The sequence below is a fragment of the Miniopterus natalensis genome, chromosome 1, assembly GCF_054644295.1.
Source record: "Miniopterus natalensis isolate mMinNat1 chromosome 1, mMinNat1.hap1, whole genome shotgun sequence".
Taxonomy (NCBI): Eukaryota; Metazoa; Chordata; class Mammalia; order Chiroptera; family Miniopteridae; genus Miniopterus; species Miniopterus natalensis.
In genome coordinates this window covers 3,838,125-3,908,053 of record NC_142081.1, presented here as the reverse complement: position 1 = coordinate 3,908,053, position 69,929 = coordinate 3,838,125, and the positions used below count along the sequence as shown (strand labels likewise).

General features: G+C 55.3%; 1 protein-coding gene across 4 annotated transcripts; it reads left to right on the top strand.

Moving 5' to 3' along the window:
• Positions 1–32,092: 32,092 nt before the first annotated feature.
• DLK1 (delta like non-canonical Notch ligand 1) lies at positions 32,093–42,325 on the top strand. 4 transcript variants are annotated; one of them, XM_087818216.1, is made up of 7 exons: positions 32,093–32,407; positions 33,466–33,605; positions 34,770–34,833; positions 35,282–35,412; positions 38,109–38,247; positions 39,885–40,164; positions 40,339–42,324. In XM_087818216.1, exons 2-7 carry the CDS (start codon positions 33,539–33,541, stop codon positions 40,630–40,632), a joined length of 975 nt encoding a protein of 324 aa, XP_087674342.1. In that variant the 5' UTR covers positions 32,093–32,407; positions 33,466–33,538; the 3' UTR covers positions 40,633–42,324. The 4 variants fall into 4 exon arrangements, with proteins under 4 accessions (XP_087674342.1, XP_087674346.1, XP_087674348.1 ...); XM_087818220.1 differs by having other exon boundaries at positions 40,384–42,323; XM_087818222.1 differs by having other exon boundaries at positions 40,390–42,322.
• Positions 42,326–69,929: the final 27,604 nt, after the last annotated feature.

Below are 69,929 nucleotides of genomic sequence, written 5' to 3'. Positions count from 1 at the left end.
TTTCTGTGCCTCAGCTTCCTCGCCTGCATGGGGGAGTCACAGTCAGGGCTGATTACTATGTGGTTCTTTGCACCCAGTTTTTCCAAGGCTGGGTAATTGGGTTGGCGTGCTGAGCTCCTGGGACGGGCACAGAGCCAGCTCTTGATAAAGGTTTGCCGTGATGGTTCATTTTTTTTTTTTAAATCTTCACCTGAGGATATTTTTTCCATTGATTTTTTTTTTTTTTTTTAGAGAGAGTGGAAGGGAGAGAGAGAGAGAAACATCGATGTGAGGGAGACACATTGATTGGTTGCCTCCTGCATGCGCCCCAACCAGGGCTGGGGATTGAGCCTGCAACTGAGGTACGGGCCCTTGGCTGGAATCGAACCCGGGACCCTTCAGTCTGCGGGCCCCTGGTCTAACCACTGAGCCAAACCGGCCAGGGCGGTGATGGTTCATTTTTATTACACGCTGTGGTATGTGTCTTTGGGCAAACAGCTCTGCCTCTCTGAGATGTGGCTGCTGTGTCTGCAAAGTGGTGATAGCCACGGGCCCTGTTTCCCAGGGAATTCGGGAGGTCTTGACAAGGTGGCTCACAGGAGACGCCTGGCCCGGGGCCTGGCACCTTTAAGTGCTCCATTAGGACTCGCCGCGATGAAGATGGAGCGGCGGTGCCCGGCTGGCACGCGGCCCGGGCGGCCCCGCCTCGCTCCCCGCACAGCCTGCTCTCGGGCACAGGGTGATGGGCAGAAAATTGAAAACCGTACTCTAACTACTGTATTACTTTCCTAGAGCCCCCCCCCCCCCCCCCAGTCCACAGAAACACAAGCCAGAGATAACAGCCTCCCAAATAGGTTTACTGAAGTCAACCATTACAAGTGCGGACACGCTTGGAGATAACAGAAGACTGCGGGTTCTTAATATCCTGCCCGGCGTGCGGGCGGAATAAATGAGGGGCCGAGGCGAGACAGCGGCCTGCAAATATCCCGTCGCGGCCCCCGGCCATCCATCAGCCCGTGTGTCAGGCGGTGTCTCTGGCCCCGGGTTTGGAAAGGACGGTGTCCATGTGGATGGACTCGAATGCGTCCTTTCAAAGACAGAGCTGCTTAAAATTCATTAACTCAGAGAACTCCACCCGGAGGGGCGACCCATCCCCTGAACTCCACAGTCTCGCTTCCCGGGGCCTCTTCCCCACTGCCCGCGAAGGTGACCAGGCTGTCTGGGTCCCACGGGGGGCGAGCACTGGCGCGGTCAACCGCCCGCTCTCCACGCCCGGCCGCCTCAGGCCCTGCCCCACGCTTCCCTCTGGAACTCTCCACTCGAGCGTTTCCCTTCCAGCCACCTGTCCCTGTGGACAGCCCCCCCATCTCCCGCTGACTGTCCCTGGGGAACCTCAACTCACAATGAAAACCTCCTTTTCTCTTCCCAGCCCCCCAACCTGCCTCGATGCCATCAGCCCCGCCCGCCCCAGGACCTGGATAGAGACCTGGGACCTCCAGTGCCTCCCCACCCGCCACCCTGTCCCCTGCCCTCTGTCCCCTCCCCGGAGTCCTGGGCAGCTGCTGCTTCTCAGCCCCCGTCCCCCGTGTGGGAGGTGAGGGTGGGTCTGGCACTGAGCGTGGGGGGGGGGGCAGGCGTCTCTGAGAGGCAGGTGGCCTGTAATGCTGCTGAGTCAATGAGGTGGCACCACTGTGTCCCAGGGACCCGGCGAGATGAGCGGGAGTCCACGGCCACCTCACGCCCGCACTGCAAGTCCGGAAGCTTCCAGGCTGCACCCTGCACCCTCTGTTGATACAATTCAGTTCGATCCGCTTAACAAACATTTACCCAGCGGGGCCTCTCCTGGAGCCGGGGCCAAGGCCTTCGGGAGGGGCTCACCCCCTGCCCCGGCTCCCTCTCCCCCTCCTTCCTTCTTCCGTCCCACCTCCCCCTCTCCTATCTCTTCTTCTGCCCCTTCTGGCTGCGGGTCAGGAGACCCGTCCACCCTCCGCCTCTCGGGCCTCACACTCTGCCCTGTCCACCCGCACACCACGGCTCCGAAGGGTGTCTCTGTGGAGGGTGGGCAGGAGGAGGGGCGTCCGCAGTGCCCACGTTGCTGGTGGCCCTGCCGCGATGTCCCAGGAAAGGGGCACCCAGGCAGAGGACCTCCTGGGGTGGGAGGTGAGGGGTGTCTAGGCGGCCGGACACGCAGGACTCAGAGGGCAGCAGGGACCGCAATCTCCCCGTCACCAGCCACTGCCACCAGCCCCACAGGGACTTAGCCTGTAGACAGCATGTCCAGGGCACGGACAGGAGACGAGGCCCGGGACATGCGGGCGGCTGAGGGCAGGGCCTGGGTGAGCAGCTAAGAATGGGAATGTCGCATTGGACAGGCGCTGGGAGCTCCTGAGGGAGAGCCCATTTCTCTTGCCTCCCCCATGGGCCCAGCTCAGTCATAGTAATAATCACATCGGCCAACCCCGGCCTCATGCTTTCCACGGGCACGTTTACTTGTCTGTAACCTGAATCCTCCCGGGGTCCCCTGAGGAAGGCACTCCTGTATCCCCATTTTCCTGATGGGGAAATGAAGGCACAGAGCGGTTCAGTAGCCTGGCCAAGGTCGCACAGCCCGTGAACGGCAGGGCAGGGGTTCAGACCCTGGCATGAGATGACCTACAGATGTCTATGGCCTTGACGAGTGAACAAGCGGGCTGGAATGGTCCCCACGCACTTCTGACAAGGGGGTGAGTGACCAGCACTGAGCTCTGGGCAAGTGGTGCCGGGGAGGGGCCGGGGGCTCCCTTCTTTCCGGCCTGCCCCTCGGCCTGGTGACGGGAGAAGTGAGTTCTCTCAGCCATCTGTGTTCATTTATCTGTTCGTCTGCTCACTCATTCATTCATTCATTCATTCATTCATTCATTCATTCATTCATCAAACACTAACTGAGCGCCCAAGCCCTGGGGACTCGGAGAACTTAGACACGGCCCCCGCCCTCACCCAGTCAGCAAAAAGGCGTCTGCAAGCAGCGCAGGGAGCAGGTGGCGCCGTGAGAGTGGCCCTGTGGCCCTTCGGCGAGGGGACAGGCTGAGCTGCGTGCAAGACAAGGACGCATCTTCTGTGTCCTGTCTGGGAGGCTCGGGGCCCAGCCGCCTGGAGGGATGGGGGGCAGACGCTTCGGCCAGGAGCACCTGCTCTGACTTTACTTCCCTCCTCTCATCTTTCCAACCCACTTCTAATCTGTCTGGCTGCTCTGGGCGTCACTTCCCAAACCCACCGAAAGCCCCTGCAGAATGAAACGGGGTGAAGGGCGCAATGCCGCGGGCCTCGGCCCGGAGGGGCTGCGGAGCCGCCCCAGCCCCCCGCACACCTGCCCAGGAGGTGACCCAGGGGACGCCAGGGCCCCGTGATGGACTGAAAACTTCTGAGGCTTGGTTTTTGCTATTGCGGCCGGAGGCCCAAGTTGTGTCCCAGCGCACACCTCCCCTCCCCCGACCCCCGACGGTCTCCAAACCAAATGCAAAAAACCAAGTGAGGCCTGCGGTGGAGGAAGCGGCTGCTCTGGAGCCACCACGGGAGTGCGCGGCCTTGACAGTCTGGCCTCGCTGCGGGAGCCGCGCTTTATCACCCAGATGAAAGGTGACGTTGTTGGTCTTATCCATGCCCTGTCCTTCGTTCTGAAGCACTTCCCTCACTCTCTGAACAAAAGCAGCCACCTGACCCTGAGTTAGAAAGGCTGGGGCCCTTCCTCCCCACCGCCACCCCCAACCCCCAACTTTGACTTTCAACCCTACTTCCCATTACTTTCTGGATTTTTCTAAAAGGTGAGGGTTCTAAACTGACCGTCGACAAAACCGGTCACCTGTCCGTCCTTCCCAACAGAGGCTGCAAGGCGGCCGTTGACAGTTCAGGGGCAGCGAGGCCAGGGCGGGGGCCCCATCTTTTCACTGTCCACACCATCCGCGTGCTCTTACAAAGCTCACCTCCTGAAAGTCCCACTGAGCGTCTCTCACATCAACACGCTTTATAAACAGCCAGAAACCCAGCGTCCAGAGACCAAAGACAGAAGCCCAAGGAGCCTGAGCGATGTCACACCTGGGTAAGAGTCAGGTGGAGGCAGGCGAGGGCACCTTTCCCGGCCCAGCCACCCCCTCTGCACACATCTGGCCACGTCTATGGGTGAGGGCTTCTGGGAAAATCCCCACGTTGCGCCATCCTGCCCTGGGAAGGCGGAAAGGACCTTGAGGGCGCCGCTTTGATCTGCCCTGGCTGTGCGGGGCCGGCGCTCCCCGCTGGACCGACCGGAGCCAGGCCTCACTCCCTCCTGCAGCAAAACCCTCTGGTGCGGCTTCTTTCAACCGAGCATGACCGGCTTGTAAATGTTGCTGCCAGGGGCTGGGTTCTTGCAGTTTCTTGTTGGAGAAACCACCCAAGTTTTACCAAGTACTGGGTCCCATCACCAGGATGAAATCCACGTGTGTGTGCGTGTGTGTGTGTGTGTGTGTGTAATTGTTATTAATCCTGACTCATGGATATTTTTCCCATTGATTTTTAGAGAGAGTGGAGGGGGAAAGAGGGAGAGAGAAACACTGATGTGAGACAGACACATCGATGGGTTGCCTTGTGCATGTGTTTGGACCAGGGCCAGGGATTGAACCTGCAACCCAGGTGCAGGCCCTTGACCGGAATCGAACCCAGGGCCCTTTGGTGCACTGGCTGACCCTCTATCCACTGAGCCACACCAGCCAGGGCTGAAATCCATATTTTTAACCAGCATCCAAGAGCACTCAGCCTGCGGGCGGCTGTGGCTAACCGTGACCTTGTGGGTCGCACTTGGTTCCAGGCGCCGTGCGGGAATGAACTCGCCCGTTTCTCCCCCGCATCCCGTCAGCGAGGGGCCATGACTGTTTTAATTGAGGGGAAGTGCATATAACATAAAATGACCCATTTTTAAACGAACTGCTCGGTGGCATTTAGCGCATTCACAAGGTTGTACGAGATCACCTCTGCTGGTTTCTAAACATTTTTATCTCCCGCCCCCGGGGAAAACCAGTAGCCATTAGGCCGTTACTCCCTGCAACCCCTGCCCCCTGACAACCACTCATCTACGTTCTGTCCCTGTGGATTGGCCTGTTCTGGAAATTTCATAGAAATGGAATCATAAAAAGTGGTCTTTTGTGCCTGGCTTCTTTCACTAAGCATGTTTCCTTCTCTTTTTTTTAGTTTTTCTCTCTCTTTTTTGTTCAGTCCCTCTGGTGCCCCCACCCAGCCCCCCGACACCCTGGTCCCGACAGCTGTCAGCCTGTTCTCTGTGTCTATGAGTCTGTTTCTATTTTGTTTGTTAGCACATTTTGTTCATTAGTTTCCACATATAAGTGAAATCATATGGTACTTGTCTTTCTCTGACTGGCTTATTTCACTCAACGTAATGCTCTCCAGGCCGATCCATGCTGCTGCAAAGGGTAAGGTTTCCTTTTTTACAGCCCAGTAGTATTCCACGGTGTAAATGTCCCACAGCTTTTTTATCCACTCATCTTCTGATGGGCACCTGGGCTGTTTCGAAATCTTGGCTGTTGTTAGGTAATGCTGCAATGGACATGGGGTGCATATATTCTTCCGAATTAGTGTTTCAGGTTCCTTCAGATAAATTTGCAGAAGCGGGATCGCTGGGTCATTGGATTGTTTGTGTTTTTGGTGTTGAGTCTTATAACTTCTTTATATATTTTGGATGTTAACCCCTTATCAGATGTATCATTGGCAAATACGTTCTCTCCATTCGGTGGCTTGTCTTTTCATTTTGTTGATTGTTCCCTGTGCTGTGCAAAAACTTTTTCGTTCGATGTAGTCCCATTTGTTTATTTTTTTCTTTTGTTTCCCTTGCCCGAGGAGATGTATCGTAAAAAATATTGCTATGAGAAATGTTCAAGATCTTACTGCCTATGTTTTCCTCCATGATTTTTATGGTTTCGAGTCTGACATTTAAGTCTTTAATTCATTTTGAGTTTGTTCTTGTGTGTGGTGTAAGAAGGTGGTTTCATTTTTTTGCACATGTCTGTCCAATTTTCCCAACACCATTCATTGAATAGACTGTCTTTACCCCATTGCATGTTTTTGCCTCTTTTATCAAATATTAAGTGACCATAAAGGTGTGGGTTTATTTCTTGGCTCTCTATTTTGTTCCATTGATCTCTGTCTGTTTTTATGCCAGCACCATGCTGTTTTGATTACTATTGCCTTGTGCTATAGTTTAGTATCAGGTAGTGAGATTCCTCCAGCTTTGTTCTTCTTTCTCAAGATTGCTGAGGCTATTTGGAGTCTTTTGTGGTTCCATATGAATTTTAGGAATATTTGTTCCAGTTCTGTGAAATATGCCATTGGTATCTTGATAGGAGTTGCATTGAATCTATAGGTTGCCTTGAGTAGTAGGGACATTTTAATGAAGTTAATGGCTCCAATCCATGAACATGGTATATGTTCCACCTTTTTGTGTGCCTTCAGTTTCCTTTCCCAGTGCCCTGTAACTCTCTGAGTACAGGTCTTTGACATCCTTGGTTAAACTTATTCTTAAGTATTTCTTCTTTTTTAAGGAATTGTGGATGGGATTATTTTCTTAGTTTCCCTTTCTGATAGTTCGTTATTGGTGTATAAAAATGCAACTTATCTCTGGATATTGACTTTGCATCCTGCTACTGTACTGACTTCACTGATCAGTTCTAGTAGTTTTGTGGTGGAATCTTTAGGGTTCTCTATATACAGTATCATGTCATCTGCAAATAATGGCAGTTTTACTTTTACCCTTCCAGTTAGGATGCCTCTGATGTCTTCCTCTTGTCTGATCCCTGTGGCCAGGACTTCTGGTACTATGTGAAATAAGAGTGGTGAGAGTGGACACCCCTGTCTTGTCCCCAATCTTAAGGGAAACGCTTGTAGGTTTTGCCCATTGAGTATGATGTTGGCTGTGGGTTTGTCACAGATGGCCTTTATTACATTGAGGTATGATCCCTCTATTCCCACTTCTCTGAGAGCTTTTATCATAAGTGGGTGCTGAATTTCATCAAATGCTTTTTCTGCATCTATTGGTAGGATCATGTGGTTTTTAGCCTTCATTTTGTTAATGTGGTTTATCACATTTATTCATTTGCAGATATTGTACCAACCTTGCATCCTCAGAATAAATCCCACTTGGTCATGATGTATGATCTTTTTAACATGTTGTTGGATCTGGTTTACTAATATTTTGTTGAGGATTTTAGCATCTATGTTCATCAGGGATATTGGCCTATAATTTTTTTTTCTTTGTAGCATCTTTATCTGGTTTAGAAATTAGGATAATGTTGGCCTCATAAAATAATCTTGGAAGTCTTCCCTCCTCTTGAATGTTTTGGAATAGTTTGAGGAGGACAGGTGTTAGTTCTTCTAATGTTTTGTAAAATTCACCTGTCAAGCCATCTGGTCCAGGGCTTTTGTTTGTTGGGAGTTTTTTTAAATTACTCCTTCAGTTTCACTAGTTGTAATCTGTCTATTCAGATTTTCTGATTCTCCCTGATTCCATTTTTGGAAGACTGTATGTTTCTAGGAATTTGTCCATTTCATCCAGATTGTCTGATTTGTTGGCAGATAGTTGCCCATTATTTTCTCACAAGCCTTCGTATATTTTGGTGCCATTGTTCCTTCTCCTCTTTCGTTTCTGATGTTATTTATTTAGGTCCTTTCTCTTTTTTTCTTGATGAGTCTGGTTAAAGGTTGTCAATCTTGTTTATCCTTTCAAAGCATTAGCTCTTGTTTTCTTTGATCTTTTATATTGGTTTTGTTTTAGATTCTATTTTGTTTATTTATTGTTTTCATTGTTATTATTTCCTTTCTTTTACTCACTTTGGGCTTTGTTTGTGATTCTTTTTCCCTGTTCTTTTAAGTGGAAAGTTAGATTGTTTATTGGAGATTTTTCTCGTTTCTTGAGGTAGGCCTGTAATGCTATTAATTTCCCTCTTAGGACTGCTTTTACTGTGTCCCATGTATTTTGGGTTGTTGTGCTCTCATTTTCATTTGTTTCAAGGCATCTTTTGATTTCTTCCTTGATCTCATTGTTAACCCATTCGTTGTTTAGTAACATGTTGTTTAGCCTCCATGTCTGTGTGTTTTTCACTTTTTTTCTTGCGATTGATTTCTAGTTTCATACCATTATGGTCAGGGAAGATGCTTAATATGATTTCAATCTTCTTAAATTTATTGATATTTGTTTTGTATCCTAACATGTGGTCTATGCTAGAAAATGTTCCATGCACACTTGGAAAGAAGGTGTATTCTGCTGCTTGGGGGTGAAATTCTCTGAGGACATCAATTAAATCCTCCTGATCTAGTGTGTCATTTAAGGCCACCATTTCCTTGTTGATTTTCTGTCTGGAAGATCTATCCATTGATGTCAATTGGGTGTTAAAATCCCTACTCTGACTGTATTACTATCACTCCCTTTATGTCCATCAAGATTTGCTTTACATGTTTAGGTGCCCCTGTGTTGGGTGCATAAATATTTATAAGGGTTATATCCTCTCGTTGGATCGCTCCCTTTATCATTATGCAGTGTCCTTCTTCGTCTCTTACGACAGCCTTTGTTTTAACGTCTATTTTGTCAACCCCGTTTCCTACTTGGGGAAAATGTGGCACAGATTATGTGGCTTACCCAACGCCACACCGCTGCTCAGTGGCAGAGCTGGGTTGAGGACAGCTGGGTGGGAATGGAGGGGATTGTGGGAGCCAGTGGTTTTGGGGAGAACCCCATAGACCAAAAGACACTGGATCCCCAAATGAAAAACTTGTTTTTCAGAAACAACCTGAGCTGTACAGGCCTCAGGGTGCGAAGAAGAGGCTGGCTCCCAGTTTGACTTAGAGCACCTTAGGTGCCCTCGGACACCTGACGCCCGGTCCCTGTCCCACAGAAGCGCCCAGGTACCCATTCCTCCGGCCTCCACTGGAGCACAGGATGGGCTAACACCGAGAAGCTAGAGGGTACGGGCTTTGCTGTGCTTGTGAGTCAGCCCCTCAAAAAGGAAAACTTCAAGGCCTCCCTGCCCAGCAGCCTCCGACGGCGCCTCTTCTCCGGGCTGTGGACTTTGGGAGAACCTGGGCTCCTGCAGAGCCTCTTCAGTCCCAGGTGGCCTGCTCTGGTTTTTTTTTGTTTGTTTTTTTTTTAACAGCTTTATTGAGACAGAATTTATCTATCATAACGATCGCCCGTTTTAAGTGCATAATTCAATAGTGTTAGTAAATCTGCCGAGTCGTGCAGCCGTCCTCACAATCTAATTTCAGAGCATTTCCACCCCTGAAAAGAAACCTCGTGCCTCCTAATTTGTTTTTTGTGTCTTCGCTGCTGGAGGCTTGCGTCCCCACTTTGTGGATAATGACTGCCCGTGTGGAGCGCTCTGTCCCCCGCCAGGTCCCTTTCTGAGGCTTTCCGTGGGGACATTCATGGAACTGTCACGGCAGCTCATGAGCGGCTCCCGTGTCATCCCCTCTCACAGCCCAGCAGGCAGAGGGGACAGTGGCCGAGTCATCTGCCATCACAGGTTGGTTGGATGGTGGCGCCCCAAAATTTTGTGTCCACATCCTAACACCCAGAGCCTGGGAGTGTGGCCTTACCTGGGAAAAGTGTCTTCAGATGAGATCATCCTGGATGACTCCCGTGGGCCCCAAATCCAGCGGCAGGTGTGGAAATAAATGGAAACCAACCGGATGAGAAAAGCCGAGGCCAACGTGTGCGAAGCTGGCCCAGCAGGGTGTCAGCCACCTCGGCCAGTGCCCGGCAGAGCCTCACAGCCAGGCTAATGGAAGCGGGCGTCCTGTGTGGTTCAGGAGGGGGCAGATTGGGCTTTCTCTGGTTGGTCCCAAGTTGGAAGCAGGGACAAAAATAGGGCCACTGTGAGTCACTGATCAAGTCCTGGCCATCTGGGCCCGATAGTTACAGGCTGTCCTAGCCCCCTGGCCTCCTGCAGGTCTGACTCGCAGTGGCGGCTTCCGGGGGGGGGGGGGGTGATTATAGGTAAGGGGCTGGTCTCCCGGGCAGGTGCTCAGGTGGCGGGTCAGAGTTCTGTTTTCATGTCTGCTCTGGCCAGTGTCCCCTTGTACATTCTGCCCCTCATGAGTGTCCTTCCAATGATCCAGAGAGGAGGAGGTCATGGGAAGACTGGAGTGATGCAGCCGCAAGCCAAGGATGCCTGGGGCTACCAGGAGCTGGAGGACGCCAGGGAGGATGCCCCCTAGAGCCTGCCGAGGGAGCGTGGCCCTGCCACACCTCGACTTTGGACTTCACCTCCAGACGGTGGGAGAATACATTTTCACTGTTGCAGCCACCAAGTTTGTGATACTTTGTTGCAGCAGCCACAGGAAATGGATACACTTGCCAAAGGTTAGGGGTGAGTGGGATTTGAGCCAGGCAAAGCCCCTAGTGGGGGCTCTGACCATCAGTCAGACTCTGTGCTGACTTGAAGTGGGAAACTGAGTCTTCATTCATTCATTCATTCATTCTTTGCTCAGATCCCAAAATGGCCTTGGTGGCTTATGGGTCATGGGTCTAAGCATTGCCTTGAGCCAAACTTGTCCTTCAGGCCCGTCCTTGACCCTGTCAGAGGCCCCTGATTAAGGCCCTGAGCCCAGGTGCCTGCAGGAACCTCTTCCAGGCTGTCAGTCCCCATGGTCCAGGAACGTCAGGCTTTCATTTGTGCTAATCTCCTAAGAATTGAGGGAAAACCCAGTGTCACACCTGTGTCACTGTTGATGGCCTTGCTTCATTCTGTCCTTCACTCTGCTCCAAATGGCCTTAAAGTGGCTTATGAGGGGACACCCACACAGTAAGTGACTTTAGGAGGAGGCTGGGCTGCGGGGAAAGGGGGAGGAGTGGCACGAGTGACACCCCGAGGCCCGCTCAGGCCATGGGGTCGCATGCTAAGTGTCCTAGCAGCCAGAATGAAGAGGGTTGTGACCATGTGAGACAAGCAGCGTGAAGCCTGGAGCCGGCCAATGGTTTACAGCCACAGTGCTGTTTGGGACAAAAAACCCCTCACACTGGCCCCCTCTCCGCTGGGATGGCCCGGTGCTGCCCCAGGGTGGGAGGGGTGCTCCGGTTTTGTTTGCCAGTATCCTTTCCCTTGGGAGGCGCTCCCTGCCACTCATGGGACCGCACCTTGCCAGCAGGGGTGAGGATGTGACCCGGAGGCCCGTCGAAGTCCAGGTGGAGGTTGCTCTGTGCTCCAGGGGACAGCTGGGCTGCTGTGCGCTGGGCGGAAGGGGTGGGGACTGTGGGCTCTGGGAACAGTGGGATCCGATGTCCCTCCTCGGCTCCACTCCATGGATAAGGGGGCTGTCACTGGCTCTGAATGTTCACCTGGGCCAGGCATTACCTGGGTGTGCTCTGGGGACAGGGCGATAGTGTGGACCCAGACAGACAGGTACTGGCCCATGGAGCTCACAGCCCCCTGGGCACGGGTCAGCAGAGCCCAGCAGGAACCTGGCGCCCCCCTCCCCATGTCCGGCCAGGCTGCTCAGCGGGTGCAGGAATGAGAACACAATGTTTCTCCTTAGAAAATATTTTGTCTCTTCAGCAGAACACAGAAGAGGAAATAATCTGGATGTTTTTGCGGCACTAATGTTTTGCTTTTAGCTCTGCATGGTCCTTCCCAGAGCAGGCCTGATTCTCAGGCTTAGTTCTGTTGACATTTGGAGCCAGATCCTGCTTTGTCGAGTGGGGGGGGGGGGGGTGCTGCTCCGTGTGTGGCAGGGTGCTGAGCAGGCCTCTACCCACTGGGTGCCGGCAGCATTCCTCCCCACCCCCAGTTGGGGCACGGAAAACGTCTCCAGGCCTTCCCAAATGTCCCCTGGAGGGCACAACATGGCCCGGGTTGAGAACCACTGTCCCAAAGCTGCTTTCACAGCTCAGACACTAGAAGATACAGCAGAAAAGAGGGAGGAAGTTAAAATTTTTGGTGATTTTTTTTTTTTTTAATTCTAGTAAAATACGCAGGACATGAAATTTACAATCTTCACCACTTTCACGTGTACTAGTCAGGGCATTGAGTACACTCGAACTGTTGTGAGGCCTCCACTGCTACCGTTTCCAGATTTCTGTCATCTCCCCAAAAGGCCGCTCTGTCCCCACTGAGCAGCAGTGCCTGCTTGACGACTGTGGGTCCCTCCTCCGAGTGGGATCATGCATTTGTCCTTTTGTGACCAGCTGTCTCACGCAGCATAACATCTCAGGCTCATCCATGTTCCACCAGGTGTCAGCATCTCCTTCCTTTTCACGGCTGAGTAATACTCCACCTGGTGAATGGACCACATTTGGTCCAGCCAGCCAGTCACCCACTGATGGACACTTGGGGGCCTCTGCCTTTTGGCTTTTATGAATTATGAACATGGGGGGCACAGATATTATTCGGGCCTCTGTTTTCAATCCTTTGGGGTCCACAGCCAGAAGTGGAGTTGCTGGATCCTACGGTAACTCAAGGTTTAACTTTTCGAGGACCCGTCCAACTGTTTAGGAGTTAACTCTTGAGTTTTGAATTTCAAAAATAGGCTTCTGAGGCTCACTGGCAGAAGTGGGAGGAGAGCTGAGGGCAGATGGGGAGGGTGTCGATGCAGTGGGGCTTTGAGATATCAGCCCCCAATAGCTGCCTGCTATGTCCACCCCTTCGAGGCTCCCAACCCCGTGACCTGGGTGTGGCGGGGGAGGAACACTGAACCGAGGGCTGGCTTTGCCACCCACAGGCCAGGTCCTCAGCAGAGCCGAGCTGTAGAGGAACAGAGCTCCGCCCCTGTGTGCCTGAGTTTGTGGCTTGAGACTTATACCATTACACTGGGCCCCAAGTCCTCCGCAGAGTGTGGTCATAGTATTTTTATCCTGGAAATGTGTGCAGGGTGGGAGTTGCCAGACACCTACACGGACCATAAAATAATTTCCATAAAGCAGCCAAGGAACACCTCGCTGGAGCCCCGTGAGTGCCTGCCAGCCCTCCAAGATCAACACGGGCCCAACAAGGGGCAGCGCTGTGTGGCCAGGCGGGCGGCCGGCTCCCTGGGACCAACCTGCAGCCTCGGGCCCGTCCATCTGCAGCCCCTCTCCTGCTGGCGGTCAGCGGCGGGGCCAGGTGCCTGGGAGGGTTCATAAAGGCCATCTGTCTGTCCTTGGGGCCCAGGTTGGCCGTGGTGGGACTTTAGTGGTCCCGGCCTTGGGGATCTGGTCTCTGGCGATCCTGAGTCACTATAAGGGTGGGCCCCACCGTCCATGCAGCTCTCTCAAAACCTCAAGAGGAAGGCAGTGGGCTGCCCGATTACAGAGGAGGGACGTGGGCTCAGAGCCGCATGGCCCAGTCAGCAGGGGTCTCGAACTCCCGCCCGGCCAGCCCTGCCCCGCCGGCTCTGCGCCCAGGCTTGGAATCCTGATGCCTATTTCTTGGATGATTTCTCTCAGTGTCACCGTTGTGCGAAGAGCCCAGGGGAGGCCAGGGTGGAGGACCAGGCCGTGAGGCTGGGGAGGGGACAGCAGCCCCTCCTGAGACCCCAGGAGAGCTGGCCTCTGGGGCAGGTGACTTTGAAGGGAGGGGCTGGTGACAGATGGACTCTCCTCCTAGCTGTGGGCTTCAGTCCTGGCCCTCGACTGGCTGGCTCCATGCCCTGGGGGGCGAGGCTCCCAACCTCTCTGAGTCTTTGTCACTGGACACGTGGGACCTGCTGGACAGGAAGCAGCTGTAACCTGAAAGGCGCCAGGCAAGCTGCAGGTCCAGCCCAGCACGCTGACTGGTACCAGGTGAGAGCCCGGTGGGTGATCCTTGCCGTGGCCCGGGAAGCCGCCAGCATCATGGGCATGACTGGTGTTGGGTTGACATCCGGGAGGGAGTCTGCCCAGGTCTCCAAGACAAGAAGGATCCTAGTTTTCCAGAGCCGGACTCCACCAGGGAGAGGGGTGGAGGGCCCGGGCGTGGACATGAATTCCAGCAGGCAGCTGATGCCAACATTGTGGCACTTGTCCCATTGGGCGCCCCCTCCAGTGGGCGGCCCTCTTCAGATGACACCCATGTAGTTCCAAGGGACAAAGGGGGCAGGGGTGCCAAGCACACATCCTACCTGGAGCCCAGGTGTGCCAGCTGGAGGGCAGGTGGTGCCCACTTCAGGCTGAGTCCGTCTTGATCCAAATGAGCAGATTCAACCCAGGTGGGCACGGACCCCACTGAAGAGCTGAAAACACTGACACGGGCTGGAGATGAGCCGTGTTGTGGACGTGCCTGGTGTGGGTGGATTTCAGGGTCCGAGCCAATGCACGTGGCGTGCTCTCCCCACCACAGTGCGAACCCTCACAGGGCGTTGAGTCTGTTTAAAGGGGCCAAGACAGGACCTAGGGCACCCTGGGGTGCCTGCCAGCTTTCTGCCAGTCCCCGGCCTTAGGGCCCACACCGTCCCTGGCACTTACCCCGGGGAGAGGGGAGGAGGGAGCTTGGAAATGCTGTTTGCAGAGCTGACGGGCGGGCTTGGCTGCGCTGGCTCCCAGAATCCCGGGGCTCCGGGCGGGACACAGGAGGGCTGATGGGAATTTCTTTTTTCTGGAGCCAAAGGGGGACTGAGAGGGTTATAGGTTGGCACCTGCGGGCGCCCAGCCAAATTAGGTGCCTCCCTCCTTCCTGGGCGGCGGGCAGACCCCGCCCTGCCTGCGGATGGTGTGGCTGTGGGCCTCTGATGAGCTAAGAGGCTGGTTGGCAGTAAAGTGCTAAAGAAATGGGCCAATCATTTCATCACCTAGAAGTGCCTGGGGACAAACAAGGTGGGGAGGGTGACAGGTCACGGAGAAGGTGGATTTGACCAAAATGGGAAGGAGGTGAAGGCGAGAGCGTGTGGGGCTCTGTGCAAAGGACGCTCCACAGAGGGCACAGCCTGTGCCAGGCCCGGGCCGTAGGGGCCCCCTGGGTGCCTGAGCTACGGGCGAGGGGCCCAGTGTGGCTGGAGGGGAGAGAGAGGCAGGAGAAGGCTTGCGCGGGTGGGGGAGAGCCAGGCCCTAGGGGCTCTGGTTAATGGCGTGGTCGTGAGGCATAGGGTGGTCTGGTTTTCTCAGCCTCGCCCTGCAGGGGAGAAGCTGGAAGAGCAGCTGGCAGCTTGTCACCGTGATGCAGGCCAGACAGGTGGTGGTGCAGAGAGGGAAAATGTGATTGGTTCTGGACACATTTTGAAAATAAAGCCAACGGGACCTGCTGATGGTGTGGATGTGGGATGTGCTAGGGGACACCCCCTGCCCTGGGCGAGGAGAGCGTGGAGGTGGGTCCCCCCCACCCCCACCCCGTGAGCCTCTCAGGTGGCAGGGAACAAGCAGGTGGAGACAGGGAGGTGGCTGAGCTGAGCTGAGTCCCCCTTTATCCTCCAGCCCCCACCCCAAACCAAGAGGCACCTGTTGGGCTGGAGGAAAGGAAGAGGCCCGAGGGCCTGAAGGGAGGGAGGGCAGGGTCCACGAGGGGCCCTGGGTGCCCAGAGCCCCAGCCTTCCCTACGGCCACGGGACCCATCACCTATGAAGTGCGGGCTGAGGGAGCTGGAAAGTCTCACTCTTCCGTCTGAGCCAGAAAGAGATACATTCACGAGGCTATTGGTGACCTCGGCTGTTCTCTTTGTACGTGTCTCTTCCCCAAGTTTTCTAAAATAAATACACATTGCTTGTACCAAGCCCCAAAACCCGTATTTTTCCTTTATAGGAGCTCTATCATCTCCGACATAGAGATCGGACTGTTGAAAACGATCGAGAACAATTCGTCTGAAATGGGAGCGCACCGTTACCGCTGACACCCACAGTATTTCCAACCCGAAACCTCCCCAACAGAAACTGCCCTCCAGCCGGGTGCTGACCACTTAATGAACTATACTGCGTGCCCGCGGACACTCGGCGCCTGCATACACACAGGGGGAAACGCTCTGCACGGGACTCACTGGGAGCAAGACTGCAGATGAAGTCAGGCCTCCGGGGCGCAGAGCCAGCCAGGAGAAATGCACAGAAGAAAGACTGGAAGGAAATGCATCCTGTCGATGCTTTCTGTGGAGAGCAAGGACAATTTTTTTTCTTAATATTCACCCTTTGCTAACCTTTCCTTTAAACAGCATTATTACTTTCAGAGGGAGAAACCGTTCCAAGTTACTTTCATTTAAAACATTCTACTCAGGCTTCAAAGCCCAACAGAAGATGAGCTTCCCCGCAGGGCCCCTCCACGCGCCTGCTCGAAGGCGCCTTGTCCCGTTGCAGGAACAGCAGGGAGCAGGGGGTGTCTGGATTCATCCTTCCCGCCCTCAGGGAGCCTTGGTCCAGAGGGGTAGGCGGCAGGAGCAGAGGTGACCGTGCCCCGGGAGCCCCTCAGCGTGGCCCCGGCAGGGCCCAGGCTCGGCCCCCTTCTCTGCCCTCACCTGGCCACCTGGTCCGGAGCCTCCCAGGTGAGAGTAGGCGTCAGTTACTGGCCAAGGCCTCTGGGTGGCTCCACCTGCCCTAGGCTGGGAGGGTGTCCCCGCCCTGCCTCATCCCTCCCAGCTGCCTCCGTCCCGGAATGTCTGTCCCTCCTGCCGAGGGCGACTGAGGGCCTGAGAGCCACCGGGCTGGGACGGCCTGGAACCGTCTCTCCCCTCATTCTATTCAAGGTGGCTGTGGGGGGCATAAAAATGACTCTTGTGTGCCCCAAACCCTTGCATGTTGGGAACAAAAATATGCTGGGAATATGTTCACTTTTGTGCAGAGAAAGTAAAAAATCTGGGACACATGTCACCTGGAGGGCAAGGCAAAGGTGGGAGAATCCTGCACACTTCGGGGGAGGGCAGGGCAGATCCCACGCCGGTGTGGGGGGACCAGGCAATGGGTTCCTCTCTCTGCCCCTCTGCCCCCCCCCCCCCCGCCCCACACTGTGTGCAGGGCTGGCTTCTGGTGTCTCCCCCTCCCCTCTCTGTGCTCCCACACATTGGGGTGCCTCAGAGACCGGCCTGGGCGCCCCTCCTGTGTGCCCCTCCAGCAAGGGTGGCCAGACCTTGGGCCTCCTGACGCCAGGGGAGCCGTTTGGCCGGGCTTTGCAGCAGCGTGATGGGAAGTTTTATTGACCAGGCCCCGCAGTCTGGATTCTGTCCGATGCAGCTGTGCGCAGCTCCCAGGAGGGGTGAGGCCATCCAGCCACCTGGCCGAGCTGCTGGGAACCCGCAGCAGGAGCCGTGGCTGGAAGGCAGTGGCCGCCATGGGAGCCTGGCAGGGGGAGAACAGCCCTGCCCGCCCCGGGACGCCTTCCCCGGCACACAATGCTGACCCCTGTGACCCCTGACACCGTGCCCCTCTGGACCCGGGGGTTGCCAATGGCCAGGCCTGGCAAGTCCTGAGCCGCAGCACCACAGGGCTCCCTGGCTGCCCCCTGGCCTCTAGCCCCTGAGGCCTGGTCTGGATGGGCAACCAGGGGGAAATAACCCAAGGTCTTGCCATCCTAATGCTTGTGCGATGAGGTGTGAAATTCCAAAATTTGTTATCAGCCTGCCCCGGTCCTCAGGAGCAGGCTGCACTGAGGAAGCTCGGGGTGAGCGGTGTGGTGCCCGGGACATGAGTTATGACACGCTGGCGGCTCCGTGGCTGGGCGGCCGCGTGCAGAGGGATTTATCACCCCGGAGAGGGCCTCCAACAGGCTTCATTAGGCTGCAAACGATCACGAATATCTTCCCCTCACCTGTTTTCATTAATAACGGCTCCCCTCTTATCTTTTTTCTGCCACACGTAGCATTCTTTCAAGCGCCAGCGGGAAAGCTGGACGCGTCCCCGAGAACAGTCCCCCTGCCCTGGCCCCTCCTCCCGCCGGCGCCGGCAGGGGGCGCAGCGGGCTCGCAGAGCTCGGGCGGTGGCCCCGGCAGGGCAGTTGTCCTAACCTTCAGGGGGACGCGAGAGGCTGGTGCGGTGACCAGCTAGATGTGCGGGGCGGGCGCGGGGAAGGGGGAGAGTCAAGCCTTCTGGAAACTTCCTGGTCCATCAGCCCCCAGCCACGCTGAACGTCGGCCAAATCCAGCCCTTCTCCAGCCCTACTTCCCCTTCATTTGCTGGAAAGCAGGGCGGTGGAGCCCTTGCCTCGTGTAGGGGTCCCGCCCCGAAGGGAGACCCAGTGGGGGGCAAGGGGCAGAGCGGCCCTCCAGCTTCCAGCTCCTCCTCCAGCCCCCTTCCAGGCCCCCGGCCCCAGCCCCATTTCTACCCTCCTCACCTCCCAGCTGGGCCTAGCTGTGGCCTCACCGCTGTCCCCCCACCCTGTCCTCCCCCATAGCCGCAGGGAGATCGCTGGAGCTTTTTAAAACTCTGAGCCTGCCCTTCCCCTTCTCAGAGCCTGTCTGAGGTGCCCCTCGATACTGCCCAGCGCCTGGCATTCAGGACCCCGGCTGGGCAGCCCCTCTGACCTTCAGCCTCAGAGACAGCTGCTCCCCTCGCTCCCAAAATAGCCGGGCCCGTTGGCACCCTGGCCTTCCTGGCTCAAGATTGTCCTGCTGCTGGGAAGGCCTCCCCCTCCCCTGCATTTGGCAAACTCATTTGTACCCTCCAAGGCCCATCCCCAAGGTCACCTCCACTGGGAAGCCTTCCAAGGGCTCTCAGGCCCGGCCTGGGCCTCCTCGGCACTCTTGGGCTTGGCCTGTGGGAGGGGGCTCCTCCTCGTCAGCCCAGGCTGGTGCAGCCTTGGGGCCCTCTTGTTCGCCCCCTCCAGGCGTGCTGGCCACCAGCTACCCCCGGGCACTTCCTGCGGGCACAGTGGGCCCAGGAGGTTGCCCTTGATACCACGTCCATCTTGTAGATCAAGACGCAGCTTGCCCGGGCCCCACAGCCTGTCATCTGTCAGCCTAGGCTCTTGTCTCCAACACAGCTCTCCCTTCACAAAATCCCACTTTCTCCCCGGGGCTGCGCTAGAGAAAGACGCATCCAGGTGGAACCTGTCCTGGGGTCCGGTGTGCGCTGGGGAAGGCCCGTAGGTGGCGGGTGCTCCCTGTCCCCGTGGGTGCCTGTGGCTTTGCCGGTGAACATGCTGCGCTGGGCTCCCTCGGGCGCCTGGGACGGAGGGTCAGCCTGGTGTCTGCACTGCGCAGTGGGCTTGTAAGAAGCAAAAACAGAGGCCTGGCTGGTATGGCTCAGTGGTGAGCGCCATCGGGGCACGGAGGGGTCGCCGGTTTGTTCGTGTGTTCCCTGGCCCCGACTTTGGGAAAACATCTGTGGCGACTCTTCCTCCAGAGAAGGGCACGTGCCCGGGCTGCGGGCTCGATCCACCAGGGTGGGAGGGGGCGTGTAGGGGGCAGCCGATCAATGTCTCTCTCATTGGTGTTTCTCTCCCTCTCCCTTCTTCTCTCTCTCAAATCAATAAAAACATATTTAAAAAAACAGACAAACTGAGGCCTGGAGGTGGGCGTGGTGGGCATGTGGGAAGCAGGGGGCCCAAGGGGAGGGAGGCCCTCGCTGCAGCCGGTTCACCTTGGGCAGGTGGAGCTGGTTCACCTGGGCTGCCGGAGGTGAGCTAGCTCCGGGAGCCAGGCGGTATTCGGGTTTTGTCTAAACCACCTCAGGCACAGACGGGGAAACTGAGGCCTGGGCTGGGGGTGGGAGGTGCAGCGAGTGGCCAGCGCTGTCCTGGCCCAGAACACCCATGTATCCGCACAGGGCTCCCCCCCGCCAGCCTGTGGCCCGTGGCCCCTGGGCCTCGGGGACAATGTGAAGGAACGTAGCAGCATCTGGGCCACCTCACTGGGCCCTCCTGTCACTTGTTCTGCGGTCACGGTCTTCAGACTTACTAATTAGTCGGTGACTACACGCCCCGAGAAATGTCCCGTCTCGATTACACGGTCGCTCTCGGCGCTCAGCTTCGCCTCTGCCGGCAGCCACGGCAGCCCCCCCGCCTCTGGAGGAAGAGTCGCCACAGATGTTCTCGCAAAGTCGGGGCCAGGGAACATGCGAATAAATGCCACGATGCGTGTTTGCAGACCCCTCCCTGCCAGCTTCTGTCCTGACAGGCCATCGGGGCTGGGAGAGGCAGGCAGATGCGGGAGCTGGGAATGCAGCCCAGGGTTTTGTGGGAGGTGGTGTCCCTGTCACGGGCAAAACTGGGGAGCGCCGTGACAATCAGGGGCTCTGGGGTGCCCTCAGGCTGGCCTGCTGGCCAGTCATCGCCTGGCTGCCCCCAAGCAGGTGGCCTGGCTCCGAGGAAGGGGGTGCCAGTGGGGAGATTTCCCTGCCCCGGAGAGAGGCTCAGTTTTTCCAGAGGTCATTGGGCACATTCCTAATTAATGTAATAACAACGATTAGCAGGAGCGGTGGTGACCGAGTGCTGGTGCTCTGCTCCCAGCTCTCCCTCCACACCCAGCCCCGTGGCCTCGAGAGCCCAGGAGGGGCGTGTGGGGCAGGGGCCTTAGCCCTGTCCTATAGATGTGCACCCTGAAATCTGATGGGGCTCAGGGCACGTGCTCACAGGCAGCAGCCTGGCAGTGGTGGGGGATCTGGGTGCTGGTTTCAGGCTGCTGACTTTGGAAGTAAGCTCGGTGTGAGCGTCAGTCCAGCGGGGAGCAGGTATTTTTAGGGTTGGGGGATACCCCTGAGACCACACATAGTATAGATCACATACAAAACCAACGCCACCCAGAGGCCTGGCCACCCCTTCTTTGTGGGGGTCTCTCTGATACTCATTGAATGCTTACTGTTTGCCTCTGTAGGACACAATGCAGCTTCCTGAGGGGTCCTCCCCACAGCTTCCCACGGAGAGAAGAAGGACCCTTGTTCTCAAGGAGCATCCCCAGCAGCCAAGGAGGGCCCTGTCCCCCAGTGTCCGTTTCCCAGGCAGGCTGGGGAACAGGAGAGGGTGGGGTCTCTGTGACCAAGAGGAGCCCCAGGAGAGTCTGTATGAAGCCTGGGGGTTCTGACTGAGGCTTCAAACTATTAGGGGAGCCCTGGGGCTGGGTGGCTCAGTTGGTTGGAGAGTTGTCCCATACACTGAAAGGTGTGGGTTGTGGGTTCAATCCCTGGTCGGGGTACAACCGAACGATGTTTTTCTCTCTCTCTTCCTTTCTCTAAAAAAACAAATTCAAGAAAAAAATACACTCTTAGGGGAGAGGAGGGGGAGCAGGAGAAGGCCTCCTCCCCGTGTGGACAGGTCCCCCAGGGGCTGCTGAGAAGGCCCACGCTCAGAGAGAAAAGACAGGAGACGCCAGAGCAGACAGAGACAGAGACGACAGGGAACCTGCTGGCCTCCCCCAGGGCCTACGATAACCAGAACTGGCTGCAGGGAACCCTCAAGCAGTGGAGTGGAGAGAGCAGGTGAGCCCAGGGTTCTTGTGGGACCAGGGGAGAGGAGACAGCAGGGGACCGGTGGGGATCAGGAGCTGAGCCACTGGCAACAGAGCAGAGTATGAGCAGCTGCCACGAAGGGGAGAGTAAGAGACCCCTCGCCTGACCCTGTGCACTGCACACGGGAGCAGTCCGGGGGCTGCCTAGAAGAGGTGGTGAGGCCTGAGATGGCGCCAGGCTGCAAGGAGGTGTGTGGGGGGTGAAGCCCCAGCTGCAGCCCTCTGGGGACCGCTGACCCCTGGCCCAGGGTTTCTGGGCTGACACGTTGCTGTCCTGCAGGTACAGAGCAGAGCCCACCATGGCAGCCCCAGGAGGGAAGGGACAGAACCGGCAGTGGAGGCCTCTCTCTGCATCCAAAGAGTGTTTTAATTAGTCAAGTTCTCAATTCATTGTTTACTGCTCCTCACACATGGAGGGTTTATTAAAAGTCAGGCTAAGTTAAAAATACCGAGGGGGCTGTTGAGACAGGCGCCCCGATTCGAGGGAGCTGGAGCCACTCCTCCCAAGGGAATCTTGACCCAGCTGCGAGGAAACAGGCAGCCACCTGCAGCTGTGCCAGCCTTGTCCCCTGTGCTGAGTGCAAGCGCAAGGTCAGGCCTCCCCCCTGGGTGCCAAAACGGCATGGGCAGGGGTGAAGAGCAGCCCCGTCCACGGCATGCCTGCCCTCCCTTCCCCTCCAGGGGCTTCCAGTTTGTGGGGAGTATGTATGGTGTTGGGCATAATGCAATCAACCAGCCCCCAGGCTCTGCAGAAGCCAGGGGCAAGGAGCCTGGCAGGTGTTCATGGGAGTGCTCCTGGAGGAAGTGGCACTTGGCATGGAGGGGCCTGAGGGGTGGGCCAGGGCAGATGTTGCAAATGAAGCCCAGGGTGAATCAGGGCCCGGAGGTAAGAGACTCTGGGCACCTGGGGTGTCCTGTTCACGGATGGGTCTTAGAGGCCAGGGTGAGGTTGCTGACCTTCATACTATAAGCACAGGGCAGTGACCATATTCGAGGAGACACCCTGTGCACGAAGCCCTCAGTGCCCTCCCCAGAAATGGGCCCTACCTCTCCCAGGCCTCCCAGAGGGTTCCAGAATCAACAAATCCATGGATGGGAGAACGTGAAGCCTAATCCACCAGCCCAGTGTTTTCCTTAGGGGGAGTGATGAGGAAGAAGGCTTCCATGGCTTTTGGGGGGACACTAGGTGACTGATTCCTGTCAGAAACTGAACTGTCATTGTTGTCAAGAAACAAGCATTATTGTCTCCAATCACTGGCACTGTGCTACACACAGTCTTGGTCACCAGCCCTGTTTGCCCATGTGATGAGAGAGGTAGCTTTCCTATTGAATGTTCCAAGGTGCCATCCATCTATTCATCCATCATACATCCATTTATCCATCCATCATCCATCCATCATCCATCCATCCATCCATCCATCCATCCATCCATCCATCCATCCATCATCCATTCATCCACCCACTACCATCCACTCATCCATCTATCTATCCATCCATCCATTCATCTATCATCCATGCATCCTTTCACTCGTCCATCCAACCATCCATCCACTAACCCATCTACCCACCCATCCATCCATCCATCCATCCACCCATCCACCCACTCATCCATCCATCCATCCATCCATCCATCCATCCATCCACCCACCCACCCATCCACCCACTAACCCAACTACTCATCCATCCACCCATCATCCATCCATCCACCCATCCACTCACTAACCCAACTACTCATTCTTCCATCCATCCATCATCCATCCATCATCCATCCATCCATCCATCCATCCATCCATCCATCCATCCATCCATCATCTATCATTTATCATCTATTCACTCAACAAACACTCCCTGGACCCTACTACATGACCAGGGCACAGAGGAGAACAAGACATCTCCCTGTGGCCTCCAGAACCTCCCATGATCTCCCATCACATTAAGCGACTCACTGGCATCTAAATCCAAGAACAACAAATGCTGGGCTCTGAAGAGTAAATAAAACAAATGTGGAACAACTTTGAAAGTTAAAAACACTATAAATGCATGCTCCTCCTCTAAGGACAGCTGTTGAGTGCCTCTTAGGACCCGGACCACAAGGTGGCTTTCTCTCTGCCCACGGTGCCCAGGGATACAGGGCCGGGACGGTGAATTACCATCGAGCACCTACCAAGCCCCAGATGGCTGCTGGACCCAGTAATTCAATTACAGCCCATCTCCCATTAGCAGAGGTGTCTGTTCAAATCCTCTCCCCACCAGACCAGGAACTCACACAGGGGAGACCATGTCCTCTTCATTCAATTAACCAATTATGCCTCATCCGGCATCTGCAGCCTCTCCGCCTGCAAATACCCTCCGGTCTCTCCCATCTTTGAGTGCAGACAGACACACACGTGCGCGCACGCACGCATGCACACACACACACACCATCTTCTTGAAAAATGAAGCTCTTTCCTCACTCTCTCTTCCATTCAGAGCTATGCTTTATCGCCTCCGATGCCTCGCCTCCTACTCACCTCACACCCCTCTGAGCCTGGCTCCTTTGCTCCTGCCCCAAAGGCCTCCGCTTAACCCCCCACCTCCGACGGCTACATCTCCATCTTGATCGTAGTTGATGTCCCTGCAGCACTGGGGACCAACGGTCACTCCCTTCCTCACTCGCTTCCCTCGGCGTCTGGGATTCCTCTCAGCTTTTATAATGACGAGGGGTTTGAGAGAGTGTGTGGGCTCTAGGAAGGAGCAATCCGCAGGAAACTCAGAGCAGGGGGGGCAGTGGGGTGACCAGGTGAGGGGAAGCCCCAGTGTCTGGTCCCACCTGCCTTTAGTAGCTTCTTCTGTTTCCTTTGTGAGCTCCTCTCCTCTCCTCTCCTCTCCTCTCCTCTCCTCTCCTCTCCTCTCCTCTCCTCTCCTCTCCTCTCCTCTCCTCTCCTCTCCTCTCCTCTCCTCTCCTCTCCTCCCCTCCCCTCCCCTCCCCTCCCCTCCCCTCCCCTCCCCTCCCCTCCCCTCCCCTCCCCTCCCCTCCCCTCGCCTCGCCTCGCCTCGCCTCGCCTCTGCTTACACGCTGTTGCCATCATGGGCTTTCATTCCCCATGGAATCTTGATTCCCCTTCTCTGCGGTCATCCCTCACTCTCCCCCACCACAGTCCGCCACCCCTGAGGCACCGAGGGCTCAGCATTCGCACCCAACCCGCCGAGTGTGTGCTCAGCTCCTGTGGTGGCTTCTGGGTTCCCCACATTCATGGCCCAGTGGGTCCTTCCACACACTGCTCAGAGCTGGTATACACCCCAGAGTAGTGAGGGCAGTGCCAGGGCACAAGGCCTGGGCTCCAGCCGGGAGACCTGGGTTCAAATCCCAGCTCTGTCCCGAAGAGGCTTCCCCGGTTCCATTTCTCTGACTGAAAAGGAGGCCCCTGGGGTCAGTGATGCCCTCGGTTGTGTGGACTCTTTTCCCTTTTTCCTTCTGCCCCTACTCTGTGCACCCAGAGGCCCCCAGCAGCTGTTCCAGGCCCTCCGCCCCCAGCTGGGCTGGGCCCCAGCACCAAGAGGAGAGTCACCATAGACAGGAGGCTCCTCGACCAAAGGTTGGCTCAGCCTCCGCCCTCCCCACAGCTCTCTCGGCTTCCAGTCCCGGTGACAGCGCTCCCCCCTCGGCCCTGAGGCCCACAGGCGACGGGGCCTGCTGTTACCCCTCTGGCTTCCTCACACCCGCCCACGTCTCTGTAAATAGTCCTTTACTAAACTCTCCTCGAATTAAGCGTGTTGTGTGCGCCATCTGTTCCCCGCCGGGCCCGCCTGGATCCTGGGGCCTCCTTGGCCCCGAGGCTGCGTCTGCCTGTAAACTCAAGCTGCTAAGTGAGGAGCCCGCGGCTGGGCAGAGTGGGAGGGGACCGCACGTGCCGGTCGGGGTGCCGCAAGGCCTCGCTCGGGGCAGGTGGGCCTAGAGGGCAGGAGATCAGGAACTGGACAGTCACTGACTGCGTGTCCCTTTGTGGCTTGCACAGCACTACCTGTGGCGTCATCAGCACCCCCATTTGAGAGGCACATGGGACCCTGACCCTGAGCACCTTCTCGAGGCTTCTCAGAGTCTCACCTCCTTGCAAGGAATAAACAGCTTCCTGGAGCCTGAACTAGTTTCCCAAGCTCACAGCCACCAGCCCTCCATGTCTTTCCTGCCGCTGCGCCTTGTGCAGAGAAAATATCGAGAAAGCACGCCTGCGAGATCCCATCCTCTCTAGTTAGTAGGGGGGAAAGGCAAGGAGGGAGACACTGTGCCGGCAGGGTCAGCAGGGTCCCTCCTCTGCTTGCCTGGATCAATCGGGGCCCTGTGGCGGGCCACGGGCAGCGAGGCTGCTGCCTGCCGCTCTGGGAGGGCAGGCAGAATTAAGCAAAACACAGGCAGGAATAATTGGTCAATCGGAGAGAGGCAGGCGAAAGACGTTAAAAAGAAACTCACCTGCAGGCTGGAGGCAAATCTTCGCAGGGAAGCAGGGCTCCTAGGCTTTAAAAGACTATTCCCCACCCCCGAGGTGCCCCCATTTCTGCCAAATGCTCCCTCATCGATTCCTTGATGAGATGGTGCAATTCAATCCACAAATGCTTAATGAGAACCTACTTTGCACCTAATTCTGCACCGGTAGCCCTTGGAGGGGATGAAATGGGTTTTGAAAAGTCAGGACGCCCTCCCTCCCTCCTTTCCTCTCTCAGCCTCTGTTCTGTGCAGACCTTAAGCAGGACTATGGTCTGAGACTTGCACCAGGAAACCTCTCTGGTTCAGGCCCTGCAGACCCTAGAGAGTTGGGAGGCCTGCAGGCTGATGCAGCTTTTGGTGACAGGGCCTGTGGCTTGGGCTAGGGTGGTGGTGGGAGGATGGGAACATGAGAGTGGACAGGAAATCCGTTGGGGACTTGGGGACTGTGTGCACATAACCATGGGTGAGGCTGAGGAAGGCAGAGTCCAAGTCCTGGCTCTGGCAGCTGCTGGACGTGGTGCCCCTCAAGGAGGCCTGAGGGGTGAAGAGTGGAGATGAGTGGCTCAGAGACACCTCCAGGGTGGCTGTCCGAAGGCAGGGGGCTCCCACCAAGGCACTAGCTCTGAAGTAGCAAAGGCAGAGAGAGCGGATTACATGGGTCAGGTGGCTGGGTAGCCCGAGGCCAGGCGGGAGAATGAGGGTGGGGAGAGACTGCGGCCGGCCCCAGGAAGCCCTCTTGCTTCCCCAAATTTCCTGACACCGAAACAGTGAAGAGAGGACCACCTCGAGTCCCAGCTAGAATCCTGTCCTGTGACATGACTGCTTCTGTTTTGAGTCTGTGGGCTTCCTAGTCTGACCTCAGATGGACCTTGTTAAACAAGGGAGCCTGGGGGTTCCTCAAAGCACTGTTTGTGATGGACTTTCACGGTCATCCAGGTGGGGTACCAGGCCCCGACATTCTAGTCCTGCTCTGCTGCGCCTTCCTGTGTGACCTAAGGAGGATCACTCAGCCTCTCTGGGCCCCAGGATCAAGCTCTGTGGTGCACAAGGAGCCCCCACAGGTGGAGAAGGAGGAGGAACGGATATTTCTGTGCAGGGATCAATTTAAGGCTCATACTCTTGGACTCAACTTGAGTTTGGGTACCAAGCAACCCCATGTGTGTGGGGGTGGGGGAGCTGGGGTCCCCTGCCCCCATTGTTAGCTGGAGCAGGGTTGCAGACAGAGAGGTAGGGCCTCTGGAGGCAGGAGCGTCACCATAGGAACGGGCTCATGGAGAGCAGTGCAGAGGAGCCAGGCACTGGGGGGGTGGCGGCAGGTGACAGTAGGGGGTGCTGACTGCGGCCTCAGTGCAGCTGCTCCCCACATTCCACATTCCTAGTACAGGGACCGAGAGGCCCTGGTGGGAGAGGACAGGGCGGAGGTAGGCGTGCCACTGTCGCCTTAGGGGCCCGCACTCAGCAAGCCCAGTTTTCGGGTCAGCAGCCCCAGAACCCGGAGATCGGAGGTGGTGAGCCGGCCGTGGCTGGAGTGGGCCATGCGAGGCCGCCAGTTGCTAGGACACAGGATCTTCCCGCGGGGCCCATAGTAACCCTTGGAGAACGCGCGTCTCATTCGTTTACTCATTAATTCACATAATCCACAGACACCTCGCGGGCCGCGCTGCAGGTCGCCTGCGAGGGGCACTTCTGGCCCTGCTGAGGTCAGACGCACGTGCAAAACCCATTAACACCAGGCGGGAAGGTGCGCTCGAGGTGGACGGCGACACCGGGAGCCGCCGGGGGAGGCCACGGGCTCGCGGGCTTCCAGGGCTGGGCCGGGGCGCTCGGGCGGGGGGGCTGGAAGGACCTGCAGACAGTGGCGGGAGAAGGCTTTTGAGGAGGAAGAGAGGGGCAAACAGTGGCTCTCTGCGCCCCCCCGTGCCCCCTCCCCCGGTCCCGCTTGGGCAGGGGCAGTGCCTTCCTTTCCAAGGGCTTCCTAACGCCTCGGATGTAGCAGAGCCCCGAACACATTCTTTTAAATATAATTGAATGAAGATGCTAATGGCTTCTTACAAATGAGAATAAATATAGGACAGGAACAACTTCAGTTCCTTGAGGGCCATGTGTTTCCACATCCCTAAGCTTGACAGGTGCGGCAGGCCTGGTCACGGGCACACACACAGCTTCCGCTTCATAGCCCTGGGCTCCTGGAGATGGAGAGAGTTTGCGATTCTGCCACAGTCACCCCAGAAACTCCTATGCTGGGGCCAAGGTGGAGGTCCTCCTCTCGGGGGCTCAGGGCTGCCTCTGTGGGTGCAGGAGGCCTCCCTTCCTGGCACACCCTGCAGGACTCCTATGCATCCTTGCACACCCAGCCTGAAGATGCCCCTCCAAGAAATGCTTCATCTCCCTCCCATGCCTTCCCAGCTCCCCCTCTGCCTCCCTCCCTCCCACACCACACCCCTGCATCTAAGCACGAGGCCTCCCACCCTTGAACTCTAGGAGATGAGGGACCACCCTGTGATCTATCATTGCATACCCTGCCCCCTTACTCTCCCCCCCCTTCCCGCAGAGCCCCAGGCATACAGTAGGAGCTCAGCCAATGCTGAGCAGATCAAAGACTACATTTAAAGAGGTGTGGCTCCGTTTTATGGAAAATTAACTTCTGGGAATTTCTGATGAATGAAGAATTGCTGTACTTTTTGCCAGAGCTGCACTGACAGGCTGTGATGAAAAGACTCCTTTTTCCCGTAGTTCTGATCTCCTCCCTCCTGGGTGGGGGGGGAGTGTACCTACAAGGTGTGGAGGTGGGGCGGGAAGCGTCATTAATCCTCCCGAGACCCCCCAGTGCTCCCCACGCGAACTGCATGACTCAGTGGCGCCCTTTAAGGGGATCGTTTGATTGATGACGTGGACAATTAGACTTGTGAACTTGACATCCATGTCGATTCCAATGGTGAGGAAGGCAGCGAGAAAATCTATTTTTGAATCCTACCATCTACGAGGAGAAATCGGTTCTGTTTGGGGAGAGGCGCGATCCCGCTGAAATAAACACTAGATATGGTCTCAAACCAGCGTGCCCGGCTGCTCCCCACTCCCTCTTGTGTTTTTCCCTCCCCAGAACCCGTGGCTGGGCCGGGGGGGGGGGAGGGGGGAGCCACTTTCTCCCCCAGAGTCACGCACAGACCTGTGTCCGGGGCCGGGGAACACGGCGGGCCTGGGCCCTCACGCGCCTCTCCAGGCCCTGCGCACGAGGCCGGGAGCCCAGCAACTTGGTGGCCACGTTCTGCCACGGGCTCTGTCTCGCCAACGGCCACTTTACGCTGAAGAGGCTTCTCTCTGATTAAACTCGAAACCAAGCCTTCATGTTCTTGAGCCTAAATGTACCTGGGTGCACCTCCAACATCCCTCTTTCCTTCACCCTCCGGTCCCCTCCCCTTTGCAGGAAAAAAGAGAATTTCTCTTTCCAGAGACAAACTTTAGCCTGGGGGGAAAATCAGGGTAGCAGCAGCTGTGTGTCTCTCAGGCGTTTGCAGGAGCCCTCACAGCCCCCAGGATGGCTGGGCTGCGCCCCCAGCCAACGCTGGGAGTGAGGGGTTCCCTTTGGGCCTCCCCACCATCCTCCCTGCTGGCTCACTCTTAAGCTCTGGTTGGCTGAGCAGGGAGCTCGAATCCCAGTTCTGCTTCTCATTACCTGCACAGCCGTCTCAGGGTCTTCAAGCCTCAGCGTGCTCATCTCTGAAATGGGCCTGCAGTCCCCAGCCCGCTGGGGGAGGCCTAAGCAGATGGCCTCTGCTGTGGGTGGGGGCTGAGCTGGAATCTGGAGCTGAGGGAGCAGAAAAGCCAGCCCCCTGCCAGCTTGTCTGTGAACTTCTAACCCAAGAGTTAGGGTGGGAAGTTTCCTGCCCACTGTCTCTGGGATATTTCAGTTCCTGACTAACTGGCCCCTCAGTTAAATGAGCAGTTCCTTTGGGAAGTCCTGTATCTCAGGCAGGGCCAGGGAGCTGAGTTGTCCCTTGGAGGGAAGATGGAGAATGCAGGGTGTTTGGTAGGAGGGAGGGGAAAGGGGGAACAAAACTCCTGTGGGTCTTCACAGGGCCTCAGTTTCCCCAACTGTGTAATATCCCACCAGGACCGGACCAATGCAGGTGTAGATACCTCCAAAACCAAGCTTGGCAATTATCAACTGGGTGGGGTGCAAAGCAGGATGGGGTGAGCCCCCCCAGCTGCCTTGCCCTGCTGTGCACGCCCAGGACAAGCTGGCCTCCAGGGGCCCCTCCAGCTGGGCCCTGCTGGTCTTCCCTGCTCAGCATTCTGTCCTAATCAAGGGCCAAGGGGTCTGGTGTAGGCTGGGGTGGTGTCAGTGTTTGGAGAAGGGCCGGAGATAACATTTCTGGAGATAACATTTCTCTGGCTCCCTCAGAAAACTTTCACCCATCACCAGCTCCCTTGTTGTCCAACCAGCTGGCCTCTGGCCTCTGGGCAGAAGGGACAGAGGACACTTTCTGGCTGCGGCGGGGGGGGGGCTGGGACCTCCGGCGGAGCCGCTGGGATTGGGAGAGGGAAGGAGCCCAGGCTCAAGGTCCAATCTAGTCCCTACCTGTGTAGACCACCTGCCAAGCTCTGCTGTGTGGGGGGTGGGGGCTGCCTGCTTCCTCTGGGATCCCAGAGGTTTGTACTTTGGAGAAGAGAGGAAAGGAAGGGAGGGGAGGGAAGGGAAGGGACAGGGAGAGAAGGGAAGGGGAGGCGGGGAGGGCACAGATAGAGGAGCATCCGTCTGTCCGACTCCTCCAGCCCTGCACTCGCCAGCCCCCAGGGTCTGCTTGCAAACAGCAGACGGTGCTGACTTCTCCCCAAGGGACCCGACTGGCATTTTCATGCTTTCTGTGCAGCCGCGAAGCCGGTGACAATCAAGAGCCTCTCTCCCTGCCGCCGCTGAGAGACCCTTTCTCTCCTCTGCTGGCTGAAAAGAAGCCTCTGGTCTCCTGAATTTACAAACGCTTATTGACACTAGAGCAAAGCAACAGAAAGCTCCCGGCTCCCAGGTCCTGTGGGGCCGAGGCCCCTTCCCGCAGTAGCCCTGCAGGGGGCTCCGGCAGAGGTGGCTCCAAAAGCCCCTGCCCCCCCCCCAGCTCCCCGCGGCCGACTGGGCGAGGCCGGTGGCAGCTGCTGGAAGGGCAGGAGAGGCCAGGCCTTGTAAGAACAGTGGCTTTCTACGTGTGAAAACCCGAGTTCCCTCTGGGGACAAGTGTGGCATCTCTGTTTATAGACAAGGAAGGTGGGCTCTGAGGGGAAGTGACTGGCCCAGGGCCCTCAGCAGTCAGGGGATGGAGCTGGGTTAGCAAGCAGGTGCCAGCCTGCAGAGGGAATGCCCTCTCCAGCTAAGCCTGTGGCATTTGGACACGGAGGCCCAGGCCTCCTTCCCTTTCCAAAACTGGGGAGGGCGGTGATGAGAGGGCGGGGTCCGGATGGGGGCGCATTGATGGCCTCTAGGGCCCCCCTGGTGCTCCTTGCAGTCCACATGGCACCTCGTGACTCGGTCTGAAGGGGGTGGTGCTCGACAGGGGCTGCTCAGCCCAGAGATCCCCGCCTGTCCTGATCGTCTGGCTGAGAACCCAGCCTTCCCGATCTGCCTGCTCAACTGTGTAGGATAATTTTGGAGGCTGAGGTCAGGGTCCTTGGAGGGAAGAGAGGTGGTGGTGGGGATCCAGGAAGCTATGGCCACCTCCATTCAGTGGACAGTTGGGCCTTTAGGTCTGGGCCCGCTGGCCACTCATTGTAGCCGGGGACCTTGGGCCAAGGACGGTCCATATCTGGACTCAGTTTCTTCGCTTGAGAAGGGTCCATGGAAGAAGGGGGGTAATGGGAAGGTAGGGGCACTGGGTGGGTGCCCCTTTCTAGGTCTTCAGCAGAGAACACTAGGGGAGGGGCACCTTCCCCAAGGGGTTGAGGGCTTCCCTCCAGCCTCTGGGGAGCCAACCAAGAAATAGCCTGGAGTCTCCACCCCAGTTCAGACTTAAGGCCTTAGGACCCGTGTGCCTGGGCCCTCACCATGACCTAGCTTCCCACACATGTCCCCAGGTCTGTAAGTGTCCTCAAACCTTCCAGGTCCCTGTGAGATGGCTGGAAGGCCAACGTCCCACCCCAGGTTCATAGTAGCAGATATATGCCCCCCCCTCCACCAGCACCAGCACTGTGGGAAAGGGGAGATGACGTGGGGCGGGTATGAGATGGGTGAGCACCCAATCCTGCAGCTGGGATCTGTATGCAAACTAACCTATGCAAATGCGGCGAACACAGAGGATCCTCCCCGAGGGTCCCGACCTCCTTTAATCACCTTCCTCCGTCCCCCACTGCTGCCTAGAAGCTCCTCCAAAATCTTCCTGAACCTCCCATATCCAGGCAAGACTGTGGGACGCTGCCCAACCCAGCGTAGGGTTCTAAGGCCCGGGCTGGGGGCTTTCCCTAGGAGCTCTTTGGAGAAGGAAGGTCTTTGGTAGGGTTTGAATCCCCCACCCCATGGCCCTGTAACCCCCGTCTGGAGGCTCCCCAGGGGGCCTGGAACATGTGCGGAGCGCTTGGTGGGCATCTGTGAGTGGGGGATAAGCATACTTGTGAGCCTGCCCGCACATGTCACTGTGGGCAGACAGGTGTGATCGTGTGTAAGTGTGTTTAGGTGAGTGTGCAACCGAGAGCCTGTGGCTTCTAAGTTCTGGGGACTGGGTAGCGTGTTTGTGAACATCAGGCGTGTGGCTGTGCATGTGCATGAAATACGCTTGGGCAGCACCGAGGCCCTGGCTGTGTGTGCAGGCATGTGGGGCGTGTGTGCCTGAGCAGGTGCTCGGCCATCTGCATGCTTCCAGGGGGTGTTCGCATGTTCAGGGGGGCACGTGGCTCTGCGCGCGCCTCTGCGTGGACGGCGGGGCACATGTCGAAAGAGGCGGAGGGTTTCGTAACCGCATGTGCGCTGGCCTCTCCGCGTGCCCATGCCTGGGCGTGCGGCCCGCCCGGCGGTTTCGGGGAGGTGCGGCTGTGCTGCGGCCAGTGCTTGAGCTGTGGGGTGCGCTTGAGCTGTGGGGTGCGCTGGGGGCCCCGTGTGCGCCCACAGGTGTGCCTGCGGTTCCCTGCGCCTTCACGGTTGGGGGTCCTTGGCTTTTCCGGGAGTGCTTTTCCAGGTGCGTGTGGGACTCGGTGCGCATAAGCTTGCAGGGAGCGCCAGTGCGTCCCTGGGCGTGCGGACCACGGCATGTGTGCCCGCGCCCTTGGCCACGAGCGTCCCGGTGCTCCTGCGCGCGCCGCAGGTTCCGAGGGTGCCCGTGGCCCGTCCCGGGGCGCGCGGCCGGGCCAGGGTGGGCCCCTCGGACTCGGCTCAGCGGGCCGGCCGTGCGCGCCCGTGCGCCGTCCTGTGCGGGGAACGCGTGCTCGGGGCGCGCGGGGTACCTGTGCCCGTCTAGCCAAGAGTGCGCCTCGTGCGCGAGCGGGTTTCCGGGACGCGGCGGGGGGGGGCGGCCCCGCGAGGGGCGGGGGTCACCGGGACTGGCCGGCGCCGGCCCCGTGCGCGCGGAGGCGGGGGCGGGGGGCGGGGGCCGCGGGGGGGCGACCGTACGAAAAGGGCGGCGCGCGCGGCGGCGGCGGCAGCTCGGCGGCGGCGGCGGAGAGCGCAGCGCGGAGCCCGGCGCAGCCCTGGCTTTCCCCTCACCGCGCTCCCGCGCCCCCTTTCGCGTCCGCAACCAGAAGCCCAGCGCGGCACCCAGAGCCGGACCCGCGCCCGCCCCGCTCCCGGGACCGCGACCCCGGCCGCCCCGCGATGACCGCGACCGCAGCCCTCCCGCCCGTCCTCTTGCTCCTGCTGGCCTCCGGCCGCAGTGCCCGTGGTGAGTGCCCCCGGCGGCTCGGCTCGCGCCCCCTCTGGGGAAGCCTGCGACGCCCCCCGGCCGCCCGCGCCCCGCACGCCCCGTCCCACGCGCCCCGGTGCCCGCCCGTCACGCCTAACCCTAAGCCCCGCGCCGCGCCCGCCTCGCCCCCTGCGCGCTCCTCGCATGCCAAGCCCTGCCTGGGGGCCCCGGGGGGCAGGGGAGGCCTGGGACCCCCACCCCTTCCTGCCCCGCAGAAGTGGCGCTCGGAGGGGTGTCGGTGCGCCGAGACTGGAGGTCTGGAGAAACGAGGTGATGCTGGGCGTCCTCTGTGAAAGGCTCTAGGGTGCAACTTTGGGGGTCCCTGTGTGCGCGCGGGGGTACAGGTCTGTGGGGGCCGTCGTAGCCCCAAATTCCCAACCAGGAGCCCCGCCTGGGCCCCTCCCGCATGTCCCTAGGTGAGGGGCTGCGACACTTGTGTCCGCAGTGACCATCTGTCTCTGAGGACACAGGGGCCCCCCCCGCGGTGCCCCCCCCCCTGCACCGGTGGTTCTGCGGGAGGGGGCTGTCTGGAAAGCTGGAGAGCAGGTTGAAGTAAATGCACACAGTAGGCGCCTGTGAAGACGTCAGAGCCCTGGAGTAGGGCCAGAGCCCAGTGGGCTCCGCAAAGCCCTTGCGCAGGTTTTTTCCTGTGGAGAGTGTGGGGCGGGGGGACCTGGGGATCCAACCTGCAGCCCCGCTCCACTGGGGTGAGCCTTCGAAATACCCAGATGCCTTACCTGTGAGCCACCAGGTGAACCTGTCTGGGCTTCCACAGAGACAAATACCTCAAAATCGGCTCCCCCTTTTAGCTCACTTAGCCAAATTGAGGGTTTGGCTGAGTGCCCAGGGGTCAGAACCTGCCCATCCACTGTCTCCCCCACCCCAGCTTTAGGACTTGAGGTTTTGCACTTTGTTTGGGGGAAACTGAGCTGTCTGGCCTGCTGGTGAGAATGAAGCGATGTCTGTGGTCACGCCACAACCAGGAACGCGGCACAGAGCGTTTCCCCAGCGGGCGGATGGGAAGTGCCTACTGTGTGCCTGCTGCAGAGCCAGAGGGTTTGCGCTCCCTCGAGGGAGCCGGTGGGCTCGGCCTCGGCCTTGGGGCCCTGTGGGATGAATGGTGTAACATTTCTTGTGCCTCAGGAGCTGAATGCTTCCCGGCCTGCCACCCCCAGTATGGAGTCTGCGAGGAGGATGATGTCTGCAGGTAACCGAGTGGCCCCCACAGGCACCTTGGGGGGGCTAGGGCAGAATACTGCAGAGTCATGGTGTCAGGCAGGAGAAAAGGGGGTGGGGGCCCTGGCCATTGGGCTGCAACAAACAGGTTCCTCACCCACTCAGGAAACTGGTGGGGGGATGAGGGCGGGGGGGCGGGGGGCGGCCACAGCTCCCGATGACACACCATTGCAGGCCACTGCGGCAAAACCAAAAAACCAAAACGCAGCACTCTCCTGGGCTCTCAGGGCCCCGTCTGTCTGCTCCTCAGACGGTCCTGGTTTAAGCTGCTCCATTCAGGTGACTGGGGCTAGCTTCCTGGGACCCACTGGTCTGGCACTGTGCAAAGACCCCCGAGGGCCCCTGGTTTCACGGAAAGCAGCCCGAGCTCCCTCGTCACCCTTGCCCACCCTCAAATGTACCCTCCCCACCCCCTGCAGGTGCCAGCCTGGCTGGCAGGGCCCCCTGTGTGACCAGTGCATGCCCTTCCCTGGCTGTGCTAATGGACTCTGCGTGGAACCCTGGCAGTGCATCTGCAACGACGGCTGGGATGGGGACATCTGCGACATAGGTGGGCACTTGCCCTGCCCTTACCCACCCCCACCCTGCCTTCTGCCCCAGCCGAGGCCTCCCAGCCTGCTGGCTGCCTCCCCTCCCCCTCCTGCCTTATTCCAATGCACCTGGTGCTCTGTATGGTAATGATCTGTTTATACACTTCCCGCTGGTGGCAGGGGCCTCCTCACAGGTAGGGGACTGGCACCCTGCACCCAGAGAAGGCTCTGGGGTGGGGGTATCAGGGAGCTACCTGTGGAATCAAGAGTCACAAAGTAAAAAACACGCCACACAAAGCTGAGGGGGGCCTGTGGGGACCACAGACCCGGGGAACCTGCCCCCGTCTCTGAAGCTCAGGGAGTAGAAAGAACTGGGGGGGGGGGGGGGTGACGCAGAACTGAGACTCCAACAGGTTTACACTGGAGACTGTTACAAGGAGGCTGCAGAGAAACAAACAAACAAGGGGGGAGGGGAGATCAGCCCTGGGTGGTGGGCAGCGGGGGCGAGTCAGGGCCTGGGACAGGGCTGGGGGCTGTGGCGGAAGAGCCAAGGGGTGGGGGGGCTGGGGAAGGCTGAGGAGTGGTTAAGGTGTGTGGGGGGGTTGGTGTCATCTGTTGATTTCATTAATTTATACAATCTGTGCCCTCCATTACCCCGAGCAATGGAGAGTTGGCTCTTGCTTGCGTTTTCAGGCGGCCAATGTTCACCTGAGCCCATTCTTATTTGGCAAATCCTGCCCACAAGCCCGGGCAGACTGATGTCCTCGAAAAAACACCAGCAGCCGCCTAGACAGTGCCCAAGGGCCTCTGTCCCTTGGTCCCCAACATTAGCAGAGACTAATAGGGAAACTGAGGCTTAGAGAGGCCAAAGGGTTTGAGCAGGGCTAATTCTCATTCTGGGCTTTTTCTAATGCCCTCCACCCCATTTAGGGAAAAACCTAAGAGCAGCTGGCTTTCAAAACTAAGCCCCCCACAGTGTCTCCGGTCCTTGCAGGGCCCCCCCTCGCACTGTGGCGCAGTATTTTATCAGCAGCTGAGTCACGCTCTGGCCCGAAGCTCTGCTGCCCCTCCCGGGCACCCTTGCAGTAGCTCTGCTTGGGGACCAAGGGATCCCAGAGATGTCACTATCTGGGATCAGGGCATTCAGCCTGGAGCCCACCCACTGGTATCTAAGCCCAGGGCTCCCCATGAGGTTTCCAGACCAAGGACCCCTCCTCACTGGGTTGATAAAGGCTCTCAGCTTAGGACGCTGGGTGCATGGGAATAGCCCCCCAGTAACCGAGGGCCCTCTACCCCTTTTCCCCTGGTCTTTCAGGCTGTCACTGTCACGGTCTGTTGCAGCACAGCTGCTGCCCCGGCTTGGCCCCCTCCCCCACTGGTAGCCTTCTCCTTGGGCAGAGGTGGGCTTGGCCTCCGCTCAGGAGGCCTGACACCACCGGGACAGGAGTAGGGTCGCCGCCAGCCCTTTAACCTCAATTTTAGGCTCCAGGTGACTGCAGAGCCCCAAGCAGAGGGCGGGGAGCCGGCCTCGCACGGGGCTTTGCTGGCGCCTCCCCTCCCTAATGACAAATCCTCTTTCTGTGTCCTTGCTCCCAGCTGGGCTCTCTTGAACCCCTGATGGGCTTGGGCTGGGCCATCAGCATGGCATTCAGGCCTGTCCTCATTGATCCCTGGCCACCTCCCCTCCGCGAGGGCCCAGGTCTCTGTGACAGGGAAAACCTGTACATGTGTGGACCCTCCCTGCCATCTGCTTTAACTTGCCGTGTCTCTGGTTGGCCCTGGCTTTCTATTTGGTCAAAAATCAAAGCTAAAAGGTCCCTCAGACACCAGCCAGGGGGAGCCCCTCTTTTCTTAAGTGGAAAAAGCAAGGCACAGAATGGGGAGGGTCCCGCCTCCGCAGCTGGCTGGAGGTGGGCATAGATGAGGTCCCTCCCTGGCAGGCAGGGGCCTGGGGGCCGCACTCAGAGAGCCCCTGACCCAGGCCCCTTTGTCCCACTCATCCTGGGCTTGTTGAGCCAGGCGGGGTAATGAAGTGTGGGTGACCGGAGGTGTAAAGAGGCAGTGGGGATGCACCTGTGTTCATGGAAATGATAGTTCTCATCAGAAGGGGCAGCCTTTCTATCGAGGCCCCTTTAGCTGAGGAGCTGAGAGCAGAGAGACCACCTGGAGGTGGAGGCAGAGCTGGGCTCAGTCACACCTCCATGTCCCTCCTGCCCCTCTGGGATGGACTATAGGTATTTCTAACAGTTGGGCTGCACTAGTCTCCCAAGTGGCAGACCCCCCAAAAACATGACAAGCTGGATGTGTGCACTTGCATGGAGGAGGCAGGCATTGGGGACCCCAGCTCAGCACACTTTTGGGGGAGGGAAGGTGTCTGAGTGAAGGTCAGGATGCTGGACTTAGGGGTGACTTGGTTCCCCAGAAAAGGGTACAGAGCCCTGGATTGAATGACATTGAGCAGCTAGGACTTTCTGTCCCCAGTCCCCGTGACCTAACACGAGGAAGCCCCTTCAGCTCCCTGAGCTGTTCAGGAATTTTGGGGGGTCACTACACCCCCGTACTCAGGACCCCACTTGGTGACCTTTGGCCGTCTCCACAGACCAGCTGGAGGGCTGTCTTCCAGCTTCCACCTGGGAAGCCGCCTTCCAGCCTCTGTCCCCCCTCACCTCCCTGGTGGAGGGGGTGACAAGGTCTGATTTTCTGGCTCCTCCCCCAGACATCCGGGCTTGCACCTCGAACCCCTGTGCCAACAACGGGACCTGCACGAACCTGGATGCCGGCTACGAGTGCTCCTGCGTCCCCGGCTTCTCGGGGAAGGACTGTCAGACCAAGGACGGGCCCTGTGTGATCAACGGGTAAATATCTTCCTCCCGGTTACCGGTTACGCGGGACTTGATGAATGCTGCCTGATTCCCCTCCCCACCCCTAAAGATCCTTTCAGGCTAACCCAGGGGGACCTGTCTCCAGACAAAAGACCAGTAAGTGCTCCTCCGCAGCCCCGTGGGGGGCCGCCCTCCATCAGGGGACATGTCGTTTCCATAATTTTTTCAAATGACCTGAAGGCGATTTCGTGTTCCCCTGCTCGCCCCAAGTGCGTACAAGTGTGAATGACAGTAGATTGGGACTGTGAACCGAGCTCTCAGCTGCATAATTTTCTAAAGGTGACACAAGAAATCAGGATTTCGAGGAACTCAGGCTACTTTTGTGAAACCCAGGCACCCTACTTTAGGGGGTGGTTTTGGGGACTGGGCAGCTCTGCAGGTGGGTTTCTTGGGACATCCCAAGAGGATGTGCTGGGCTCAGGGAGAGAGGGGGCCGTGGGACAGCACAGGGTGGGGCCGGGGTGGGGGGTGGACAGGCCATAAGGGCCAGGGGTTGAGGTCCAGCCCTTAGCTGCCCTCTGTGGGGAGGGGCTCTGGAGCTCCTGGGCAGTGGGCACAGAGGCAGAATGGCCACTCGCCTCTCTTGAGCCCCCCTGAGCAGCGCTTCCCAGCAGCCCAGCCACTGCTGGCCCTTGTGTGCGTAGCTGCAGGGATGGGGCATGAGGCGAGGCCCGGGGAGATCTCGACAAAAGCAAGAATTCAACCTGGAACCCCATCCCGGCCCAGGGGCTGCCCTCGCCTCCGAGGGAGAAAGCTAGGATGCCATGGCAGCGCCCCTTGCCCTGGCATCGCAGGGTGGCGTGGAGAAGCCCAGAGCTGGCTGGCGTCGCAAATGGGCATTTGTGAGGCATCGAAAGACCAGTACTTGAGGGGGGTGGAATTGTGCCTCGAACACCGTGTCTGCTTATTAGAGAGAAGGGAAAACGCAGAGCAAGCCCTTTAAAATATTTTGCTTTTCTCTCTAACAAAATACAGCCCAGGGTCCTTGAAATTCCTTCAGAGCCCCTTTCCCCTGCAGCCTCCTCCAAGGCGCCCACCGCCCCTTTCTCCCCTGGAGCCTCGGCATTTATCCGATGACAAAGGGCCCGCTCGTTTAGAAGCACTTACGTTAAACGCTCCGCGCTCCGCTCTGAGCAAACAGCTTGGGGCTGCAAGCTGCACTTGGGTGAATGAGCTGCCATTAACCAGTGGCACGGACGCAGACACACACCGCGTATTTCTTTCACTCTGAGAGTCCCCAAGGGTTTCCGCACAATACCCCGCAGGCTCGCTCCGCTGAAAATAAAAGTAAAAATAATAATGGGGGTGGGGGGGTGGAGGAGACCGGCAGCCACCGGTGTGGCTGGGCCTCAGGGGCCCCGGGACCAAACTGAAGGAGGGGGCTCGCTCCAGCCCTGTGTCATCACTAACTGTGCCTCTCCCAGCCTCAGTTTCCCCCAGCGGGTCGGGAGTGCTCGGGGCTTCCCCCAGCGGGTCGGGAGTGCCTCAGCCGGCCAGCGGGCCCTGGCGGGCGGGGGTCACAGCGGCCGGCGTCACCCACTCGCCTGCCCCCGCCCACGGCACCGCGGTCCTAGCCCAGCCCCGAGCGACCCTGCCCCCCCGTGTCGCAGCTCCCCCTGCCAGCACGGCGGCACCTGCGTGGACGATGAGGGCCGGGCCTCGCACGCCTCCTGCCTGTGCCTCCCCGGCTTCTCCGGCAACTTCTGTGAGATCGTGGCCAACAGCTGCACCCCCAACCCGTGCGAGAACCAGGGCATCTGCACCGACATCGGGGGCGACTTCCGCTGCCGGTGCCCCGCCGGCTTCGTGGACAAGACCTGCAGCCGCCCGGTGAACACCTGCGCCTCGGACCCGTGCCTGAACGGGGGCACCTGCCTGCAGCACTCCCAGGTGAGGTTCGAGTGTCTGTGCAAGCCCGAGTTTACCGGCCCCGTCTGCGGCAAGAAGCGCGCGGGCGGCTCCCAGCAGGCCACCCGCCTGCCCGCCGGGCACGGGCTGGCCTACCGCCTGACCCCCGGGGTGCACGAGCTGCCCGTGGGGCAGCCCGAGCACCGTGTCCTGAAGGTGTCCATGAGGGAGCTCAACAAGAGCACCCCGCTCCTCTCCGAGGGCCAGGCCATCTGCTTCACCATCCTGGGCGTGCTGACCAGTCTGGTGGTGCTGGGCACCTTGGGCATCGTCTTCCTCAACAAGTGCGAGGCCTGGGTGGCCAACCTGCGCTACAACCACGTGCTGCAAGACAAGAAGAAGGTGCTGCTGCACTACACCAGCGGCGAGGAGCTGGCGGTCAACATCATCTTCCCCGACGACAAGGTCGACGTGGCCGCCTTCAAGGAGGCAAGCGACGAGGAGATCTAAGCGGCGCCCCCGCCGCCCCCCCCCGGGCCCCGCACGCTCACTCTCCGCGGTCCGTGTAACCTGTGGGTGACCCCGCTAGCTCCCGCGCCACCTCCGGTGGACGCCGCGCTTCCCCGTGTTCTCTGTGCCGCTGTGTGACCAGCGCAAGCCCGAGCCAGCCGCCTCCTCTCTCTCCCTAATGCATGATCCCAATAATAAGAATTTCATCTTTAAACGAGTAAAAGAAATAGTATGTCATTCTAAACTCTAAATTTAGCATAAAATCAAAAAGACAAAAAAAAAACAAGGCAACTGGACCAGGACTCGGTGCCGACGCCCTTCTCCCCGAGGGGGGGCCTCGGCCACAGGGTCCTCGTAACGCATCCTGCTGACCAGCCACTGTGAAAAGGGCTACGACCCCCCCTCGTTCGTTAATTCTCACACGCCACATCCGACTCGCACTCACGTCAAGTCCAACATCGCGGTCTGTAGATCTTAGTGATTGAGTTGAGATTGTGCAGAGTGCAGTGGCCGTGTGTCCAGGCAGAGAGAGAGAGAGAGAGAGCCCAGGGTTGGCTGCTGGGGGGCCGGGACCTCGTCCCAGCCCTGCCACTGACTCGCTGTGTCATCCTTGGCGAGCCCCCTCCCCCACCCCGGGCCCACCTTTTTGCCCCTCTTTAGGGAGGGGCTTGAACACAGTGACCATCGCGGTCCTCTCTTGTCTAAATCTCAGAATTAGGAGCGACGGGGAACGAACCACGACAGCTCCCGACCCCGCGGGTTAGAATCAGGGGAAGACCAGGTCTCGTCCTGGGGTCGGACTGTTGCGGTCTGTCCCGATGCACACCTGAAATCACCCCTAAGTGCAGTTCTCATGGTGGGGAGCCTCCAGGCCCACTTTCCACTTGGGAAAGGTTGGCCGCTCAGGCAGGCGACCCACCCACCCACCGTAAGCTCCAATACTTTAGCTCCCCCCCCCTTAGATTAGCGATATCCCTTAAAATTTAAATGCATCCGAACCACAAGTGCCCCTGGCAAAATCTGAGCAGCAACACAGCCCTCCCCAAGGTGTTCACGGGGTTTAGTGGAAATTGTGGCTTGTGGGGCGTTTTCTAGTTCTGTGGCCGGAGCGGCGCCGGGCCTGGCCCGCGTAGCTATGGGCTTCCTTTGTGTTGCTGAGTTAGTCAGTCTCAGATCCCGAAAGACCTAGCCAGTTTCTGAATCGCGAACTTGACTTTTTTTTAAGAAGAGCATCTATTTTTTTGGCAAAAAAATAGAAGGAAATGGGACAGAGCTCTGTTTAGCTTCCCAGCCCTGAGGGTCGGGCACCTAAACAGCCCTTGGGTACCAGATAGGACTATTTTGCTTCTTAAAGTATTTGGATAGGAGTCAGTCCTCCGAGCTTTGCTGAGTATCACTGCCCTGTTTACCTTGCTCCAAGCATCACCATCGCCTTCATCATCTCGGTCATTCAGATCACCTCGCACACACCACATGCGTCACCGTCATCACAAACCATCCGCCTTGTCACCCTCCGCCGCTGGACCACCCCCAAGGCCCTTCCGGTTCTCATTCAAAGCCTGTCATTTTCCCCAAACCCTGATGTCCCACCCAAGCCACTGTCGTCATTCCCAATTCCTTAGCGTCCCAGCCCCGAGATGCCACCCTGGTCACCCCGTCCCTGACAGGTGATGTCACCCCAAACTCCCATCACCTCCCCCACCAAGCCCCTCCCATCTTCACCCCAAATCCCTCTCCATTTTACACCTGTCCTTCCCCTCTTGCTTCCCCACAATTCTCCCTCGATCCCCAAACCCTATCACCACTGCCAAGTCCCCTCCCACCCCAAGCTCCCCTTGCCCTCCCCCTGCCCCCCCAACCCTCACACCATGGTTTCCCCACCCCCAGTCTCTGACAACCCCCCCAAGTCCCCGCTCCTCCCCACAAGTCATTCGAGTCAACATCTCATCTTGAGTGTGTCTTAAAAATTTTAAAAAGACAAAAAAAATAAAGATCTGTTAGCACGTGCCAGGTGGGTGTCTGGCACCTGCCTGGCCTCTCACGTGAGACCTTGACCGAGTCGACTACCGGTTCTGATCCTCAGTTTCCCCAAACTTGAAATTCTGATATTGGACGAAATGATCAAATTCTCCGCTCCACCTTTGCGACCTCCACGCCATGGAGAACGGTCTTGTCCCCCTGTGACAGGGACAAGACGTCCCATTACCCATCCTTGACCAACTGCTCATCAGTCCATCGAGTCACCCACCATTCATCCGATCAGGACGCATTTCCAAGGCCCTGCGGAGCGCCAGGCGGGCCGCAGGAGGAGGGGCAGCCTGGGAGGGGCGGGGACCCGCAGGTGTCCCACAGGTGTCCCCAAGCACAGTGCAGGTAAATGCTGTGGGAGCAGAGGACACGCCTCCCCGAGAGCCTGACCATCTCACTTCCCACGCAACAAATTCTCTCTTACCAGCACCCATGTGGCCGCCCCACCCAAATTCCGCAGTGCCCGCCGCACACGTCCCGCGAGATCAGAACAGGGTCAGCCCCTCGCCACGGTCCTCACGCCACGCAGAAGTGGTGCGTTCCCGCCCCGGGGGGAGCCACGTTCTGCTGAGAGAGCCGGACTTGCGGCTGCCCATCCGCACCGCCGTGCGTGTGGGGTAGTGTGTAGTTTACGCAACCAAGGGAGAAGCTCAGAGACAGCTGTCGGCGACATGGAGACATGATCACCAATTCGGCCCCCAAATTGAGAGAGGAGTAGGCGCGATTATCTTGTAACCCAAAAAAATGTCAAAAATGTCACTGGCGCTCTTTTTGGCTTCCCCACTTACTTGCCCAGACATGCAAAAAATTTTGTTTATTAAAAAATAAACAAAACCCAAGGGCTAGTCACGTGTTTTTGTGCTGTGTTATGCGCCGGGCCATACTTGTCCCTTCCCCAGGCAGGAGGGGTCGGGGGCCCACCCCCCCGGGGGCCCTGCTCTGGCCCCGTCCGGCCCTTTGCATGTGGGGAGGAGGCCGGCCGAGGGTGAGCCCACCCACCCCTTCCAGACCACCCTCGTGTGTTTGCGGATGGGAACTTCCTGCCCCCCTCGAGCGCCCGCAGAGGCCCCTTCCCTGCTTCTGTCTCCTGAATGGTGGCCGTCTGTGGGTGGTGTGGGTGGAGCAGGGACATGCGGATGGAGGGGGCAGATGAGGTGGCAGGTCGGGTCCCTCCCCATGGAGTCCAGGGCCAACGCTCTCCAGGCACAGGTTCCGTCCAGACTCCAGATTGGGGGGAGGGGGTCTTAGAGTCCACACTGCCCCCCCCCAGGACTTAGTGAAGGTGGAATTGTCCAGGTGTTTGATACGTAGGGGACGCGTCTTTTTTAAACAGTGGCGCATCAGGTCTGTGAGTCCCCCATTCATTCTCCTGACTCGGGCCCTGCACCCGATGGGAGGGACCCGCCTCTCTTCAGGCCCCAGGCCCGTGACCACTGGCTTGTTTGTTGGGTGAGCTCAGTAAAGACGTTCTTTCTAAGTCCCATGGGGTGGCTGACATTGCCTGTGCCCACCCTGAGGGGGTCAGCCAGAGCCCCACCTCCTGCCGGGGCGGAGGAGCTTCTGTCCAAGCCCTCACCCTGTTGGCCCAGAGGGTGGCCCTCAGGGTGGGGAGGTCTCCTCTCCACTTCCTGCCACCTCCTGTCCCTTCTCTGCCAGGTCACTGCCACCGCCCACCCAGATGCTCACGTCAGGCCCAGGAGTCCCTGAGGCTCCTCCCTCCTTCGCCCCCACACCCGGGTGTGGTTTGGTCTCCTGCCTGGACCACCCCCACTCAGCCCCCCAGGGGTGGGGGTCTCTTCAAGGCTGAGGGACACACAGGGACAAGCAGAGGGATACAGCCTCAGGGACAGGCGCCATTTCAAAAACCATAAGAAAATAAAATGACAGTGTTGAGGTAATAAACGTAGAAACTTCTGGGAAAGGAATGAATGGGTTTTCCAGGCAAATGTTCATTACCCAGAATCCTCCCGTGGCCGGTAGGGTTAGAGTCCCACCTGGGAGGAGACCCCCCAGTGGACCACCTGCCTGCTACCTGACCCCGGTCCAGAGCCTTTGACCTTTGACGGACCTGACGCATCCAGCTGGAGACACGGTTCTGTAGCAAAAATAAAGACAAGATGAGGGTCTTTTCGTTCTTTCTTCAGAGCTGGGAAAGTGAACCCAACAAAGGCAGCGAGAGAGCTCCTGTCCCCCCTCCTGAAGAAAAGAGCTCAGTAAAATAACCAATAGGGAACAGCCAAATATTTTTTTAAAAGTCCTGATCAAGAGCATTTCCTGGGAAAACAAGGCCAATAATACTAACAAACGTGTCCGTGGAGAGCGAGCCCTGGGGAGGCCCAGGAGGGCGGGGTGGGGGCGTGGATCACTGGGGTCACTGCAGCCAACCATGGGTCAGGCAGGCGACCTGGGCAAAGGACCCCGGAGGAAGACCCAGCCAGCGCGGGACCTGCTTCATCCCACAGGCAGCGGGGCAGCGGGGGTGAAGGGAGGGCTCCGCTTGGGGCCCCCTGCAGTGTGGCCAGTGCGGAGGGCTCAGAGTGCTGTGGTCCTGGCCGTGAGGGCCCCAGCGTGGGGAAGGCCCCAGGACGCAGGGCGGGTGGGTGTGAGGGTGGGGGATACGTGGTAGTGGGGATTGTTGCTTTGTGGGGCCCTTGCCCGGTGCCCAGAGCCTGGGGAGCCAGCCAGGAAAGCACCTAGCAAGCTCCAAGTGGGGGAAGAGATATGAGCTGCACATGCAGGGGGTCAATGGACAGAAAGAAGGTTCCGGAAGGAGAGTGAGGCGGGAGGGGCCAGCTGGACAAAAAATTAAGGGGAAGGTGGGCTCTTGGGGCCCCCCGTCCAGGCTTCCAGCATGGAGCAGCCTGGGCACCTGGGTCTGGGCATGGCTGCTGGGCCAACGACAGACATAGTACACTTGTGACCTCAGGCCTGTGACTTTCTTTTCTTCAGAAAGAGAGTACTGGCCTTGTACCTCTGTCACCCCTCCAAGAAACTGGCCTAGTTCAAAGTGGGAAACCCAGCCCCAGGTCCCAGCCAGGGGCAGGGCATTCACAGCTGGTTGGGAGGTGCTGGGGGCTCCGCCCTGCTCAGAAGCAAGTTTGGCTCAGGACACGGCCGCACCATGACCACAGTGAAGATGCCCACAGGAGGGGAGACCAACTGTCAACCCCAAAACAGGTCAAAAGAAAAAACATATAATACCAATTCAATAGAGACCAGAGGGAATTTAATACAATACTAGGGAAAAGTACATATTTCCTTAAAGTCATAAAAAACTTCTGTCTAAAACGTACACCTAGTATCCTACTGGTCAGTAAAACCCGAGGGCAGGTAAGGTTTTGCGTTTCACGGTGGCAAAGGGCTTTGGCTTCAGAGGCAGAGGCCGGGTGACACCTGGCTCTGTCCCTTGGGCCACCTCGCGTCTTCAGGTCTGCTTCCCTGTCTGCAGAGGAGCAGCCTCAGTCTGTTTGGTAGACAATAATATCGCCTCTAACAATCATGAACAAAATACCATAGACCTGCTGGCTACAACAACAGGCCCTTATTTCCCACATTCCTGGGGCTGGGAAGTTCAAGGCCAGGCGACCAGTGGTTGGGCTCTGGCAAGGACTCTTTCTGGCTTACGGATGATCATCTTCTTGCTGAGTCTTTACATGGGGGGGGAGAGAGAGAATGTGAGCTCTCTTATAAGGGCGCTAATCTTATCATGAGGACCCGCATGGCCTTATTACCTCCCAAAGGACCCAACTCCAAATACCATATGAACCTCAACATAGGAATTGTTTTCAGGTGTGGGCACAGCTGATCCATAGCAAGCGGATAAGAAGAGCACTGCTATTGTTCTTAGACTCCCAGCCTCATGTGATAAGACAAGAAAAACGCGGAATGACTACTGGAAAAGCAGTTCCATGATTGTTAGAGGCGATATTATTGTCTACCACAAAAACTCAAGGGACTGACCTACAGATGACACGAGAAGTCAGCACATGTACACCACACATAGAGAAGCCTGCGTACCAACAACACCCTGTTAAGAAATGTAATGATCTGCCCAGCCGGGCGTGGATCAGTGGTTGAGCGTCAACCTAGGATCCAGGCAATTGGTGTTCGATTCCCGGTCAGGGCCCGTGCCCGGGTTGCGGGCTGCAGCAGATCAATGACTCTCATCATTGATGTTTCTGTCTGTCTCCCTCTCCTTTCCTCTCTCTGAAATCAATAAAGATATTTTTTTTTTTAAAAAAAGAAAGAAATGTAATGATCTGAGTAAGACCCGGTATTATAAAGCCGCTAATTATCCCCCAAATTACCGCATACATTTAAAGCTATTTATTGACATGAGACCATGAGACAATATGATCCTAACGTTTATCTAAAAAATAAAAAAGAAGTGGTAAGAAAAACCAAGAAAAAAATAGTGAAGGACAAAGCTGTGCCGTAAAAATAGCATGCCTCACGTGGAGCACTCAGTCCTGGTTTTCTGAACAGAGCTCAAACAGACGCTAAGTGAGGGATGGCTTTTGAAGTCACCTAGAGCCCCAGACTCGCCTGCTTATTAACAAATATGGAAACAGACACCAACGGAAGGACTAGCCTAAAGTTCTCACCCAAGCACAGCTTTGCCCCTCAGGGGACAGTTGGCGATGACCGGAGACAATTTTCACCGTCCAAACTGGACGGCGCTACTGGCACTGAATGGGAGAGATCAGGGATGCTGCTAAACAGCCAACAGAGCACGAGACAGCCCCCGCCACACACAATTACTTGGCCCCAAATGTCAATGTTGCCCAGGTGGAGAAACCCTGGCCTGAGGTGATAGGACAGACGGCAGGAAAGGGACTGTCAAGAACAGCAGCACATGACTGTGTCCGACACTGTGCTAAGAACCTTATCTGCCCGACAAGCTTTACTGAGATATAATTGACCTGTGACATCGTGTAAGTTTAAGGTGGACGATGTAATGATTTGATACATGTGCATATTGCAAAATAATTACCACGGTAAGGTTAACACATCCGTCACCTTACAAATGACCTTTGTTGCTGCTGTGAGAACATTTAAGATCTAGTCTCTTGGCAAATGTCAAGTGCACGATACGGTGTTGTTCACTGTCGTCGCCACGCTGTACGTTGGGGCTCCAGGATTGATCCGTCTTATAACGGGGAGCTTGTGCCCTTTGCCCAGCATCTCCTCACATCCCCTCCACCCCACCCAAGCGCCGGCGACCACCTTCCCGCCCTCTGTTTCTGTGAGTGTGGCCTTTTTAGATCCCACATATAAGTGAGATCACGCAGTACTTGCCTTTCTCTCATTTCACTTAGCATAACGCCCTCAGGATTCATCCATGTTTTCATGGATGCATGAAATGGCAGGATTTCCTCTTTTTTATGGCTGAATAATACTCCAGTGTGTGTGTGTTTCTTTATCCATTCATCCCTTGGTGGACACCTAGGTTGTTTCCATGGTTTTGACTATTATAAATAATGCTGCCATGAATGGGGGTGCAGCTGTCTCTTTGAAATAGTGATTTTGTTTCCTTTGGATAGATACCCAGAAGTGGAATTGCTGGATCATACGGCAGCTCTATTTTCTATTTTTTGAGGAAACTCCATACTGTTTTCCTTGTGGCTGCAGCAGCTTAAATCCCCACCAACAGCGCACAAGGGTCCCTTCCCCTTTCCTCCCATCCTCGCCAGCATTGTTATCTCTCATCTTTTTGGAATATGTGCTAAGTACGTTAAATGCCTAATCTCACGTAATTCACTCAACAACCCAAGAGGGAGATAATACTATCTTCTGGTGTGACAGGTAATGAAATCGAGGCTCAGAGAAGTGAAAACACAGGCCCAGAATCATTTGGCTAGAAAGTGGTTGAGCTAAGCCCAGCATCCAGGTCTCCAAATGTTCACGCCAGCTTTCTTTCCGCTTACTGATTCCGCCTGCTGATATTTATTTATTTATGGCATCCTCACCTGATTTTACAGAGAGAGGAAGGGAGAAAGAGAGAGAGAGCGAAAAACACCGATGGGTCGCCTCCCATACACAACCCGACCGGGATTGAACCCGCAACCTAGGTATGTGCTCTGACCCGGAGTCCAACCCACGGACTTTTTGGTATATGGGACAATGTTCCAACCAACTGAGCCACCCAGCCAGGCTGCCTTCTGATTTTTTTTAAAAAATTGCCTATTCCCAATTTTCTTAGTATTGGCAGTTGTGCTTCACTGGGTGTTTCTGGGAGATGGGCAGTCTTAGTCTGCATCATTCCTGTGAGCAGTCAGTAAGAATCGGAGTGAAATGAGGGTCCACCCTTGTCACTTCCTAATGTGGCTCCTCCGCTTATCTCCTGCTCCACCCACTCGCTCCCTGTGGAATAGCTCACTACACCTACGATGCCTCCCACAGACCCCTGGCTCCCCCTGCCTAGTGAAACCAAGATGTCACTTTGCCAGCTTGTCGATAATGCTGGAATCAATTTGCTGCAATTATTATCAATAATGCAATAGTACCTGCAATAGTAGGTACTGTTATGACATACCTACTATTCTTAATGCTGAGTGCTTACCTATCTCTTATCAGACTTCTCGGGGATTGCTGGACACAGGCTTTTTTTTTTTTTAATTCTCACCCGAGGATATTTTTTTTATTGTTTTTCAGAAAGAGTGGAAGGGTGAGAGAGAGAGAGATAGAGAGAGAGATAGAAACATCGATGTGGGAGAGACACAACCGAGGTACATGCCCTTGACCAGAATTGAACCGAGACCCTTCTTCACTCCGATGGCCAATTTCTAACCACTGAGCCAGACCGGCTAGGGCTGGACACTGGCTCTTAATCCTAATTCCTGGGAACTTGAAGCATCACCATGGTGCACCAGTCAGGGCAGGGCCTTTAGAAGTCAAGTGATCAGTGAAGTTTGATTCGAGTCTGTCTCTTAATGAGCCCAGGGGGTCCCTGAACCCACCCGGTGACTCTCTCCTCAGGTCTTGAATTCATTATTGGAGTAAACACATTCAACAACTGTCAGAACCCCCACACTGATTCCGTGAGCCATGGAGTGGAGGCTATTATGGTAGGATAGGCCAAGTGGAAGCCACCAGAAATGCCCTATCTATGAAGATAGTACACCAAAGTCATACCGTATTCCTGGAGTGATGGCAGAGCTCAATGCCACCAGCAAGGGCTTGCATGATGCAGGGCAGCAATTCCTACAATATCTTTGTTCCACTTACCTATTTGGTCGGAGAAGAAGGCAGATGGATCTTGGAGAATGACAGTAAATTATTATAAATTTAATCAGATGGTGCCTCCCCTTTGCAGCTGCCTTCCAGCTGCAGTTTCATTGCTGGAGCAAATCAGCACATCGCCTGACACCTGGTATGTAGCTGTTGGCTGGTAAACTCTTCTCTCCCAGGCCCATTAGTAAAGAACATCAAGCCAATTTGCTTTCAGCTCGCGAGGCAGCGGTGCATCCCTGTCCTGCCTCAGGGGTGTAGCAATCCTACAGCCCCGTCCTCACCTGCTCCCCAGGGGCTCAGCTTGTCTTCTGCTCTCACGGGGCGCCATGCTGGTCCGATACATTGACGACATTCGGCTCATTGGACCTGGGGAGCAGGACACATTGATAAATCACTTGCATGCCAGGGGGTGGGGAGTATGTCCCACAAAACTTCAGGGGCCTTCCGCTTCGGTGAGACTTCTAGTTCAGTAAGTTGGGGGCATGTTGAAACGGTCTTTCCAAGGTGAAGGCCAAGTTGCTTCATCTGTTACCTCCTATGGATATGAAGGAAACGCAACTGCAAGTGACCCTCTTTGGATTCGGAAGGCGATGTCGACCTCATTGGGTACGCTATCCCGACCCATTTATCAAGTGACTTGGCACTCTGCTAGTTTTGAGTGGGGCCTAGAGCAAGGGGAGGCCCTGCAACAGCGCCAGGCTGCCGTCCCAGCGTCTGCGCCTCTCAGGCCACGTGATCCAGCAGATCCGACGGTGCTCCAAGTGCCGCAGGCCAGCAGGGATGCTGTTTGGACGGCCGTCCCAGGCAAACCACGGTGCAGACCATTAGCATTTGGGACGCAGTTCCCGCTGCCCTCTGTGGATCACCGCTCGCCGTGTGAGAGTAGTTGAAAAATGAATTTTGACTTGCTACTTACTGCGCCTTAGTAGAGATTGAACCCTTGACCGTGGCAACCGCGGTATCATGTGCTCTGCTACCCATGTGGGCCAGGAGTCGCCTGCTCCAGGAGCCTTGACATTGGACGTGCTCAGCAGCACCCCGTCTCTGTGTGGAAGTGGGTGCAAGCCCAGGTTCAAGCAAGACCTTAAGGCAAAAAGAAGTTGCTTGAGGAGGTGACCCGGAACCCAAGGCCCCTGTTCTTGGGGAAACCAGCTTGTCCATCTGCATCTGTGGCTTCGTGGGGAATTCCCACGAGCTCCCAGCCAAATGAGGAAGAAAAGTCTCCGCCGTGGTTTGTAGACGGGATGTGACACTCAGGTACCATCCAATGATGGAGGGGCAGCGACAGTGCTACATTCCCGCCCTGGGACAGCCCCGGAGGACAGTGGGGAGGGGACATCCCACAAACAAGCAGCAGTTCGATTGCTCATTTCACCCGGGAGAGACGGCCAGAGATACAGGTCCGTGGCGACTTCTGGACTGTGGCTGATGGCTTGGCTGGGTGGTCAGAGGGCTGGAAGGAATACAACTGAAAAACTGGTGACAAGAAGGCTTGAGGAAGAAATAAGTGGGTGGGCCCCTCCAGGTCAGCACAGAGTGTGAGGTGTTTGTGGCCCACGTGCATGGTCACCAAAGTCAGGCAGTGGAGGAGGACTGTGTGACCAGGTAGAGAGGATGCCCCGTGTGTGGACATCGGACGGCACTGTTCCTCAGCCCCGTTCGTTATCCCACAGGCTTGGGAACAAAGCAGTGATGGTGGAGGGGATGGAGGTGACGCCTGGTCTCAGCATCACTCACTTCCACTCTCCAAGGCCAGGTCTCTATTCCGTCGCTGAGAGCCCAATCTGTCCACAGCAGGGCCCAGCACTGAGTCCCGGTGTGGCACCCGGGGGTCGCCCGGCTACCTGGAGGCAGACTGGTTTCCCTGGACCTCTTCCATCAGGGAAGGGGTCACGCTCGGCTCCACTGGAAGAGGCAGTGATGCTGGCTGTGAATGTGCCTCCCCGGCCCCCGTGCCCACCCGTGGGTCTACAGCGCGCTCCCTTCACTGAGCTGGACGCTGAGACGGCCACCAGGCCGCTTGAACTCTACGCGGCACTGACTCATCAAGCAGAGAAGGGGTGACTGCGCTGGCTGGGAGCTCCATGCTGCCTGTCAAGGAGAAGCTGGGGGCTGCTTTGCCCTGAGGGGAAGGAGCACGTCTGGGAGGCAGAAGGCCCCTGGGTGCTTCTTTTCACGCCCATGTCTCGCGCAGCCAAGGCAGCTATCAGCACAAGGAAAAGCCACGCCACCGAAGGGAAGACCATATTCGCGAGCGAGACACTGATAAGGGTTACGATCCAAAATCTACAGAGGACCCGGCACGCCCCCGAACAAACCATCCAGTTAAAAAGTGGGCAAAGGACCTGAATAGACATTTCTCCGAAGCAGACAGACAGATGGCCAAGAGACACAGGAAAAGATGCTCGATGTCACCGATCATCAGAGAGATGCCAGTTAAAACCACAGCGAGACATCCCCGCACACCTGTCAGAACGGCTCCATCCGCACATCCACAAACGAGAAGTGCTGGGAGGGTGTGGGGAAGGGGCCCGCGCACTGCTGGTGGGATGCAGACCGGGGCGGCCACCACGGAAAATAGTACGGAGGGTCCTTGAAAAAGTAAAGACGGAGCTGCCTTATGACCCAGCGACTCCGCTCCTGGGCGTGCATCTGAAGAGACCCGAAAGAACGCCTGCCCCGTGCCCACTGCAGCGCCACGTACAGCGGCCCCGGTCTGGGCGCAGCCGCGGGCCCACCGCAGGCGGGCGGGCGGGTAAAGCAGCCGTGGGGCAGTCCCGCCGCGGAGCACTGCGCGGCCGTGAAAAGAATGCATCTCACCATGTGCAACAGCATGGATGGACCTAGAGGACATGATGCTCAGTGAAATAAGTCAGTTGGAGACAGACAAATACCGTACGATTTCACTTATGTGTGTAATCTAAAGAACAAAATAAATGAACAAACAAAACTGAAACAGACTCACAGATGCAGAGAACAGGCTGATGGTTGCCAGAGGGGGTCTGGCTGAAAAAGGTGAAGGGATTAAGAAGTACAATCCGTAGTTAAAAGAATAGTCACAGGCCTGGCCGGTGCGGCTCAGCGGTTGACCATCGACCTATGAACCTGGAGGTCACGGTTCGATTCCCGGTCAGGGCACATGCCCGAGTTTTGGGCTCAATCCCCTGTTGGGGGCGTGCAGGAGGCAGCCGATCAATGACTCTCATCGTTGATGTTTCTGTCTCTCCCTCTCTCTATGAAATCAATAAAAAACTTAAAAAAATATACATCCATCATCTGTGCTCCTGTTTTGTTTTTGTTCTTTTTTTACCATCCTTCCGCCCCCACTAGGTGCCAGGCAAGCAGAGAAGGGGCATTGGCTGTGGGTAAGTGCTGGGCTTAAATCGAGGGAAATGCCAATTGTTGCAGGTTGGGTCCCCTCGGACGTTTACTCCAGGTGGAGACTGATGGACAAGAGACGGGCTGAGAAATGCTCTCAGGACGACACCTCTGCAGGGACTCAGGGAACCGGGAGTGGACGGCGGGGTAGGCGGAGGTGTCATGTAGGTGCAAAGGCCTCCGGCAGTCACACCGGACGGCCACCCGTGGAGCTTTGGAGCTGGGACGGCCTTCCAGAGGGGTCCCACGTGGGGGGAGAGACTGGGCCTCTACACCTCCACACTGAGCAGCCGGTGGATGTGGATTGCCCCGGGACAGGGCTCCGACCTTGGGCAAGGAGTCTCCTTTCAGCCAAGGGCAACGGTAGCCGTGAGGGGCGGGGCTGAGCTGCCAGCTGGCAGCTGCCCACGCTCCCAGCAGCTGAGGAAATGGACCTTCCAGGCCCAAAGAGTGTCCACTACTGTCCGCCCTGAGGCCACTTGGCTCCCTTGCCTCACGTAACAGTTGCTGAGAGCAACTGTTCTGACTCTCTGGGCCTCTTTTTTTTTTTTTTTAATTTAATATATCATTGTTAATTTCGGAGAGAGGAAGAGAGTGGGAGAGAGATAGAAGCATCGGTGATGAGAGAGTCACTGATCAGCTGCCTCCTACATGCCCCCTGCCAGGGGATCGAGCCCGCAACCCCGGGCGTGTGCCCCGACCGGGAATCGAACCTCGATCTCCTGGATCCTAGGTTGACGCTCAACGGCTGAGCCACGCCCGGCCGGGTCCCCTGGGCCTCTTGTCCTGGGGGAACCTCACAGGGGAAATGTAGGGGAGATGAGCTAACTGCCCCTGCCCTGCCACTGCCGCTGGGCTTGAGGCCGTGACCGATACTTGCCACCCCCCGTCTCCACCCGTGAGAGCCCTCTCCTCCTACAGGGTGGGGAAAGGAGGTTTACAGAGCTCATGTTGCATCATTATTATTAAATATGGTTTTATTTTCCATACGAACAACTGTGAACCGCCTTCTGCCCAGGAGGGTATGAAAGGGGCCAGCCCTGTCCAGTGTTCTGGGAGCTCACAGGAGGGTCGGAAACCCAGGTCACCACGCACGGCTCAGCCGTCATCGCTGTACCCACCCATTTATCATCAGATTGCACAAAGATGCACTGAGAGGTGTCCAGAAAATAACCTGGGTTATGTTCCTTCCCATCCCTAATTTAATGAAAACCCATCTCCTCCTGGTGATCAGACTGAGTTTCCCCAGCCCAAGCGGCGATTCCTTTCTCTGTCTGCTGGGCTTTGCACAGAGAGCCAGGAGTGCCTGGAAGTCTAAGGGGGCGGGAGTGGCAGGAGGACCTCGGCGAATCCTGCCTCTGTGAAAGCAATGCTAACATTGGATGTACTGTCAAAACCAGCCATTTCAGAGCCCAACGGCGTATAACAAACTGAAAGACATTTATTCAAGAAAAACTACCGGACCTCCGTCGACAATGTGGGATCTGTGCATTTAGCACGAGGCCGAGCCTGTCTCCCCGTCCCTGGGATGAATCCGCAGCAGTCCCGCCGCCGCTGGGGAGGGCTGATCTAATTTGGAGCTGCAGAGAAAAGCCCCTTGTTGGGGGCACTGTCAGAAGCAATTGCTGTCTCTCCAGCAAACAATCAGGGGAGGCCAATATCACAGTTGCCTGGGGCTATAATATAGATTTGGGAAAGGAACAGATGAGCCAAAAATTTACATAGAAAGAAACCAGCATCAAAATGGAAAAGGAACCCGCTGTACAGGAGAACATATTTGCCAATGACACATCAGATATGGGGTTAATTTCCAAAATATGTAAAGTATTCATACAACTCAACAAAAGGAAGAAAAAAAATCCAATAAAAAAAATGGGCAGGGGACCTAAATAGACACTTCTCCAAAGAAGACATGCAGATAGATGGTCGAGAGGCAGAAGAAAAAGTGCTAAATGTCACTAATCATCAGAGAGATGCAAATTAAAACCACAATGAGGTATCACTTCACACATGTCAGAATGGCTCCATCAACACATCAACTGCCTGGCTGGGTGTGGCTCAGCGGTTGAGCGTCAACCTAGGATCCAGGGGATCGGGGTTCGATTCCTGGTCAGGGCACATGCCCGGGGTTGCAGGCTGCAGCCAATCAATGACTCTCTCGTCATGGATATTTCTATCTCTCTCTTTCCCTCTCCTTTCCTCTCTCTGAAATCAATAAAGATATATATTTTTTAAAAATTTAAAAAAAACAAAAACAAAACACACACACATCAACGAACAAGTGCTGGCGAGGGTGTGGAGAAAGGGGACCCTGGCACACTGCCGGTGGGAATGCAGACTGGGGCAGCCACTGTGGAAAACAGTATGGAGTTTCCTCAAAAGATTAAAAATGGAGCTGCCTTTTGACCCAGTGATCCCACTTCTAGGATTATATCCTAAGGATCCTGAAACACTAATCAGAAAGAATCTATGCACCCCGATGTTCATAGCAGCGCAGTTTACAATAGCTAAGATCTGGAAACAGCCCAAGTGCCCATCAGTAGGTGAGTGGATAAAAAGCTGTGGGACATTCACACCATGGAATACTATGCAGCTGTGAAGAAGGATCTCGTACCCTTTGGGACACCGTGGAGGGACCTGGAGGTTTTACAATGAGTGAAATAAGCCAGGCAGAGAATGACAAATATCACACAATTTCACTTATATGTGGAATCTAATGAACAAAATAAGTTGACAAACAAAATAGATTCAGAGGTGTGGAGGCATGCAACAGACTGAGGGATCTCAGAGGGAAGGGGGTGGGGGAGGAAAGAGATCAACCAAAGAACTTATATGCATCTATGCATAACCCATGGACACAGACAATAGTGTGGGGAAGGTCTGGGGAGGGGGTGGGAGCAGGGTGGAGGGAGTCAGTGGGGGGGGAAGGGGACTCTGTAATACTTTCAACAATAAAGATAAATTTAAAAAACATAAATAGAGATCTGGGGAATGGAAGAGCCATAAGGACTTTGACAAGACCCCACATATTCCTGGTGATCTGGAAGGCTGTGCACATGCCCACATTCAGGGAAGATCAGAGGTCCCAGTCATCTGCTTGTCCCTGGCTGATCATGGGCCCCTGCACAAGCAGGCGGTGAAGGCCAGGACAGACTTGTAAACTGCCTGGTCCTTGAATGGGTGCCTCACGGCGTTTAAGCAAAAACCTCTGACCAGCCACTGACCGACTATGAAGCTACGCTCACTCAGGGTCACAGGCTTAATTCCCGGTCAGGGCAGATGCCCAGGTTGCAGATTTGCTCACCAGTCAGGGCGCATATGGTAGGCAACCGATCAATGTATCTCTCTCACATTGATGTTTCTCTCTCGCCCTCTTCCTTCCCCCATCTCTCTCTAATCAATGAAAAAAGCATATCCTCAGATGAGAATTTTTAAAAAGTGTTTTTAAAAACAAATTCTTTTTGAAGGAATAATAGCTAAAACAGTCCCACGTTTTATTTAAAACACAATATATGCGTAAAACAAGCTCAACAAACTCTAATAGGATAAACTGCAAAAATCCGAAGCTAGACACATCAGTCAGATTATGACTGTGACACACGTCATCAAAGACAAAATCTGAACGTAACAGCAGTACAGTGACTCATCAGGTACAAGAGAGCCACAACCAGATGATCTTCTGAAACCTTCTGAGGCCAGGAGCTGAAGGATGACAGGAATTGCTGAGAGCACCAGTCTCTAGATAATTTCTATTGCTTTATACTCCAGTTTGCTGAGTCTTTCTTCTCCCAGCTCTAATCTGCCATTGAGGCCCCAAAGTGAATTTTTCATTTCAGTTGTTGTACTTTTCAACTCCAGAATGTCTACTTGATTTTTTTATACTTTGTATCTCTACATCCAGCAAAGTTATCCTTCAAACATGAAGGCATAGTACAGACATTCCCAGGTAAGCAAAGGCGGAAATAATTCATTGTCAGCAAACCTGTCCTGTCAACAAACAAACAAACAAACAAACAAAAACAACAAACCCCCCAAAACTAAAGGATGTCCTTCAGGCAAAAAAGAAATGGTACCAGATGGTAACTTGAATCTACATGAAGAAATAAAGAGCACCCGTGAAAGTTATTGTGCAGGTAAATATAAAAATATCATAAATATATTTTTACTCTTTTCTTCTCTTAATTGATGTAAACCACAACTGCATAAACCAATTATTATAAAACTGCATTGTTGGGTTTATAACATACATACACAGATGCAGTTTATACGGCAATATTAGCACAAACGAGAGGAAACAAGGGTGATACGATGGAACAAAGTTTTTATGTACTCTTGGAATTAAGTGAGTATTGGTCTTAAACAGATCGTTTTAAGTTAAGATATGTACTGTAATCCCTTGAATGACCACTAGAAAAATGCATAAAAAAATATAATTTAAAAAACCGTTACAACGGTCCTCCTGAAAATATCAGTTTAACTCAAGAGAACGAACTAACAGAGGAAGAGAGAAACATCGAAGACATGAGACATATAGACAGCAGATAGCAAAATAGCAGACATATATCTGACCATGCCATTAATTACATTAAATATAAATAGAGTAGATACTAAAAAAACAGAGACTGTCAGATTTTTTTTTTTTAATTTCTTAATATATCTTTATTGATTTCAGAGAGAGGGAAGGAGAGGAAGAGGGAGAGATAGAAACATCAATGATGAGAGAGTCATTGATCGGCTGCCTCCTACATGCCCCTGACTGGGGATCGAGCCCGCAACCTGGGCATGTGCCCTGACCGGGAATCGAACCCCGATCGCCTGGATCCTAGGTCGACGTTCAACCTCTGAGCCACGCCCGGCCGGGTGAGATGGTCAGATTTTTAAAAACACACACCCAGGATCCACCTTTATGTTGTCTACAATAGATATACTTTATATTTAAAGACACAAATAGATTGAAAGTAAAAGCACAGAAAAGATACCAAGAAAACAGTAACTATAATAGAATTGAAGTGTCTATGCTAATATTGGAAAAATAGACTTTTAAGACAAAAAAAATACGTTACAGAGACAAAGAAGGGACATTTTATAGCAAAAAAGGGATTGATTAACCAAGAGGACATAACAGTCCTAATGAACTTTTACGTGCCTCATAGCAGAGTTTCAAAATACACAAAATCAAAGCTGATATAAAACTAGAGAAATAGGTAATTCCACACTTACAGTGGAAGATTTCAATAGCCCCTTTTAAATAACAGGACAAGGGGACAGGAAAAACAGCAAAAACACCGTCAATGGACTCCACCTAGCTGGCCTCTGTTGAGGACACCCCTGAGCAGCCGCAGACACGCTTCCTTTGGAAGGGAACATGATGTCTTCTCAGAGACACTGCATTCCTGTCCATAAGACACGTCTTAGCAAATTTTTACAAATTGAAATCATAGCCCTGGCTGGTTTGGCTCAGTGGTTAGAGCATCGGCCTGCGGACTGAAGGGTCCTGGGTTCAATTCCGGCCAAGGGCATGTATCTGGGCTGCAGGCTCGATCCCCGTAATTCCTGTTGGTGCACGTGCGGGAGGCAACCAGCTGATGTGTCCCTCTCACACTGGTGTTTCTCTCCCTCTCTCTCTCTCTGGAAAGCAATGGGAAAAAATACCCTTAGGTGAGGATTTAAAAAAATAAAAATAGCCCAGCCGGGCGTGGCTCAGAGGTTGAGCATCGACCTAGGATCCAGGCGATTGGAGTTGGATTCCCGGTCAGGGCACATGCCTGGGTTGTGGGCTCGATCAATGACTCTCTCATCATTGATGTTTCTGTCTCTCTCTCCCCCTCTCCTTTCCTCTGTCTGAAATCAATAAAGATATATTTAATAAATAAATAAGTAAATAAATAAAAATAGATAAAAACTGAAGTCATAGAAAGTATGTTCTCCAATCACATCACGATTAAACTAGAGCCCGGCCAGGCGTGGCTCAGTGCTTGAGAATCGCGGTTCAATTCCCGGTCGGGGCACATGCCCGGATTGCGAGCTCGATCCCTCTGAAATCAGTAAAGATATTTTTAAAAAAGATTAAATTAGAAAAGAACAGAAGGAAGTTTTAGAAATTCAAAGTATTTTGAACTAAATGAAAATAAAACCACATTATACCAAAACCTATGAGCTGCAGCAAAGGAGCGGGTAAGGGAGACTATGTAGCAGAGATGCCTCTGTTTGAAAGAAAGATCTCAAATCAGTAACCTGATCTTTCGAATTAATAATCTAGAACAGTAAGAGCAAACCAAACCCAAGGTAGGCAGAAAGAAAGGCAAGATTAGAAGGGCCCGGCCAGGCGTGGCTCAGCGATTGAGCATCAACCTAGGATCCAGGCGATCGAGGTTCGATTCCCAGTCAGGGCACATGCCCAGGTTGCGGGCTCGATCCCCAGTCGGGGGCGTGCAGGAGGCAGCCGATCAATGACTCTCATCATTGATGTTTCTATCTCTCTTTCTCCCTCTCCTTTCCTCTCTCTGAAATCAATAAAGATATATCTTTTTGAAAAAATTAAAAAAATATATTAGAATGGAAATCAAAGTTGTAGAAAAGAAATAGAGAAAATAAATGAAAGGTTGGTTCTTTGAAAAGATCAACAAAATAAACAAGCCTTTGTGTAACTTGATCAAGGAAAAATGAGAGACCGTACAGATCGCCAAAATAATTAGCAGAGAGGGGCATAGCCTCCGCCCTAAGATTTAATAGGACTATAAGGAATGCTATGAACAGCTCTGTGCCAACAGTCAGGCAACGGAAGAAATGGATACATTCCTAAAAAGACACACACAAATCACCAAAAGTCAGTCTAGAAAAAAATAGAAAATCTGAACACACCTAGAAAAAGCTTTGAACAGTAATTAGAAGCGTTCCCAGGAAGCAAAGCCCGTGGCCGGACACCTTCACTGGGGAATTGCACCAAATGCTTAAAGGAGAAATAGCACCAATGGCTCACGAGTTCCGCCAGAAACGGGAGGAAGGGACACTCCTCACTCATTCTTGGAGGTCAGTGTGAACCTCAGCAGCAAAGCCAGACAGACACCACAAGAAAATAAAATTCTTGCCCAGCTGGGCGTGGCTCAGCGGTTGGGCATCGACCTAGGATCCAGGCGATCGGGGTTCGACTCCCAGTCAGGACACAGGCCTGGGTTGCGGGATTGATCCCCAGTCGGGGGCATGCAGGAGGCAGCCAATCAGTGACTCTCATCATTGATGTTTCTCTCTCTCTCTCTCCTTCTCTCTTCCTCTCTGAAATCAATAAAGATATATTAAAAGAAAAGAAAATTCTCCCTCACGAACATAGATGCAGAAATCCTCAACAAAGTATCAGCAAAGTACTTCAGCAACACAGACAAAGGATTATACACCACGACCGAGTGAGGTTTACCCCAGGGACGCAAGGCTGGGTTAACGCCCCCAAATTGATCACAGAACGCACCATACGCCCAGAAAAAGGCACAAAACCCACCCGGCCATCTCGATAGATACAGAAAAAAGAATTTAACAAAATTCAACACACATTCATGGTTTTAAAAAAAACCCACCCAACAAAGTTGGAATAGGCACAAACCTCATTAACCCGTTGAAAGGCGTTTATGCAAATTCTACACCTATGGTTGCACTTAGTGGCGAGAGAATGGATGTTTTCTCCCCAAGGTCGGGAACAAGGCAAAGACCTTCATTCTGACCACTAGCGTTCGACTGAAAATTTTGGACAGTGAGGTCAGATACGATAGAGAAAGAAAAGATTCCCAGATTGGAAAGGAGGAAGGGAAGCTGTCTCTATTCCAGATGACATGTTATTATTACTATTTTTTAACCCTCACCTGAGGATGTTTTTTCTATTGCTTTTCAGAGAGAGTGGAAGGAAGGCAGGGAGGGGAAGAGAGAGAGAGAGAAACATCCGTGTGAGAGAGGCACATCGATTGCTTGTTACTGGCTGCCTCCCACATGCCCCCCAACCCGGGGTGGGGGAGGAACCCGCAACCCAGGTACGTGCCCTTGACCGGGAATCAAACCCCCAACCCTTCGGTGTGAGGGCTGAGGCTTTAACCGCTGAACCACGCCGGCCAGGGCCAGACGACGTGTTCTTATGTGTAAAAAGTCCGGAGCAAAACTTCTATTATAATTAATAAACAAATTCATCAAGGACATAGGACACAAGATCAACATACAGAAGTCGATTGAATTTCTGTCTACTGGCAACGAACAATCTGAAAATGAAATTAAGAAAACAATTCATTCAGTGGCATCGAAAGGAACAAAATGCTTAGGAATAAATTTAATAAGAGAAGGGCAGGACTTGTTCGGCGAAAACTACAAGATGTTGCTGAGGGAAATGAAAGAATATCTAAATAAATAGAGACATTTTCTGCTCGGGGATTAGAGGAATCGATATTGTTAAGGCGGCGATTCTCCCCAAATGGATCGGTAGCATAAACACCCGCCCCGTCAGGACCCCGGCAGGCTTTTTCACCGAAATTGACAAACTGATCTTAAAATGTATAATGAAATGGGAGGGGAGAAACCAACCGCCCAGAATCGCAAAAACAACTCTGAAACAGAAGCACAAAGTGCGAGGACTTTCAACTTCCCCATTTCCACACCTGCTGGAAAGCTTCCGTCAGCGAGCCAGTTCTAAACCCGTGTGAGAATGGACACACAGCCTGGCCGTGTGGCTCAGTGGTTGAGCGTTGACCGGTACACCAGGGGGTCACGGTTCGATTCCCGGTCGGGGCACATGCCCGGGCTGCGGCTCGATCCCCAGCAGGAGGGGTGCAGGAGGCAGCCGATCAATGACTCTCATCATCTATGTTTCTCTCTCTCTCCCTTCCTCTCTCTGAAATCGATAAAAACATATTTAATAAAATAAAGTGAAATAAAGAATGGACACGCAGATCAGTGGGATGGGACTGAGAGCCCAGTGATAGGTCCTTGCCTTTACTGGCTATTTATTTATATATTTATTTTTAATCTTTATTGTTGAGAGTATTACAGGTGTCCCATTTCCCCCCCCCAATTGACCCCCTCCACTTCCCTCCCACCCCCTCCCCAGGCCTTCACCCCATTATTGACTGTGTCCATGGGTTATGCATATATGCATATAATCTCTTTGGTTAATCTCTTCCCACCCTCCACCCCCCTTCCCTCTTTCCTCTGAAATATGATCTTCTGTTGCGTGTGTCAATGTCTCTGGATCTATTTAGTTCATCAGATTCTTTTGTTCGTTAGCTTCTTCTTAAAGAAGACCCTTCACCTTTTCCTGTAGTGCTGGTCTGGTGGTGATGAACTCCTTTAGCTTTTCCGTGTCTGAGAAGCTCTTTATCCGACCTTCAGTTCTAAATGATAGCTTTGCTGGGTAGAGCAGTCTTGGCTGTAGCTCCATGTTTTTCATCACTTTGAATATTTCTTGCCACCCCCTTCTGGCCTGCAAGGTTTCTGTTGAGAAATCAGCTCACAGTCGTATGGGTCGGGCCATTGATTTTTGATGACGGTGCCGAGGCCATTCAATGGGGAGGGGCAGGCTCTCCGGCAAAGTGCTCTGGGCCAACGGAACATCCACAGGCAGGAAGATCAGCGCAGAGCTTCGCCCTCCCCCCCCAAATTCTCGGAATGGACTGTAGACGTAAATGCAAGCGCTAAAGCTGCACACCTTTAAGCTTTACAAACACATAGCAGTAAATCTTCATGACCTTGGGGTAGGCACTGATTTCTTAGACTTACCATCGAAAGCACAATCTATAAAAGAAAACGTCGATAGGTTGAACTTCATCAAAATTAAAAGCCTTTGGCCCCTGCCAGGAGGCTCAGTGGGTTGGGGCGCCGCTCTGTGCACAAAAAGACTGCGGGTTCGAGGCCCTGCCAGGGCGCACACCTAGGCTGCGGGTCTCATCCCCGGTCGGGGCGTGTACTCAAGGCGACTGATCAATGTTTCTTTCGTGCTCTCTCCCTTCCTCTCTCTAAAAATCAATGAAAACGTATCCTCGGGTGAGGGTTAAAAAACACACACACACACAAACGTTTGTACTTCAAAAGACCTCATTAGGAAATTAAAAAACAAGCTTTAGACTGAGAAAATATTTTTAAACCATGTATCTGATAAAGGACTTGTATCCAGAATATATAGAGAACTCAACGAGAGGACAAACATCCAATTAAAAAATGGGCCAAAGATTTGAATAGATATTTCACCAAAGAAGATAAACAAACGGCTAATAAGCACTTGAAAAGATGCTCTACATCATTAGTCATTAGGGAAATGCAAATTAAAATCACAATGAAATAGCACTTCACACCCACCAGAATGGCTATAATTAAAAAGACAGACAATAACGAATGCTCCCTAGGACTCGGAGAAACGGGCTTCGTCAGAGACGGCTGGTGGAGATATAAAACCGTACAGCTACTTGGAAAATGGTGTAGCCTTTTCTTAAAAAGTTAAACATACATTTACTAAATGACCCCCAGACCCACTCTCAGCATTTACCCAAGGGAAATAAAAACACAGTTCACGCAAAACTTGCATGTAAATATTCATAGCAGCTGAATTGCTATTAGCCAAAAAGTAGAAACAACCCAAATGACCGTTAACTGGAGTATGCATTCGCCCTGAAACGTGGAGGAACCTCAGAAACATCAGGCAAAGGAAGCCAGACACAAAAGACCCCGGACTGTATGATTTCATTTCCACGAAACGTCCGGGAAAGGTAAATCTATAGAGACAGGAAATAGATTCACGGTCGCCTGGGGCTGGGGTTGCTCGAGGATTAACTGCAACTGCGGATGAAAGCTCTTATTGAGAAGATGGAAATGTTCTAAAATTGGATTATGGTGACGGTGGCTTTGAAAATCATTGACTTGCATACCTAAAATGGGTGAATTTTAATGAAGCAATGAAGCTGTTAAAATACAGTTTATTGGGATTCTTTCTGCGCCCCTGGCAGAAGGTCCGCCTGAGAGCCAGGACCTCCGCGACCACAGGGCGCCCGAGAGCAAGAGTAGATCACAAATTCTCCAAATGGGCCCCGGGGGGGTTGTTCTCAGGGCCATTCCGACTTTGGCCCTGGGTTCCTGGACTCATATATTTTACCTACAGGAGCAGGACGCCCTAGAATGGTCATCTATTCAGGGTCTCAGCGTCCCACTCTCACAGGAGGTCACCTACAAGCTGGCATCTCAGCGGTGCCATCAAGGAGCCTGCCGCCCCCCAGGTCCCGCAGCATTCGGACGGCTGCTCTGGCACATTCTCGCTGGGATTTTACATGGCTGCTGTGTCGGTGGATCAGACACTCTGAACCTTTGGATGGAGTGGGGGGAGGCTGGCTGAGGTAAACCCCTTCCTGGATGTGATGCTCGGGTATGTCCAGCTAGAGGGTGTTTTGGGATGAGATTAACGTTTAAATCGAGGAACTTCGGGTAAACAAGATTGCCTGCATGTGGGTGGGCCTCACCCAGTCAGGGGAAGGCTTGACTAGAACGGAAGCTTGAGCACGTGGCCCTGCTCAAGAAGCCACCAGTCGCTTAACTTCAAGTAGTATCCTTTCCGTGAGACCTGGATGACAGGAGGGGCCTCTGGGTGAGACGAGGCTGGGCCAGCCTCCGCCTGGCTCCCTCGGGACGCTTGGGGGGAGCCCTGAGCCCTCAGGTAAGAAACTCAGCTGCTCCGATGCTCTTCTGTGGGACGAACCCCCTGATGGATGGAGGACCATCAGGATGGAGACAGAGCCCCAAGGAGCACCCATTGTCCCGGCTCCAACCTGTTTGCCTTCCCAGCCTGGACACATGAGCGAGCGGCCTGCAGGTGACTCCAGCCCTAGCCCCGACCTGACCCGACCTGACGTACCAGCTCAGCCTTGGTTGAGAAGCGAACCTCCTTCCTGCTCTGCAAGCCTTGTCATTAAGTCCCGGGCCAGACCCGCGGCTCCTCGGGCCCCTGCCCCCAGCTGCTGGAGAGGAGTCTCTAATTTGCCTGGTGCTAAGGAGACTCTCTGGCCATCTAAATGAGCCTGTAATTGGTGATTAACCACCCTCAGGCTTTGCCTCCAAAGCTTCAGTTGCCCCCAGCAACCACCGTCCAGTTCCAGAGCCCGCAGGAGGACCATTCCTTGGTTCTTCTGAGTACCTGAGCCTGAGCGGCGGGCTCTCCAGGGCCTCCTTCCTGCTGCTCTTACTCCCACCTCCACCCTGTGCCAGGGGCTCTTGATGCCAGCCATCGCCAGCAACAGAGTCCTCCTTGCCAGCCATCTGGTGGTGGAGCCAGCTCCAAAATCCCACTCCAGGTACTTGGACTACTTTGGTACCATCTGTTGTCACCAGGGTGGGATCCCTGGCATTTAGCCTCAGACCAGATCTGCTACAGGAAGTCTCCGGGGAGGGTCCTTGGGACTGCCCCGGGGAGGGGAGCTGAAGGAAGTGGGCTGTGTCAGAAGAAGACGAGCTTCCACGCAGGCACAGCGAAGGCCTCAGTTGATCCCACGGGTGTCTGGCCCTGGGGTGGCTCGTCAGAGTTGTCCCATGTCAGAGAAAGTCTGCCAAGAGTTTTGGTCGTCAAACCAGCTGGTCGTTTGTTACCTGTGGTCTGCCCCTCCTGGTAATGGGATGAGACGTGGGTGAGGCAGGTCTTTTTGAACAAGGGCCACCCCCAGAGAGGACTCGGGTGAGCTGTGGGGTGAGTGCCCAGCTGGGGCTGTGGAGCGTGAACCAGCCAGAGCGCCATGGCGCCTAAGTCCATGGTAAGCTTGTCTAGGCATCTGATACTGGGTTACGACCCCAGTTTGGACTGTAGGACAGAGACCTAAGGTAGGTTTGGGTAACTTCCTGGAAACCCTAGAAGAAGCAGTCTTATGAGGCCACCAACATGGTGGCCAGTCTCTGTGGGCTTTCTGCGTCCTGTCCCAAAGGACTTTCACTTGCAATGGTAAAGGCTATGACTTCTTTTAAATGCCGAGAAAAGTAAAAGTCTCAGAACCCCACATCCAGGAATACCTGAAGGTGAAAGAAATGGGGGTCCTTCTAAAGCAGGAGTGGGGAAACTTTTTCTGCCAAGGGCCGTTTGGATATTTATAATATCCTTCGAGGGCCACACGAAATTATCAACTTAAAAATCAGCCTGCTCTATTTGGTCAAACACTTAATTAACTCACCCCTAATGTGATGGCTGGAACTGCTTCTCTTTGGTGAGGCCTCGGCAGGGCCAGACCAAGTGATTCCGTGGGCTGTATCCGGCCCTGGGGCTGGGCGCTCCCCACCCCTGTTCTAAAATCACACTGTACGTTGCCCGGCCGGGCGTGGCTCAACGGTTGAGCATCGACCCAGGATCCAGGCCATTGGGATTCGATTCCCGGTCAGGGCACATGCCTGGGTTGCAGGCTACAGCTAATCAATGACTCTCATCATTGATGTTTCTATCTCTCTCTCTCCCTCTCCTTTCCTCTCTCTGAAATCAATAAAGATATATTTTTAAAAATATATAAATAAATAAAAAATATATAAATAAAATAAAATAAAATATAAAATAATAAAATAACATAAAATAAAATAAAATAAAATAAAATAAAATAAAATAAAATAAAAATAAAATCACACTGTACATGGCACTGACCAACTTCTACACTCATTCGTAGGCTTATTGGCCAACACCTGTGAGCACCTGCCACGTACCAGGTACTGTACTGCGAGTTGAAAAGGTGCTTCCTGGGAGGTGGTTGTGACAAGCAAACATCCTTCCTTTGGGGACCCATTCAGTGAGGCCCTGGTGGGGCCATCAACCACAGATTCCCATCCCCTCTCTACCTGGACAATACGACCCCACCAAATGGTTGCCTCCTGTAAGCGCCCTGAGCAGGAACCAAACCTGCAACCTTTCGGGGTACAGGACCACGCTCCAGCCACCTGAGTCACCTGGCCAGGGAGACAGTGCTCACATTCGCTGATGAGGGAAACCCAACCCAAGTGGTCAAAGTGCAGAGAGAGGGGTCTGGTTCTCGTGTCCCGAGGAGCTCAGCGTGACTGGACCCCAAGCAGTGCCCTCGGGGCCTTCATTTGGAGTCTTTCCGCTTGTCCCTCAAGGCCCAGGTCCCTCCAACTTCAAGTTCAGATGAGGGACGGTGTCTGTTTTCCAGGGAAGGGACACAAGTCCTAGCACTGGTGGTGGTTGGGTACTGGAGCCTGTCACACTGGCCAGGGGAGGGGCCTGTCTGGTCAGCTGGCCCCTAAAGTCAGGGGCAGGATCTGCCACGCGAGCCTCCATGGTGCCAGTGGGGAGAACTGTACCTCAAAAGGAAAAGGGAGCCCTGGCCGGTGTTCTCAGTGGTTAGAGCATTGGCCCAGGCACCGAAGGGTCTCAGGTTCAATTCCTGGTCAAGGGCACGTACCTGGGTTACAGGTTTGATCCCCAGTCCCAGTTGGGGTGCATACGGGAGGCAACCAGTCGATGTTTCTCTCTCTCTGGCCCCCTCCCTCCCTTCCACTCTCTCTAAAACTTAATGGAAAAAAATATCCTTGGGCAAGAATGAACACAACAAAAAAAGAAAGGAAAAGGGAGGTGCTGCCTGCCGGCCGAAGGAAGGGGACACACACGGTTGACCGTGCCAAGCCAGCCGCCGTCCACCGCAGGTCCCTCGCTGCTTACTCACAGCCCCGCCCCCACGCAGTGCCCACGGGGGACAGGAAGCTCGCACGGCCCGGCTCGAAGGCCCCTGTCTCTGTGGGGCAGGCCCATGGCACCCCAGGACAGACGCATCCCCTCTCAGCTCCCCCTCTTCCTGGGTCTGAAGGCTCTGAGCCTCAGTTTCCCCAGCTGTCAAGTGGGCTGTGACAGACGAAGCTGAGACATCAAGGGTTCAGTGCTGGCTTCTGTGGGTGGCACGCGGCTGGCGCTCAGCCACAGCTCACCCCTTCTCTCTGGAAGTGTTTTGTTCCGAGTTTGGAAAGAACAGAAGCAGACAGCCCGTGAGATTTCTAAATGAGTTCTGCTGGGCGAGGCGGCTGCGGGACCCCACGTCAGCAGCCCCCCTCTTCTGGGACTCCCCGATGCTTTCTGCCTGAAGCACCCATCACATCTCAGGCTCCGTCTGTCATGCTAGGTGCTTGTCTGTCCCTGTCCTCGACGAGGCAGCCACAATCGGTGCTGATGACACTTGGGCAGCGAGCTCCAGGGGGCTGCAGACGGGCCCCCAGCCTCCCCGGCCCCTCACGCAGGCCGTTCCCTTCCTGATGCAAATAGCGAGAGCTGGGGCGCTCAGCTCCCGTCAGAAGAAAATGGCACTGTCTTCACATCCAGGCATTAAAATTGCCCAGAGCACTTCTGCCCAGACACCCTTGAGTAAAAGGGGGGAAATTAGTGACATGTGGAATAATTTGAAGAAATTAGACCTAGTTTGTCGGAGATTAAGGATGGCTCTTAATTATGTGGTCCAATCTTTCTTGCTGGGGAAGGAAAAGGCACTCCAGCCCTTAATTTCCTTAAGCAGCCCCGTAAGGACTGTGTGCAAAGGCTTCTGGGGTGTTTATTAGGTTGCTTTACGTTAATCACCCAGGGCTGCGCCTGCCAGGAGCAATCGCAGGCGTTTTGCTGAATTCTCAATCAGCCTCTCTAAGAGCTCGCCCAAAACCTCCAGGAGTCTGCCGGGCTCCTCAGACGGAGGAAATTTCCATCCTGATGCCTGTGGACAGGCGAGGAGGCCCAGGTGGCCCCAGAGTGAGGGTCCAGATCCTTCAGGGACCCCATGGTCTCCACAAGTTGTCTATGTGTCCCAGCTCCATGAGAGAGCAGGAAGGGGACAGGCGAGAGGCTCAGGAGGGGCCTGAGCACAGACAGACGGGAAGAATATTCCAGAAGCTCCCAAAGAAAGAGACAGGAAGCTTTCGGAGAGGCTGTGGGGTTGGGACAGGCATCTCTGAGGAGCGGGCATGGTTCCAGACAGGAGGGTGGGAGCAGGGCTGAGGCAGGAGGGAATGTGTGGAGAGCCAAGGCCCAGTGAGTTCAGGGAGCCTGTCTGAGCTGGGAGGAGGGAGGAGGGGACCAGACCCCGTGGCAGGGCCCGATCCGAGGGCATCAGCCAGTGGGCAGGGACTTGAGGTTTTATTTATTCCTGGGGCTCTCAGCAGGAGAGTGACCCACTCTGATGGAGGCTTTCAGGGGTGCCTGGAGCCACGTGCGGGACCCCGCTGGGCGGGCAAGTGGGCCGACTTGAGAGCCGCTGGACCGAGCCACGGGGAACAGCGCGGGTGAAGGCAACGATCAGAGGAGGCTGAGCCCAGCGTCTGGGGCGTGGAGGGAACATGTGTGACGGCAGACAGGTGGGTGTTCCCCTACATGCACCAGTGTTTAGAGGTTCGCGTCCTGACACAGACTGCATTGCACTCAGGTGGCTCAGGTGAGGAGAGTTGCCCGAAGGTGACCCAGAAGGTGTTCCGATGAATGAGGGAAAGGACCAGGAGTAGGTGGGGTGGCGAAGACAGAGGGCCACCCTCCAGCCTCCAGCCTCCAGCCTCCAGTCTAGACTGGGCCCTGACCTCTACCTTCCTCCCCCGCTGACCCACCTCCAGTGCCTGCTCCCGAGGAGACCAAGGGCCACTGCCAGGGCGGAAATCAACACTCTACTTCCTGCCCTCAGCACGTCCCCCCGGGAGAA

Coding starts and splice junctions, on each gene's coding strand:
- DLK1 (XM_087818212.1), top strand. CDS start 33,539: ATGACCGCGACCGCAGCCCTCCCGCCCGTCCTCTTGCTCCTGCTGGCC. Junction 35,413..38,108: donor TGGGGACATCTGCGACATAG/GTGGGCACTTGC, acceptor CTCCTCCCCCAG/ACATCCGGGCTTGCACCTCG. Junction 38,248..39,884: donor GGGCCCTGTGTGATCAACGG/GTAAATATCTTC, acceptor CCCGTGTCGCAG/CTCCCCCTGCCAGCACGGCG.